Raw genomic sequence first — 68,199 nt, 5'->3', positions numbered from 1 at the left:
TGGTTTATATGGTTGACTAGTGTGGCTGTTTTGCCCTCTGATCTTCAGACAAGCTTTATTTATTAAAACACAACTAATATACCACTATATTGATGCGAGCAGTTTGAGGTAATGCTGCTGTGGTTGAGAAGCACCACGTATAAAGCTTCAGTGTGGAGTCCAGCAGATTATGATGATACAAGGACTCTTATTAATACCTCTCTGCTACTGTATTGTGAATGAAGCTCTAAGGGATAAAATCTTTACAAGGAAATAAAATCTCAAGAAAAGGTTAGGACCTAGTAAAAACAAGTTGTGTTTTAAGAGTGTTTTCTATATTCAGCACTGTTGGCTTTCATTTGTACTTAGAGAAATGTGTTACACTTACCTGGTTCATAGTCTTCAGAAATAAGAAAGGGCATTATACTTTAATATTAATAAGTTACATACACAGAACTGAACACTTTTGTTGATAAAAGTTGACTATAAATGTCCACGAGTTTATTTTCTCTTTCTTAATAGTAGTATCCATGTTTAATTAAGAAAACACTAAAGATTTTTTTAAACATTTAAAGATGTGATGTAATATAGCAATGAGAGATATTAGGGTTTCCTTTTCCCTCCATGCTCCCTCCACATTACAATTGCTTCTAAGAAGTCATGATGCCCCTTACTTTCCACATCATGAACACCAAACTGAGAGAGGATTAAGAGATGGTTCAGTTGGTAAAGTGTTTGCCGAATAAGCATGAGGACCTAAGTTCGATTCCCAGGACCCACATAAAAGAAGTCAGGAGGTCTGGAGAGATGGCTCAGAGGTTAAGAGCATTGCTTGCTCTTCCAAAGGTCCTGAGTTCAATTTCCAGCAACCACATGGTGGCTCACAACCATCTGTAATGGGGTCTGGTGCCCTCTTCTGGCCTGCAGGCATACACACAGACAGAATATTGTATACATAATAAATAAATAAATAAATAAATAAATAAATAAATAAATAAATAGAAGTCAGGAATGATGGCATGCATTTGTAATTCCAGTACTGAGTAGGTAGGGACGGCTGGATCCTGGGGCTGACTGACCACCCGATCTAATTTAATAGGTGAACCACAGATTCAAGTGCGAGTTCTGTCTCAAAAACCAAGGTGAATGCCTTCTGAAGACTTATACCTGTGGTTGGCTCCCACACACGTGCAGGCGCCTATACATACATTCGCACTCAAATAAACATGCGAACCCATACCTCCCTCCGTGCACTTAAGTAGTCAAATTTGGTTCGCTTATAATGTCCTACAGGGAGCATTGCCAATAGTGATTCCGTCTCTTTCATGGGCACCGAGCTATCTGAGAGCTCTCTACACGGCATCAGCAGGAAAGCAGAACTTATGCATCGATAATTTCTTTCTTCTATTGACAGTAATAAGGAAAGTGGCCAACACCCCTCAGGGTCACCTTCCACTGCGTGTCAGAATTCTTACTGTGCCCAGATGCCTAGAACTGAAGAGGAAATGAGATGTATGAAATGAAACTCGAGCCCAGAGCAATAGCTTAATATGCTGGAGTTTATAAATAACGAAATGTTTGGCTCAGCCTCCCATGCTCATATAACAGTGGGAAGGAACCGACAAATCGCCTTACACTGTCCCATGTCAAATTCATTCTTCATGAATGCAATTGCAAGCTGTCTGAGATCCTTGGCTGTAACCCACGCCAGGGCTCTATGGTTTTCCCAACTACCTAATCTTTGCCCTCATCACTGCTTATGTTCCAAGAGGGGCTGGCTCCGTTTGTATTTATTGTGATAGTGATGTACTATTCTAAACCATTACTATTTACCATTACTAAATACAATCCTGTATACACCAGCCCTTTTATCCCTTCCTCTTCTTCCCCCTCCTCCTTAAGGAGAGGAATGTGATTCTACTGTGGTTGATTAGGACTCACCCTGGGATCAGATTCCTATTGCAGATAATGCCAGTGAGGAAGCACGGACACCACTATGAAGGATATAAACCATAAACTCGGCTTATCTCTACTGAATTCTCATGGACCTCTGAGAATGGGAGGATCTGCCTGTTGATGGTTTTTCCAAATAAAAGCCACCCAAAGGCATAGACGTCATGCGTCAATGTCAACAAACAATTGAAACATCCGGGCAATAAGGAATCATTGACATTTCCATGGTAAGAGAGTGGCCATGCATTTGCTTTCTTGTAGACCTAAGTGGGTTCAAACATCTGGAGTCATTGGGATATTTGCAATGGCATCAAAGTCACAAGATGGTAACATCTCTAGACTCTCCCTAATTGCCTCTTTCTACCTGTGGATCAAGTTCTTGCTGCAGGGGCATTACTTCTTACAGGTCCCTTTGGGTCTCCCCGGGCCTTCAAGGTCTCTGATAGGGTGACTGTGTTCTTCAATCCAATGCATGGACTCATAGAAGTAGGGCGTTTTCCTCACTCACCAGTCACATCTTCTTAGGAGTGTGACTTTTCAAATCTAAACCCCAGGGAGCCAGCCAGTCATTCATGAAGGAACAGATAGTTCAAGGACAGCTTGAATTCCTTCCATAAACTTGAAATCTTGATAGTGTTCTCCAAAGATCCCACCAGACTGCACATCTGCCATCTTGGGATTCCAAAAGTAGTCGTATAGACTGTGATGGCTGTTCTTGGTTGTCAACTTGACTCCATATGGAATTAACTAAAGCCTCTACATGGGGAACATCTCTGAGGATATTTTTTTCCTGAATTTAAAGTGAAAAAGATCCGCTTCTAATCTGGATCTTCAAGGTGGGAAGAGACGCCTCTAATCTGGGCCAAGCCTTCTCCTGGAAGCCTATATAAGGACACGGAAGAAGGAAGGTGCTGCTCTTTGCCTGCTTGCTCTGTCTCTGCAGCAAAGCCCATTCCTTCAGTGGCATTAGAGTCTACTTCTTTAGAATTCCAAAGTCTGCTGAAGACCAGCTGAGACATCCAGTCTGTGGACTGGACAGCCACTGGATTCTTAGACATTGCATTCATAGGCAGCCACTGTTGAACCAGAGGGGCCACAGCCTGTAAGCTGTTCTAGTAAATCCCCTTTCTATAGAAACAGAGAATCTTTCTGTAAGTTCTATACCTCTAGAGAACCCTGACTAATTCAAACCCCTATGAGCATGAGAGAAGAAAGGATTTGAGGAGGGGGGATAGGGAATAAAGGGAGGGTAGAACAGAAAGACACAGAGAAAGAAAATAGGAGGTTTTAGGTTCAGCCCTGCTTCGTTACCCCTCTGCTTGGAAAGTTGCTATTCATGTCTGTCATTTCCTCATTTTTCAGACACGGGGTCAGTGCGCAAGCAGGGGCTGAAGGGTTCTAAGGTGTGCACTTTAGACCATGGCCTAGAGAAAGGCCGTAGTATGGGTTTTCTTTCACAAGAAATCTTTCCTCTGTCCTACTTCTTAATTTGAGAATTCCCAGAGTCTCACCCCAAACTTTCTGTTCCTAGCTACCCCTGTCTTCTTCCTGGGTGGTCTCCTCTTTTCTAGCTCTTATTTCAAAGTCCCCTTTGTCTGATATTAATGCAGCTTGCTCAGGGCTGCTGTTTGCATGGTTTATCTTTCTCTTCTTATTGCTTTCAGCCTATTTGTATCTTTAGATCTAAAGTGTGTTTCCTTTATGCAGCGTATCCTTGGGTCTTGTTTCATGTTTTAATATGGTCTGATAATCCCTGCCTTTTGACTGGATTGGGTAATTATTTGTAATTAAGGTTCAATTTACTTCTGCCACTTTGCTTTTGGCTTTCCATGCTTCAAATGTTGCTCATAGATTTTTATCCCTCTTTTACTGTCTTCTGTTACAAGAGATAGATATATTATAGTACAGCATTTTCATGCCTTTGATTTAAAAAATTAAAATATGTTTTCATTAATTTTTGAGAATGTCATACATAAATACAATGTGTTTTAAATTATATTTACTGTCACGCTTACCTCCAATTCTTCCTGGGTCTATTTCCACTCTCCGCTCTCCATTCCCTCTCAACTTTAAATCTCCTTCCTCTTTTATTTTAAGAACAAATAGTAAGTCCAGCTTATACTGCCTATATACCTTGGGTGTGGAACCATACCCTGCCTGTCTGTTTAACATACTAGGAGCCACACCCTTATTAAAAGCGGACTCCTCCCTTCTCAGAAGCCATCAACAGTCAATAATTCCTCATTGAGGGGTGGGGACTCAGGACAGCCTCCCTCTCTGTGCGGGGATACTGAGTGGCTTGCTCTTGTACAGGTCTTATGCAGACGAGCACTGGAGCTGTGGGTTTGTGAGTACACTAGTCCTGTCATATCCAGAAGACATTGTTTCCCTCCAGGCCTCCCCAACCTCTCGCCCTCATAATTCTTCTGCTCCCTCTTCCAAAACAATCCTGAGCTTTGGAAGAGCGGGTTTGATACACGTGTCCCACTTCTGACTGAGTGCTCCACAGATCAGTGTTCTCTGCACTTTGTGAGTTTCTGCATTAACCGCTGTTTACTGCACAAAGAAACTTCTATGATATGTGAGAACTGCCCTAACCTAGGGGTACAGAAATATCACATCAATACAGAGTCCATCTAGAAAGTAAGAGTGTTAAGTTCACACATGGAGCCTGTGAACTCCCCAACCATAGGTTCTTGGCCAGATGCGTGATATCAGGCAGGTATCTCCTCTCTAGAGCAAGCCTTAAATTTAATCCGAAGGCAGTTGGTTGATGCCATATATTTGTGCCTCTATTGCTCCCATCAATACTTCTTACCACACAGCTTTGTAACTCCAACTGTTCAGAGCTGAGTAAAACTGCTGATGGCCTTTGTCTCCCAGCAGCTTGCACAGCACCCTTCCAGGACTGTGTGGGCTCACCAGTCGGGTGGAAACTTCCTTCAGTACCAACTTCATTTCTCAGTGTTCTGTGACCAAAGTTGTGGCGTCTTCAGCAATAAGATCTTAATATCAAGTTCTGGGGGACAACTAAGAATAATAGCAGTAACCTATCATGTTTGGGGATTTCCCAGGGCACCCCTGAACTCACCTGGTACTTGAGCTTTTTTTCTTTTAAAATATTTTTATTAATATTTTTGTGAATTTTATACATTGTATTTTAGTCATATTTACCCTCCTTTCCCCCCTAACCAACTCCTTCCAGATTTAACCTCCTCCCTACACCTCCAATTTTGTGATCTTTAAATATACATAAATGCATGCATACATACATACATGCATATGGCTTTTTATTTGGTAACCCATGGGTTCTTAGAGAAGCATCTTCTCTGTGTAGGGTAGCTCAAATTAAACCCTTTCATTCATATATATATATATATATATATATATTCCATATACATATTTGTATACACATACACAAATACAAAAGTTTTCATATGAATTTTCCTAAATTTCCTTAGTGTTAGCTATCCTGCTCCCTACCCTCCTCTGCCCTACCCTCCTGTTTAAATCTCCCTCCAGAGCTGTTATTCTCTTTGTTTATTTCCTGTACCTGTGTTCTACTATCCCCATCTCCATATGGTATTTGTTCCTCTTCTCCACCACTGACCCCTTTCTACTTCCCTGGATTCTACGGATATTTCAAGTTAAACACACAAATCTAAAGATTTGATGCTAAGATTTGTACAAGTGAGAATATGCAGCATTTGTGTTTCTGCGCTTGGGTCATCACTCACAGTATAATATTGTGCATTGGCTCTCCATCCCTCCTGTGCTGTTTTTCTTCATAGTGAATTGGCATTTTCCTAGTGTTTCAATTTCTTTAATATTTTACTGTATTAAAAAATTATTTCAAGACTGGTTACAGTTTTGCTGGCAACATACATCTTAGCTTTTCAAAATCTAGTTTCAAATTCATACTGATTTAATTCTAGTGCAGTGGAGAATATTTGTACCTGTTCTATAACTTGTAACCTTGTTGTTGTAGGTACCTCCATTTAACTATATGTTACCCAGTCCAAACGCCTTCTAGCAGCTCTAGAGTTCTATGTATCGTATAGGATCTAGAATAAAGTGAGCTCATGTCTGCAGAGTGGTAGACTGATCTTCCCTTCACTGTGCATGGTTTGCTCCAGTTCTTTCTGGAGATTTCCATTGCTGCAGGCTCTCTTTACTTATATCCTAAGCTCTTTAATTGTTGTCCGTGTCCTTTATGTTGCTGTTTTCAAATGTGTGACAGACATTTCACCATACTGTAAGCCTGAGTACCTGTACACATACATTGCTTTATTATGCATTTCTCACCAGGAATACATATCTGACAGTGTTGTTTTTAATCCTGTTTTAGCAGAGATGAAACTCACATAATGCTAAACATATTAAAATGTAGAATCCAATGACATTTGTCACAGTAATCATATTGTACAACCCTTGCATGCTTTAGTGTGAATTCTTTATGGCCTCAGAGAAATTCCACATGCCTTCTTCCTTTTTCCTTTGCAAACACAAGTCTTTCTGCCTTGATGACCTATCTATTATAGATGTTTTATTTAAAAATTCATGCATTGTGTGACTTATGTTTGGCTTTCACTTAGAATGTTTTCAAGGCTTACCCTTTTATGGTCGGATAATATTTCACTTTACATATATAACGAAATGTACGATCTGCTCATCTGGTGATGGGCATAAGCATTTGATCTTCTTACCTCTGGGCTGTGATGAATAACCGTGGTTATAAACACCAATGTAGAAGTTTCTGTGCAGACAAATGCTTTCATTTCTCTTGGATGTAGAAATGCGGGCTAACATGCTGGGCCATGTAATATTCTGTTTTTAATCTTTAAATGTTGGGGCAGCTGGCCCAATCCCTGCGTTCAGGGGCGTGGCTGCCCCAGGGGAGTGGGGTACCCTTAAAAGGGACCGGGTCCCGGAAGGAGCCCCCTGTTCTTGTCCCCCGCGTTACCTTCTGCTTCGCTGGACCCTAAGTTCCCTTATTTTCTCCTTTTATTAAAACTGATTTATTATAAAAGGACTATTTTGGTTATTTCCAAACCCCTCCGACCACTGGTACATTTAAAAACAATGCTTCTTTTGTTCTTTGTAAGTTTCATATATTCATACGATGCACATTGATGGTATAGATAGATCCGCCACTACCTCCCTACAACTCCCCCAGACCATCCCATTTCTTTCCTAACTTTATGTCCTCTTTTAATTTTTTTATTAGTACCCCCTTGAGTCCCATAAGTGCCCATATGAATTTGTGTGTGTGTGTGTGTGTGTGTGTGTGTGTATGTGTGTGTGTGTGTGTATGTGTATACAGTCGTTTATTATAGTGATGAGGCGAGCAGTGGGCTGTGTTCCTGCCACCCAGCTCCCAGCTGCCTGGCTAGCTTATGCCCCAAATAACAACACACAAACTGTATTCATTTATACACTGCCTGGCCCATTAGTTTCAGCCTCTTACTCACATCTTGACTAACCCATATCTAATAATCTGTGTAAAACCACGAGTGGTGTCTTACCGGGAAAGATTCAGCATGTCTGACCTGGTGGCTGGCTCCATCGCATCTCTCTCATTGAGGAGAGGCATGGCGATTGCCCGAGGCATCTGCCTCACTCCCAGCATTCTGTTCTGTCTACTCCATTCACCTATGTTCTAACCTATCAGGCCAAGCAGTTTCTTCGTTAATTAACCAATGAAATCATCAGATAGATAGAAGACACACCTACATCAGTTCACTAGGGAACAAACACCGTATCAGTGAGTGACGATCCTTCCTGCAGTAGCTCTGGACTCTGCTATGGCTAGAGTCCGAGGAGTCCCTCCCCCAACCACTGGCTTGATCATGTTCAGGTCTTCTGCAGGCAGCTGGGACTGCTTAGATTTGCTGCGTTTCATAGCTCTTTCCATCTGCTCCCTCTTCCATTCTTTCTTCTTCTATGAAGCTCTTAGAGCTGTGGATGGTAGGAGGTTGATATCAATGATCCATCCATAACTGAGTGCTCAGAGTTACATATAATCGGCATTTTGGCTACTTATGACTGTCTGTATTAACCACTACCCCCTGCAAAAGAAAGCTTCTCTGATCAAAACTGAGAGCAGCACAAATAAACATATATTAACACAAAGAGGGTAGTGTCACAACACAGTCATTTAACGAAACAATGGTAGGTTCCCTGGGCCCGTGATCTTCCCAGTCATGGGCTTTTGACCATGTTTATAGTACCAGGTATGAAATCCCTGCTAGAGAGCGTGTCTCATATACATCTTGGCAGCAGGTTGGTATTGTAGCATGAATGGCCCACAGCAGGGTAAGAACAATGATGACTGTTCTCCCCCAGCAAACTGCATAGCATCTTATGGAATTATGTAAACTAGTAAGCAGGGTGAATATTTTCTGGTTAATTCGAAATTGGCTTCTTTCTGTACTTATTCCAGAGAGAGTTGTGTCTTCAGCAATAGGGTCTTACCATCCAGTTCTCATCTGCAGCCTAAAACAATGGCAATATCCTGTATTGTTTGGGTGCCTCTGGGGCCTTTCTGACCCCATAGGATAACCCACAGGGAGGTAACTTGTACCTGGTACTGAGATTTTCATTAATATTCCATGTCCTCTGGGAGCAGCGTTGCTCACCCATGTAGGGTATGTCTATTCATACTCTACATCAATAGCCTCCCCCCTCTTTAGTTTTTTCAAAATTAACACACACAAATCAGTGACTTCTATGTGCCAATGATAAATACATTTAAAAAAATATATCAGGGAAATAATCTCATTTCCTACATCATCCAAAAATCAAACAAAAAATAACTCAGGGATAAACATGATCAAGAAAATGAAAGACCTTTACCATGAGAACTTCATGACACTAAAGAAAGAAATTGAAGACGATTCTAGAAAATGGCTCATTGAGTAGAATTAATGTTGTGATGATGGCCATCTTACCAAAAACAATCTGAAGAATCAACATAATCTCAGTCAAAATTCTAGGACTATTCTTCACAAACATAGAAAAGCAATCTTATGCCGGGCGGTGGTGGTGCACGCCTTTAATCCCAGCACTCGGGAGGCAGAGGCAGGCGGATCTCTGTGAGTTCGAGGCCAGCCTGGTCTACAAGAGCTAGTTCCAGGACAGGCTCTAAAAAAGCTGCAGAGAAACCCTGTCTCAAAAAAAAAAAAAAGAAAAACAATCTTATAATTTATGTGACGGCACACAAAAAAATAGATAGCCAAATCAATCTCAAATAAAGTGAGTGCTGTTGGAGGAATCACCTACCCATATTTCAAATTATACTACAAAAATACAGCATTAAAAACAACATGGCACATGGCACATACACACACACACACCAAACAAACAAAAAACAGACACATAGATCAGTGGAAGAGAGGACCCAGATCTTATTCCACGTAAATAAAACAACCTGTTTTTTTTTTAAAAACAAAAAGATGCCAAAAATACATGTTGGATAGAAGATACTATCTTCAACAAATAAATCTAGGAAAACTGGATATCAACACGCAGAAAAATTACACTGAATCCCTTTTTTCTCTTATCTTGCACAAGACTCAATTCCAGTGGGTCAAACACCTCAACCTAAGACCTGATACCCTGAAGCTGCCAGAGGATAAAGTGGAGAGATGCTTTAACATATAGGGGAAGGCTATGGGCTTTCTGAATAGGTCTCCCACAGCACAGGAAGCAGGACAAATGGGTCACAAATGGGATATTCTATTCCACTGATTTATGTAGTATGTGAAAGTACAAAAGCTTCTGCTGAGCAAAGGAAACTGTCAATGGAGTGAAGAGGTAGCCACAGACCGGGAGAAAACCCTGGCCAGCTGTACTTCTGATGGAGAATCAGTGTCACACATATTCAAAGAACATCGCAAACTAAACTTCAAGAAAGCAAACAATTAATTAAAATGGGTTATGGAATTGAACTGAAAGTTTTCAAAACAAGAAATACAAGTGGCTAGGAAATACTTTTGAAAGTGCTCAACAAACCGGGCGGTGGTGGTGCACGCCTTTAATCCCAGCACTCGGGAGGCAGAGGCAGGCGGATCTCTGAGTTCGAGGCCAGCCTGGTCTACAAGAGCTAGTTCCAGGACAGGCTCTAGAAACTACAGGGAAACCCTGTCTCAAAAAAAGAAAAAAAAAAGTGCTCAACATCCGTAGCTATCGGGGATGTGAAGATTCAAACGGCTTCACAATTTAATCTCATGGCAGTCAGAATGGCCACGATCAGGAATACAAATGACAACAAACGCTGGTAGGGATGCGGAAAAGGAGAATCCTTACACAATGTTAGCGGGGATGTAAACTAGTAACTACCGCAGCCACCTGGAAATCACTCTGGAGGTTTCTAAAAAGACAAAACACAAAAACACCAAGACACAGCAGAACTCCATCTGCCCCAGCTCTATGTAACTCCTGGGTAGAAAGGACTTTATAGTCTACCAAGTCTCTCAGGCTCTATACCTCAAACATCCCCAGAAACTATTTTTTTCTCTCCATTTCCGACTGAGTCTGAATTCTTCCTTCTCCTGAAGTGCCCCTCTTTGAGTTTATTCCTGCTTCTTCTTCAATACAGGCTTCGCGTAGCCCTAGGGGGAACATGTAGACACCTCTGTCTGGTGCAGGCTTTCTGGCATCACTTTCCACCCCAGCAAACTGCTGCACACTGTCCCCTGTGTTACAGTTGCCACACCGTCCTGTGCAATAAATATGCTTTAGCCTGCCAGGTATTCTTCCACCCCTGTGTATGGCTGCAGCCAAGCCAACTCCTTTCCCCTTCAACAGAGCCCTAAACAGTCCTCTAAAAGGGTTTCCATGGGTAACAAATGTGGTTATTTTCTTGGGAGAAAGCTCTGGTTAAGGTCCTTAGGGCAGGAGAGACATAAAGACCGGTGATCAAGGTCCCTGTCTAACAGAGAAGTAAAGGTGTTAGTGTATAACCTAACTCAAGGAAGGGCCCGCCCTGGCCAAGGGATGGGAAGAAAGAGGACTGGAAGTCTGCAGCTGTATGGCTCCACGCAGGCTTGCAGGAACATCTGATTGGCCACGCAGGCCTGCAGGAACATCTGATTGGCCACGCAGGCTTGCAGGAACATCTGATTGGCCACGCAGGCTTGCAGGAACATCTGATTGGCCAACATACAGGTAAAGTGACACTGATCTCCTTTATCCCTTCACCAGAAGAAATGACTGTAGCGACACTCGCCTTCAAAATGAAGCTCACGACAGACAAGGACAAGCCTTAGAAATATTGATGCAAAGATAAATTGTCTAGATGAAGAGCACAGTATTTCTCTGTAGAAGAGCAAACGAAGAGTTTGGAGAAGACACAGCTGGTAAAGTGCTTGCCCCACAAGCACGAGAACCTGAGTTTGCATCTCCCAAACCCTATATAAAAGACTGGACTTGTGGTATGGGGCTCTCGGAATCCCAGCTCTGAGGATATGAAGACAGAAGGATGCCTGGGGCTTGCGGGACAGGTAGTCTAGCCAATTGATGAGCTCCGGATTCAATGAGAGACTCAATCTTAAAGACTGAAATGGAGAAACAATTGAAGAAGAAAACTGATGTTGGTGTCTAGTCTCCACATGCATCCACCCATTCACCCACACATGCGCACACATAGAACAGGAGCGTGAAGATATAGACAATAAAAACCAGACAGGTGAGGAGGCTCAGATAACTTGGGATACAGCACTTGCTGAGTAAGCATGAGGACTGGAGCGTGGGTCAGTAGCACCCGCATGCGTGATGGCTGGGTGTGGAGGCCTGCTTAGAAGTTCAGCACTCAGAAGGTTCTGACAGGGATCCCTGGAGCACGCCAGCTAGTGGAACTAGCCATATCATGTGCTCTGAGTTTGAGAGACCCTTCCTCAGTGAATAAAGTGGCGAGTGATGACACCTGGGGCCTCTAAATGCATTCCCACACATGAGCACAGGCACCCCACATGTGCACACACACACAAACACACACACACACAAACAAACACATACACATATTCAAACACAAAGCAAAGATCAGACGAGGGCACCACGGGCACAGCAGCCACAACGAACATGGACTGAAGTCCAAATTCCAGAGCCCAGGAAGAAGCAGCAGTGGAAGTGGATCAGTCCTTGTGCGTTCAAAGCTCAGATTGTGGGCAGCGGCCACGAGCTGAGGATGGGAAGAACGCCGTTCTTTTCCTCCCACCATGTGCATAGTTGGAATCTCACTGACGCTGTACGTAGGCTAGAGCAAAATGATGTTGTTTGTTTGCATTTTGCTTTTTCTGTGGAATATCCATTATCAAGCAATGTGCTTTTGTGTGTCAAAGATTAGAAAGGACCCACTTCCTCTTCTCAAAGGGATCGGGCCGGACTCGGCTTGCATTTATTCCCAGCTTCCCTCCACTTTGCAGCTTAGTACTAAATATGTGGATGTCACACAAAAGCAGGGTTAGTCCCACAAAGGACTTAACTTTCCCAGCATGCGTCTTACAGGACCATGATTTCCCCAGTCAGTCAAATGACATTCTAAAACAGGAAACCATGGAAGCGCACAGAAGCACCCAGCTGATACCGGAGAGCCTAGTGTCTCAGCAAATCACCCTTACCTGTGAAGAGGTAGAGCAACTAACTGGGTTTGATTTTTTTCCCCCTGAACTTCCTCAAATTTACTCAAAATCTTCAATAAATCAGGTCATTAGTTACAAAATCAAATGAGATTTTATTTTGATAGCTAAGACTTTTCTTCCAGATTATCCAATAAATCAGAAAATATTCCAAACAGAAAAAGAACGAAATGAATGATCCCAGTGTATTCTAGACTGATGGACATGTCTCTTCAAGAAATGAACTCCCTGCTTGTGAGTTATCTCCTTGTTCCCTAGAGTCTATTGTCAGAACGCCAGTTCCATGGTGAGAGCCTTCAGCCTACTTGGCCAAACAATGTGGTTATTTCCATAAATATTTTTGCACTTCAGACGGGCCCCTTATGATTCAAGCTTGTTTTCTGATAAGAAGTCACTGTGCGAGCAAGTCTTAGATCAAAGCCTACCCTCATGCATCTGCACATCTTAGCAGGTAAACACAAAGGTGGCAAGCTCAGGAGAAGCCTACGCAGTGTTCAGAACTCACCTCCCCTCTGTCATAAGATGCCCTCCTCCTCCTTGCTGGAGCAGGAGGGCAGCTGAATACAGGGCTCTGTTGGGTGACAGTTTTTCACGAAGTCCTGGTTTTCCCAGTCACATACCGTGCTCATGGCAGGGGGAACACTCATCATGATTCATAATTTCTCTTTTGCAAATTAACCACGTCCATGTTAACCATTATAGCAGTGGCATCCAAAATGTCTGAGAAAAGATTCTTGCTGAGGGCATTTTAAATGCGACCTGAGTTTGCCTCCTGGATGGGCAGACACAAGTTTACACGTGCAAGCGCCTACATATAGCACTATCTGGTTTATGTGATGTTAAAGTTAACCCCCACACGATCCCGTACCACAGGTTTAGGCAAGTGTGGAAGTCCTCTAGAGAACTCAGAAGGCTGATAGATACAAAAGTCTTTGACAAGTGCTACAAAGCAACCGGAAAGCATTTCGCATTATTTATCCTTGGGACCTCAGGACATGTGCATTTGAGGCAAATAATGATTCTGTGTCAAGAAACCTGCCTACCCATCTAAGAAACATCTCCAAAAGTTGATTCTGAATAAAGATTAACACTATGTGGCACAAGTTGAGTCCAGTCTGTTCTTGCCATATGAATCCAGGGACATTTGACACCATTACAACCAATATAACGTGAAGTCTTCTGAGAAACTTCAGATAAAACTTCTTCCTTCATTGACTAAAAGAGAGTACCATCATAAGGAAGATAATTTCCCTCCACCATTCTGTTGCCCACTTTCTACCTTTATGTCATGTGGAGTAACAGCAGCCATGTTGTGATAATACGGAAGATGCATAGGTGGAAATTAGCAACAACTAACAAACACAGCAGACCAGAGGAACCGGTGAGACCAGGGAGCACCCAAGCCGATCCTGGAAGCTACCTGGCTGGGCACTGTTTCAGTATCTGTGAGGTGGCATTCTTCAAAAGTCACAGTTGAAGTTGTTCTCACTGAAATGCGCAATTTTAGAAATATATTCCTTTGGTGGACTAACCATAAGGAAGCAATGGGAAATGCAGACTTCCAGGATAGCGACATCAGGAGGCTTTCTGTTTCCCTCCCTAGTGATCATGCCATCCTCTTTGGGTCTTATGTTTTCTCTGTACTCTGACAGATTACCCTAACTCAAGCAATTTGAAGACGGGGCGGGATTGAGATTGGCTCATGACCTCAGTGGGTGTGGCCATCCTGGCAGGAAGGAGTAATGGGGAGGTGTGTGGCTTGGTTTGTTCACATCTTGGCAAATCAGGAAATCAGAGATGGAACTGAGAGCAAGGGATGGCCTCTGAGCTTCAACGTTTGACCTTACTTGTTTATATTTGCCTGCTATGTCCTAGGTAGTAGCGGTCTGTGACCACCCCGGACAATGGCAACAGCTGGGACTAAGTGTGGAAACATGTGAGCCTGTAAGGACCATTTCTCATTCAAATCATAATAGACACCACAGGCGCAGTATCTTTGAGGCGGGAAGTAGAATGGGTCTTGCATGTGGTCCACACAGTCCTCTGACTGATGGAAGAGGGACAACAAATGAGCCAGACTCAGCCAGAAATTTTGATGAAATAGTTCAAGAAGTTACCGCCTTCTTGTGTGGATGCTAAGCTGGTAGGCTATGCCAAGGTCTTCTGGGGACATTCAAAGATGAGTCAACACAAGAGTGTAAGACCAACACAAGTGGACAGGAAGCAAGAGGTAAGGAAGCCCATTAATCAGGTCATTGGTTGAAAACATGCAGCCAGCCAGCCAACCATGAATCCTCAGGATTTTTCAGTTAAATATCGGGTAAATCCCCCTTCGTGTAAGCTGGTTTGAATTAGTTTCTGTCACTTACAACTGCAAAGGCCAAACAAAAGGCAACTCTGACTCATAACTGAGGTACAGGAAACATCGCGCCGATTTATAATATGCAGGACTTTTACCTCAACACACCCAAAACATTTAAGGTGATATCTGTGTTGGTCTATGCTGCTCAGATTTCCTCAAGTACTTCCCCACAAACTCAAAGTATCTGATTAGACAAACAATTTTACTCGCACAGTAAGGGGGCAGAGTGTTTGACAATCACAACTGTATCAAAAAACCTCGAACACTTGAGAAAACACACTTCCTGGTAGTAATGATGACACAAGCTTGACTGCCCAAGAGAACTCTTAACGCCTGCCTTTCAAAGTCACATTCTTCCGTTTAGTAATCAGGCTAAAAATAACCTGCTTGCAATGTCTGGCTGATGATTGGAACACGTTGCCCCAGAAACCCTTGTACCAATTATCTGCAGCAGGCTCTAAGTTGGGTTGCCAGTATTTGGACTTTGTAGAAAGAGGCTTGTGGAGAATTCCTTTTACACCCCCCACTCTTCCCACCCCTTGACTGTCTCTATATGGTTGTCCTCTGGCCTCCAACCAGTAACTCCATTCCTCAGTATCTCAGTAAACTTGTGGCCTTACTGTAGTGACATCACATACCTTACAGAAAGGTTTATCTGGAAGCTGTACAAAACCAGGATTGTCCATTCTGTTCTGTTACATAAGACCAGGGCATGGGGAGTTCACACTAATTCACCTGCAGTTCTTAAAGGGAGCCTCCAGGGCGGACTCTGCTGGCATTGATAGCCATCGTTTGTCTTGCTTTTGTCAAGCACGGGGTTACTGCTGGATTCAGCTCTTACTGTGTACCAGACTCCGTGTTAAACATTTTACACTAACCATTAAGTAAGTAGTCGCAAAACCTAATGACATTACATCTATTGGTTTCTCCGATTCATTCTTGAGAAAACTGAAACTCAAAGCAGTTTAGCAAAATTAAGATTATAGCCTGCATAAATTTCCCCTGCTATCCATAGACCATTGTTGTTACGCCTGCTTTGATTCCACTCTTTGTGTGGGGTGTTGTGGGATATTTGTGCACTGTGTGACAGTATATTGCTGTGATTGGTGTGATAAAAAGCTGAATGGCCAATAGCTAGGCAGGATGGATAGGCGGCCCTTCAGGGAAAAGGAAGAACTCTGGGAGGAAGACGGCAGAGTCACCAGCCAGATGCAGAGGAAGCAGCATGAGCAGTACTGAAAGATGAAGTAATGAGTTATGCAGCAGCATGTGGATTAAAATAAAAGGGTTAGTTTAAGTTATAAGAGCTAGCAGGGCAAGCCGAAGCTAAGGTTGAGCTTTCATAATTAATAATAAGTCTCTGGGTTGTTATTTGGGAGCTAGTGGTACAGAGAAAGACTTGTTACAGTGGGGTGTGTATGTGAGTGTGCACGTTGGTGTGTATGCGAATGTACTTATGTGCATGGGAATGAGTACATGTGTGTGCATGTGCATGAAGAGGCCAGAGGACAACTTCAGATCTCATTTTTACAGTGCTGTCCACCTTTATTGGTTGTAGTTTTCTGTAATGGCTTCCATCTGTTGCAAAAAGAAGTTTCCATGATGAGAGATGAGGACTGCACTTATCTGTGTACATAAGGAGAAATATTTAGAATGTAATTAGGGATCAGGGCTGTCCAAGAGACTCCCAAAACATTACAGACTAATGCAATTGTGCATCCTCAGTCCATAGAGGAAGAAGGTACATCCTTATCTTAGTTACTGTCCTATTGCCGCAACAAAGCACCATGACCAAGGCAACTTATAAAAGAAAGCATTTAATCTGGGGGCTCAGAGTTCTAGAAAGTTAGAGTCCATGACCATCATGGTCAGGAGCATGGCAATAGGCAGGCTGGCATGGTGCTGGAGCCGTTGCTGAGAGCTTGCATATTGTCCATAAACAGAAGCCAGAGAAGGCTGAGAATGGCTTGGACGTTTGAAACCTCAAAACCTACCTCTAGAAGCATACCCCCTCCAACAAGGTTACACATCCTCATCCTTCTCACACAGTTCCACCACTGTGATCAAGACCACAAATCTATAAGCCTATGGAGGTCATTCTTCCTCAAACTACTACATCCCACTGCCTGGCCCCCATAGGCTTATGGCCACATCATAGTGCAAAATGTATTTAGTTCAACTTCAGAAGTCCTCACAGTTTTTTACAATCTCAACAAAGTTTAGAAAGTTCAAAGTTTCTTCTGAGAATCAAGACACTCTTAATTATAACCCCCTGTAAAAATAAAAAAGCAAATTACATACTTCCAACATATAATGAACACAAAATACATATTACCATTCCATAAGGGAGGAAAGGGGGCATAGTGAGGAAGTGTTGGACAAAAGCAAGAGTAAAACCCAGCAGGAAAAACTCCAAATCCTGCTCCATTTCGGATGCTAATAGGCTTGGGTGGCTCTTTCCTTACAGCTTTGCTGACTGTAACACACTTCCCTCTCTTAGGTTAATTCCATGCCCTGTCTGTAGCTCTCCTTGGCAGATATCCACAGCTCTGGCATTTGGGATAGAACTTAGTTGTGATCAATTATGTGAATTACATTTGCATAAGATTTGCTTTGGTTGTTGCTTTAGTAACAGTTATCCTTAGGAATTTTCTTATTACAAGGTGGATGTTTAGAGCCGGGCGGTGGTGGCGCACGCCTTTAATCCCAGCACTCGGGAGGCAGAGGCAGGCGGATCTCTGTGAGTTCGAGGCCAGCCTGGTCTACAAGAGCTAGTTCCAGGCCAGGCTCAAAAAAAAAAAAAAAGCTGCAGAGAAACCCTGTCTCGAAAAACCAAAAAAAAAAAAAATGTGGATGTTTAGTTGGGTGGGGTCTTGCCCTGAGGTTACCACTCCCTTTCTTCCACTTCCCTTCAAGCCTCTTATCCATCTCCTTTAGCACAAGCCTTGGCGTCAATGTTAAATTTCCAGTTGTCCCCTTTCTCCTTCAACTATCCATTTTGTGTTTCTTTTTGATGTAACTGCTCTTTTCCATTGTAGATCTTCACAAGAGTGATTACTAATAACCAAGTACAGAGCTATTATTGGACGATCTTAATATCTCCTCTGCCAGTGAAATTAGTCCCAAACTCTTCAGTTTAGTGTCAGACATATTCTTAAGACAAGGGCAAAAAACAGCCACATTTTTTTTTTTTTACCAAAAATCACAATGATTTCTAGTCCCATTACTAATACTATTCTCCTTTGAAACCTCTTAAGCGGGGCCTCCATAGACCACATTGCTATTAGCGTGACTGTCTTCCAAGCTTCTATGATAATGGCCAATAAAGTTCCGTTTACGGAGTTCAACTATTTTCCAAGCCCCAAATCCCAAAACTTCTACATTCCTTCCAAATACAGAATGGTATGGTTTGTGACAGCAATAGCCTACTCTTTGGCATAAGTTTCTTGCTTAGTTTTTCTCTTACTGCTGTGGCAAACATGATAACCAAAGCAACTTATAGAAGAAAGAGTTTATCATGAATTTACACTTTCAGAGGGTGAGTCCATGACCATCGTGGTCAGGAAACCTGGCAGCAGTCAGACAGGCATGGTGCTAGAGCAATAGCTGACAGCTACTTTTTGATCCACAAGAAGGAGGCAAAGAGTGAGAGATTACAGAGAATGATATGGATCCTTGAACTCCTTGTAATGGTCTGTCCTGTCCCTTTAAGAGACAAGCCCTACTCATGCCTTCCTCTGTCCCCTGAGGCAAGCAGATCTTCCTTCTACTCCCAACCTGAGTTCCTTCTTTTCCATCTCTCTCCTGAAGAGGCAGCTGCTGCCATGGATCCTCTCTTCCCCATCTCCCCTGCTTCTCTTTCTCTCTCTCTTTCTCTCTCTCTCTCTGCCTCTCTCTGCTCTTCCTCCTTCTTCCCTTACCCCCTTTCCCCTTCCCTTCCATAACCTACTAACTAAATATCCAACCTCATTCTGCATGGCATGCCTATTTGTCTATCCATCTCTGTCTCTCACCCATCACGTGGCTTCCTGCCTGGGACCGGCTGCCTTCATGGCCTGATGTGGTCTAGTGGCCCACTGCCCAATGCCACTACTTGGAAACCTTCAGCGTTTTACCATAACAGCCGCCAGCCTATGGAGGCCAGGAAATAGAATTGGGAGTGGTGGTTTGAATGAGAGTGGCTCCCATAGGCTAAAATGTTCAAATGCTTGGTCTCCAGTTGACATAATTGTCTAGGAAGGATTAGAAGGCGTGGCCTTGATGCAATAGGTGTGTCACTGGAGGTGGGCTTTGAGGTTTCAAAAGCTGGACACATTCCCAGTTTTCTTTCTCTGCCTCATGTTGTCTCAATATGTGAGCCCAAACTTGTGGCAGCTCTTGGCAGCTCGTCAGAATCTGGGGCCATATCTCAGATCTATCACAGCTCTGGAAGATGCTTCTGTGCTCAGAAATGCCTTCAGAAGGGATTCAGTGTGGCCAATCTTTCTGTCACAGGCAATGGTGAAACCAAAGAAAGCAGACTCCTGCTGTATCTGCCATTCATTAGCTCAAACATTCTCATGGCAGGTTTTCTTAGTTAGGAGAGATCTGTACCCACCACCCCTGAAATGCAGTATCTAGGATAATGCTTTCCAAATCACACTCAGCAGAGCATGAGGATTCTGTCCTCCTGGGCCTCCTGGGGATAGGATTGCATAAAGCTACCTGACAGAGCTGGGCCTCCAGGCTACAAATCTACTTCAAACAGAGCTCCCGTGCTTTGATCAGTTCTAGAATTTGGGATTACAGTTTGATATCCTCCGAAAAGAAGATTTGTCTGCTTTGCTTTTGCTTCTCGGTCAACCTGTGCTGCTCCACATTGTCCATCAGCTACATCAGCATGGTCCTAAAATCGCTCAAGTCATGGGCTTAGGGAATGAACCTGCTTCTATTTTCTATAGAGTTCCCTTGGGGTACAGATGTGACCTTTAAAATGCCAAAACCTCTGTTCCCAAGAGGACTGCTAAGCTACTTTCCTATCTTATTTTAACATGTAATATCCAAGAAAGACAGTAATGTGGAAAATTCTGAATTTGGCATATATACCACCCCTGGCTTGCCCTCCAGCTCTGTGTAGTTTTTCCTTATGAAACAAAACAGTCCCACCAGGCAATGGGAATTTGAGGCTTAAGGTCAACACCAGCAATTAAGTTTTACCCTTAGACTATGCATTTGGGGGACATCTTTAGCAATTAGCTTTGTCTTGTGAGTCTACTGCTATAGTCTCTTAGAACTCACTTAAGGAGGACACTACATGAGAATCAGGAAAAAATGCAGCCAATTTTAGTAACAGGCAGGGTTAGCTCTCGACTGGAATGACAGAGATGCACCAGCAGGGAAGCTTCAGGCAAGCTGTTTACTGAACACCCATGCACTAGTTAATTTCCAGGAATTGGAATCCCCAAAGTCCTGACATTATAGAGGCAATGGTATGGTAAAGTAAATAAATATATATATATTATATATATATAATATATATATTAGAGACAAATAGATGCTTTTTAAAAGCAAAGGCAAGTGTGACTGTTAAATGTAGACACAGCCTTTTGGAGAAGATGATAGCTCTGCTCTAGCCTCACTTTTGACTTTGAGCAAGAAGTACCTGGGAAAGCCTATGGGGAGATGGCTCAGCGGATGAGTACAATGCGTGCATGAGGGATGGACAGCATATCCCCAGCCCTGTGTGATGCTGGGCAGGTGTGGGGATGGAGAGCAGATCCCAGCACCTGTGTGATGCTGGGCAGGTGTGGTGGCCCACCTGGAAGCTCAGCACTTGGAAGGCTGAGGCAAGGGAACCCCAAAGTAAGACAGGAAGTCAGACCAGCTGATTGGTTGTGCTCTGAGTTTAAATGAGGTTCCAATGTCTCAATATACAAGATGGAAAATGAGCAAAGAAGTCATCGACAATCAATTTCTGACCTCTGCATGTGTGAGCACATTGACTTAAATACACCACACACATAGCACACATGAACGTGCTTACATGTATTCTCCCTCTCTCTCTTCCTCCAAAAATAAAGAAGAGAAGGGAGGAAAGAAAGAAGGCTCCAAGTGTATTGAAAAGCTCAGTGGCTAGAGAAAAATGAATCAGGGCCACCTGGAAAGGAAATGAGACCCTGCCAAGAGTCAAGGACTATATTGGGTAGGTCTTTATAAGCCATGAAAAAAGATTCAGGAAGTGATAGCTTTTCAAATAAGCTTCACCCTGGGAACATGTCTGCACAAAAGACCATGCCATTCCCATAAGCACTGGCCCATATTCTAAAAGAGTGCTTTCCAATTTTATATTTCACTTTAGTTTTATAGGGGAGGCAGAGTTGCTAGTTTTCCTTGGGAACACAAAAATTGCCTTGGGAAAGGGTGGAGTTGTATGAATCACAGCTCTGTTACCCCCCCTTCCTCTCTCTTTATCTATCTGAACTTCTTACACTATAATGTAACCCCTACTTAGAGTGAACAACCTTTCCCTCCAAGAGGGGGCTACAATCTTCAGCTCAAATCTCAAGCATCTCTACTCTATGAAGACAACACCGCAAACACAACACAACCAAAATCCAACTTGTGTTTGTCTATAAATAAGTTTGAGTCTTCTCCATTTCCCACATCAGCAGGTTATCCATAGGGCACTACATTGATACAGGCTACCTGTCTAGTCAGAAACCATCATACATCTGAATGAACAAATTAATAACTTCATCAAGTTCTAGAACCAAATGAAAAGAGGAATAAGAGAGGGAGGAGAGCTGGAAAGTCTTGTGCCAGCAAAGGATACTTTCAGTGCTTCGAGCCAATTTCACGGGGGTGCCCTCAGCCTCACCTGAGCATTGGAATCACCTAGGGGTTGTGCAAGAACATTCAGATTCTCCTGCAATCATGATGTAGTTTGTTAGAATGCAGTCCGGGTGTTCAGGTTATGCAGTGATTTCCCTGATGATTGTCTTATGCATTCTGGTTAAAAGTTGTTTCAGGAGCCATCATTTCTTTGGCCTCTTGTCATTTCTTTTTGTGCATATGTGTGAAAGTATGCATTTGTATGTGCGTGTATGTGCATTGTGGCAGTCAGAGGATAGCCTTGGATATTATTCCTCAAGTAGTACCCATTTTTTAAGAGAGGGGATCTCTCACCAGCCTGTAGCTTGCCAACAAGGCTAGTCTAGCTCACCAGCAAGTCCCAGGAATTCCCTTGTTAATGCTTCTCCACCACTGAATTTTTTTTAGTCAGTGACTCAATCAAACTATAGAGCCACCAGCCAATGCTAGTCACAGAAGTCCCCAAACAATTGTTCTAAAGAGAGGGATAATTGCTAATACTTCGTAAGTGGCAAATTCCTACTGACTATGGGAATATAATGGTCTTTAGGGAAAGTATATGGAACACAGGGGACCACTGTGGCCCAAGAACCTCCCCTCCTTCCTCCTGAGCCTGTGAATTATCAGAGAACTTCCTCACCCTCTCAGGACCAAGTTTCAGATTAGACACAGGTTATTTTTGTCCAATTAATCCACCTCATTCAACAGATACTGCCTCATTTGTTTTCACGGTTGTTGATTTATTTATTAGGCTGAAAGCCCTGTGAACACAAAACATTTGCTTTTAGTTCCAATGAAGAAAGAAATATCAAAACATGTGTCCTGCCCTCCTGAGCACTTGTAGGTTATGTAGTCACAGAGGCAGCTTCCCCTCCATGCTGCACCTTTCTAAATCAAATGTGGGCAAGCATGTAATCTCTCTTTGTTGATTTGTAAATGAGCTTCATGGTAGTCTCTGCCTCCAAGAGACTTAATACAAGTTAAATAAGATGATTCCTTATCTTGTTTCCTATTACATCAGCCTGTAGTTGCTTAAGAAAGTCTTGTATCATGAGCTTGTTCAGTTATATGTGTTGATAGGTGGGATCATGAGTGTTCCTCTTCCCAAATTCTTTCTAGAACATAAACAGATGACAGTAAAGCTGACCCATCTGAGGGCTTCTCCACCAGTATCCTGGTAGCTGGGCTGGGATGGTGTGGTAATTTGAATGTAATTGACCTCCATAATCCCAAAGGGAATGGGACTATTAGTAGATGTGGCCTTGTTGAAATAGGTGTGGCCTTATTAGAGGAAGAGTGTCACCATGGGGTTAGGCTTTGAGGTGTCTTCTGCTCAAGCTTCAACTCAGTGTGACAGACAGACCATTTCCTCTTGTCGTCTATCAAGACATAGCCAGCACTCTGTTTGCCTGCACCATGTTACCTACCATGATGATAATGAACTGAACCTCTGAAACTGTAAGCCATCCCCAGTTAAATGGTTTCCTTTATAAGAGTTGCTGTGGTCATGATGTCTCTTCACAGCAATAGAAACCCTAACTAAGACAGATGGCTAGAGCAGGTGGGTGGTTAGTTAGGTCTGTATGCTGTCTAGGGTTAATGTGGACTTTCCACAAGCATGGGATGCTTCCAGTTGTTTAACTTCCCACTTGGAAGTTGGCCTCACCCTTGAATGTGGATTCTAAGGGGGAGGAAGTAGACATTTAAGCCTATTAAGGCTTGAACCTACAGTGGTTCAATGTCATGTTCTGCTTATTTTCTTGCTCAAAGTAGCTCCCGTGTTTTGCAGACATAAGAGAAGAGTGCCCTAGTTAGGGTTTCTATTGTTGTGATAAAACACCATGACCAAAAAGGAAGTTGTGGGGGAAAGATTTATTTGGTTTACACTTTCATCATCACTGTGGTGGTCATATATTTGAATTCTTCATCATCAGGGGTGGTGCTATTGACAGGAATTAGGAGGTGTGGCTTTGTTGGAGGGGTGTGACCTAGTTGGAGGAAGTCTGTCCCTAGGGCTGTGGGGTTTCAAATACTCAAGTCAAGTCCTCTCTTTCTCTCTCTTTCTGTTGCCTGCCAATCCAGATGGAGAACTCTGGGCCACCTCTCCAGCACCATGCCTGACTGTATGTCACCATGTTTTCCACCATGATGACAATGTACTAAACCTCTGAAACTGTAAGCAAGCCCCAGTTAAATCTTTCCCTTTATAAGAGTTTCCTTTATAAGAACTTTATAAATCATGTTTTTTTTTATCACAGCAATAGAAAATTGACTAAGACATCCTCAAATAAAGTTAGGACAGGAACTCAAAAAGAGAAGGAGCCTGGAGGCAGGAGATAATACAGAGACCTTAGAGGAATGCTGCTTACTGGCTTGCTCATCCTGGGATGCTTAGCCTACATTCCTAAGAACCCAGGATACCAACCCAGGAATGGCACCACCCACAATGGGCTGGGCCCTTTTACATCAATCATTGATTAAGAAAATATCCTATAGGCTGACCTATGACCCAATCTAATGGAAATTTTTTTTTCATTGAGGTTCTCTCTTCTCAGATGATTTTAGTCTGTGTCAAGTTGACATAAAACTATCCAGCACAAATAGTTACACACCTCTCCAGTGGAGGAATGATGTTCCAGTTTTGTATTTAGTCCAACATCATTTACAAAGCATATGGCAAAGTGTCCAGCATATTAAATTATAATATTTCAAAAATAGCATCTATTTAGCAATAACCAAATGATATTATAATAACCTCATGGTGGTATTCTGATCTTTTCAAAAAATTAATGGAAGTTATGATCAGCGCACGAGTGAATAAAAGAGAGGAGAGAGACCATGGTAATCACTGAAAAGAAGCATCTCCTCCCCTGTGGGAGGCATTAGTCACCCAGTATTTGATGAGCAGCATCAGACTGCAGGAAGTTGCTGTCAGAATCCTTCTAAGGCAGCTATTGTGAAGTTGTATAGCAGAGGGGACTTCCCAGGAGACTCATTTCATTGCCCATGATGGGTGTGATGAGAGCTTTTGTGTGAAGGTGGCACCATTCACAAGGAACAGAATGAGTCACTGAATGAAATCATAGCTTCTAAGAAAAATTGGACTGGCTCAATGGAGCTGAAAGATCAAGGAAATCCAGTCTTAGGATCTATATAGGGCAAGGAGAGACTGTAGTGCCTCAATTCCTAGCATATAAGGGTGATACTGAATTCTTTTTAGGATGAAGATAACTCACCATTTAGAAACTGATGGCAAAAGGAAAATTACAAATGAGACAAGCAAATAATATAAGATACTTAAAAATAATTCACTATTGCCTGGGGATAACACGCTTAGGAAAGTCCTTGCTAGTTGAGGATAAAATTTGGGTTTGATCCCCAGAACCCATGCAAAAATGTAGGATGTGGTGGTACACACTTAAAGATCCAGCACTGGGGAGATGGATGGGCAGATCCCTGGGGTTCATTGAACATCCAGTTCAACTTATTCCATAATATCCAGGCCAATAAGATACTCCATCTTACAAAAACAAGAAGTTCAGAAGCTTCTAAGGAACAACATCCAAGGTTGGCCCCTGGATTCTACATACATGTGCACCCAAACAAACACACACTCACACAAACACACCCCACACAAAAGATAATACCTCATGACAAAGTTGAGTTAGTTTATTGAAGTTATCTAAGCAACAAGTAGACTTGAGAATAAAACCAATATCATTGACCACATGAACACTCGCTTCAAACATGGAATCCGGTACCATAGTCTGAAATGCTTCAAAATATGAAACTTTAATGTCTTTTGGCAGGTGTTTCTCCTTCCTCAGCAGTCATACAATTCAAAGACAACACAATAATATACAGTATCCAGACCCTCTGTGTATTTTCTATCTTATTTATTTATTTATTTATTATGTATACAAAGCTTTTCTTTTTTGTTTAAACAGAAAAAGGGGAAATGATGGAGGAGTGTCTATGTGTTACTTTCATTGGTTAATTAATAAAGAAACTGCTTGGCCCAATAGGACAGAAAATTAGGTAGGCAGAGTAAACAGAACAGAATGCTGGGTAGAAGGCAGTGGGACAGACACTTTAGGCAGTCGCCATATGCAGTCGCCATGCTTCTCCTCTCCGACATAGATGCAGGTTAAGATCTCTCCTGGTAAGCCATCCACCTCGTGGTGCTACATGGATTACTAAATATGGGTTAATCCAGATGTGAGTAAGAGACTAAAACTAATGGGCCCAGCAGTATTTAAATGAATACAGTTTCCGTGTAATTATTTTGGGTAAAGCTAGCCAGGTGGCGGGACACAGCCCCGCCGTTCCTTCTACACAGTGTGTATGCCTGCAGGCCAGAAGAGGACATCAGACCCCATTACAGATGGTTGTGAGCCACCACGTGGTTGCTGGGAATTGAACTCAGGACCTTTGGAAGAGGAGGCAATGCTCTTAACCTCTGAGCCATCTTGCCAGCCCATATTTTAAACTCTATTTCTTTTATTTTTATTTATTTATTTATTTATTTATTTATTTATTTATTTATTTGGTTTTCTGAGGATAGGTTTCTCTGTGTATCTTTGGCTGTCCTGGCACTCACTCTGTAGATCAAGTTGTCCTTGAACTCACAGAGATCCACCTGCCTCTGCCTCCCAAGTGTTGGAATTAAACGTTTGTGCCACCACACCTTGAACTCACAGAGATCTGCCTGCCTCTGCCTCTCAATTGTTGGGATTAAAGGTATGTGCCACCACACATATTTTATTTTAAGGACTTTATCCTTTTTCTTTTCTCTCCATCCACATGAGTCTTTAATTTGTTAAGCTCTATGGCTAGGATTAAAGCTATGGCTTTGACAACTGGATCCACCCCATTCCTTAGCTTTCTGAGAGTCTAGCCTCATGGCCTAGGTGCTGCTGGAGCCATGTTTAGTGCCACAACTCTATGGCATTTCAAGGTCCCTGCCACCACCAAGAAGCTTGCTGTCTGCTACTCATAAACACCAGTTAAGTGCTTTGGGCAGAACCTCTTAAAAGATCTGTAAGTTTTTAGCGGGGCGGTGGTGGCGCACGCCTTTAATCCCAGCACTTGGGAGGCAGAGGCAGGCGGATCTCTGTGAGTTCGAGACCAGCCTGGTCTACAAGAGCTAGTTCCAGGACAGGCTCCAAAGCCACAGAGAAACCCTGTCTCGAAAAACCAAAAAAAAAAAAAAAAAAAAAAAAGATCTGTAAGTTTTTTGCAGCTAAAGCCGAGTCAGGAAATCTCTCTTAAATGAGAAGTGATTGCCTCTAGCAAACAGAGCCCATCTGAGAAAATGCTGCTTTTTCTTTTTTTGTCTATAATTACTTTTCAAACTCTCTCAGGTTTTATGTGGATATAGTTGTCTACATTGGCACCATTTGTTGACAGAGATTTCCATCCTGCCGGATCCCAAAGAAACACACAGAGGCTTGCATTAATTATAAATTGGTTGGCCTATTAGCTTAGGTTTCTTATTAACTCTTATATGTTACATTAGCCCATAATTCTTGTCTGTGTTAACCATGTGGCTTGGTACCTTTTATCAGTGAGGGGCTTCCTTCTTGTTTTCTCTGTGTCTGGCTTCCTCTGTGTCTGGGTGATGACTGCAGACTGAGACTTTCCTCTTGCCAGAATTTGCCTGTTCTTGTCACCTTGCCTCTACTTCCTGCCTGGTCACCCTGCCTATACTTCCTGGCTACTGTCATTGACAGAGGTTTTTTGTTCCGCCCAGTCCCACAACTGTTCAGTCCCAAAGAAACACACAGAGACTTACATTAATTATAAACTGGTTGGCCTATTAGCTCAGATTTCTTATTAACTCTTATACCTTACATTAGCCCAAAATTCTTGTCTTTGTTAGCCACATGGCTTGGTATCTTTTATCAGTGAGGTGTTCTTCTTGCTTCCTCTGTGTCTGGCTACCTCTGTGTCTGGGTGATGACTGTAGACTGATTCTTTTCCCAGAATTCTCTTGTTCTTGTCACCTCTTCTATACTTCCTGCCTGGTTGTCCCACCTATACTGCCCAACTACTGGCCAATCAACGTTTTATGAAAGCAATACAACTTGTAACTCTTTGCAGGGTACAAGATCATTGTCCCACAGCACCACTCCTAGGGACCTTCTTCCACAAGCCAGGCCCTGCTGAAGAGCCTACATTCTTTAAGTTGCTACTTGCTAAGAATGATGGATTTAAAACATAAGACACTTCAGAGTCAAATGATAACATTCTGTGCTTTTGCTATTTCAAAGGAGATTTAAAAAAAACCCGAGGGTGTGAGTTTAAAAATATTGTTATGGGGATGTTAGCTACAACCTTGTCTTATAGTGGGAAAAAAAAGCATTAAGCTACTACCTGCCATGTTACCAAAGAGTATGAATCAACGATATTACCACACAGAGACACAGAGCAGAACCCAGATTCTAGCACCAAATAGCATTCCTCAGCCTCTAAAAAGAGTCAAGATGCATAAGCAAGTAGGAGATGTTTATAATACATTATATACAGACGTTTCCATGATTTCAAGTAACTGAATAGTATGCATGGAAAGACTAGGAGAAATATACAGTGCTAACTAGGGTTCTAGTTACATGATAGTGTTATTGGTGCCTCTGGGTTTTCTTTCATTTTGCTCAATTGTAGATTAATTCAGAGACATGGGTATGGGCTACTTTTGATGGAAAGGAAAAGAAGACAAACTATTTAATTGGAAACAATAATGACAAAAGAGCCAAGAGATTTCAATGTGGGACAAGAATTAGAATTTTAAAACATATTTGGAAAACACCTGGAATCCTACCAATACCCACAAGCCCATCTTAATGTGACTTTTCTCTGCCAACGGCCACCCACCTGGCAATGTTTGTCTCCAGCATTTGCAGTGCAGGCATTGAAAATCAGATCCAGCTGTTGGCTTGAAGGTACACAGAATTGACACAAGGACAAATGTGAGGAGATCCCCAAAGAGCAACTTGCCCTTCGCACTGGCCAGTCGCCCTAAGCTACTTGGGAAGTTCCAAGACAGTGAAAAACTTTGTCTCAAAAAGTCAAGGTTAACAACCACTGAGGAACAGTAGATACCACCTACACATACATATGCACTTGCACACACATGCTAGTGGGAATGTGTGTGCGTGCATGCACACACACATAGGCAAGTGCAGAGACAGATACAGATAGACAGACAGACAGAGTAGCCTGACTCTATTTGAAAGGAAGTGAAAAAAAATCCCCCAGCCATGGCAGAGAATGGACCAGCCCTCCCCAAACCTCCTCTCTCTGCTTTACTGCCTCTAGCAGAAACCAAGACAGGAAAGATGAAATGCACTGGCCACGTGTCAGCAAAGAGGTAGCCATTCATCCCCATATAGAGCATCGGTGCTCTATGAACAGTTGCAGGTAGAGTGGGCAATAGGCCAGAAGACACCAACCCCAGCGCTCACTCCTGACTTCACTGTGGATACCTGGCCCGGCAGCCAGCCTGCCATGGGCCAGCAGAAAGGATCTGTTTATCAGCTTGAATATTTGCAGCAGATGAAATGGGGTCACCTTCTACACATCTGCTAACTCCTCAGGGTGCAATTTCCCAGTATAAGCTGTGTGGACAGGTTTTTTCCATGTGATGGGTCCTCTTGTCTCTAGAGAGAGTGGCCTCACGGATAGGCCAGCACTACTAAAAGCAAAGTGTGTCACGCATTTATCTAATTAACAGAGTGTTTATGGCAGATAAGGGAAGTAAGGCAATAGAACCCAACGGCATAAAGGAGAAGGGTAGGATCAGTAAGCATTACAGTGTGTGAAACAAGAAAGTGTTTCCATCTTTATCTTGTCTTATATGACTTGCATGCAAAACACATGCAAAAATTTGGAGACTACCACAGTAAATCTTGACAATAAACAAGGCCCAACGAGAGGACAGGGTAGGTAAGGAAGGGGCTGGTGAGCTGAGACGGGGATTCTTTAATTATTAAGAGAGATGCTGGAAGGCAGGTGGGCTGACCCATAGAAGTCAATGAATCTGGAAAGAGCTAAGTTAAATAAAGCCCGTGTTGTTCTTTAACTGAGTGATACATCTTTTATTAAAAGTAAAAAGTAAAAGCAGCATGGGGTTGTTGGAGAAGCTCTAGTTGGGCGCTAGCTACTGAGGAACACGCCTTGCCAACGGCTACAGGGAAATCATCTTTCCCTGGGCCCACATAGGGAAGGGTAGGCTTTTCTTCCTGGTAGATTTTTTTTGAAGGTGGGAGCAAAAGCAATTCTGTCCCCATATAACATCCTACCCTAAGCCACCTGAGTGTATGGGAAGGCCACACTGGCTTGGTCCTTGCCCGCGACAAGCGGCAAGCCCGAGAAAGCTGAAACAACATCCCAGAGGGTAGGGTTTAGTCAGTCTGAGTTCCCGGCCTCTGTGAAATGACCTCAGAGAACCTGGGGTCATCTGGGGTTGGAGCTGGCAGCATTTGGCTGGAGGATAAAATGTTTCTACCTTCTCAATGTGTTTTCTTTACTGGAAAAAAAAGGGATTCAATGAAATAAACAGAATTTTGTAGAAAACCTTAAATATGGTGTCTCCCTGACTTTGCAAAATAAACAAAGAGTGAAGGTGTATTTGCGCCCACTTTCGCCTACTTGTTAGCATGACCTGGGAGTCTGTACGGCATTGTACTGAAGAATAAACATTCAGTCTAAGGGACTGTCTTGTGGATTAAATTGTATTAAGAACTAAGCTGATTAAAAACATAGCCTCCCTCACTTTTATTCCAGGTGTCTTTCTAGAGCACAGAAATGTAAACTCCAGCCAGGTGAACAAAATGTAAGTGCAGACTCCATGCCAAAAGAAATAGAGCTTTGCACTCCTTCCCCGAGTCGACTTCCACTTGGAAGGTTTCTTTCCTCACAAGAAACACGTGTCAAAGGATATAAAAGTGGCTTTCTGTTTGGGTCTAGAACCAGAAATCAAAAGACAATGGAGAAAAACTTCAGCTCAGCTTTTCTAGATTGGAAATGGTGTGCGAATTTTGCTGTTTCCCCAGCATGCAGAATGGGTCTGATGTAATACTTCCTTCATTCTCCCAGTGAATCACCATTTTGTGTGGGGAACATTAGCACTGATGTAAAAGTTCCCATATGAGGGAGGGGAAACCAGCAAAGCTTCAAAGATTGGTAAATAAAATAATTTTGTCTGGATCCCCCTAACTCTCCCGTTCCCCCCACCCCCCAAACAGGTCCGTAGGCTGTAGAAATGCATCATTTAGGTTGCCCCTTCAGGTAGTTCATGGAGAACTAATATTGAGGTTGTTATTTGGGGTTTCTTTGTGCAATTTGTCCATTTGCATTCGTTATGATTTTGCCTTTCTTTAATAAATGGCCCGAAATTTCCTTCAGATGTTCCAGAAGATGTTTTCGCTGGCTGGAAGAAAACATAAGAGTCAACAAGTTCATTGCAAGGATGTCCAAGTCATCCATTTGAATGGGCCTACTGTGCCAGGCACGTCGATGTCTCTGACTTCCGTTCCAGAGCTGAACAGCATGGATGACTTTCTACAAAGCACATCCTGGAAACCTTTTATCCACAAAGGCTGTATACCAAGCTCATTCTATGTAGCCCAGGAATAACGGCAGGTATGGGCAACAAGATCCCGTCACTTTGTGGAATTCAGGCTCTACCAGGAAGACAGACATCAAGTTAGAAATCAGCAGTAAGACTTGGGCATATGGAGGGAATTAACCACTGCTATGGGCTTGACCCAGGCATCTGGAAGCTCCCCTCTCTAAAGAAGTGGAAACTGCTGAAAGATGCTCAAGACAGTGCCAAGCCAAGAAGAGGCATGCACCATAGATCATCAGAAATGGCTGAGGAAGGCAATTCTTTCTCCATTCATACTGCAGTCTCTGTACATGTTGCTCTTAGTCTCTAGGCCCACCATCTTATGTTCAAACCCTGTTTTCGTTTCTCTTCTGACCCTTTTGGAAAACAATGTAAAAATGAAAACTGCTCTCCGGCGTGGCTGTGCCAAATCCAGAAGACCCTCACACAAACTTCTCTTCTGTCCACACTTGAAGACAATGGGTTCAGGGCCTTTAGAGGGGTGCTCAGCGAGCTAACATAGGATCCAGAGCCAGGTAGATGTTCAAACGCCAGGTTCCCAACACTTTATTGAGGTTTCTCCGTTCAGATCTATATTTCATCAAGGGGTATTTCAATTAAAAACACTGCCCATGAGCAGTAAAATAATTACGAACTAGTTAATAATAAAATGATTATGAGTTAATTCATAATTGCTCCAGGCCCCTCCAGCTGTTTTAAGTTGGACTCTCAGAAGATGTGAGTCGGGAATTTGAATTTTGTCAAGCTACGTAAACGCATCCCATGGGTAGGAGAATTTCTGAACCTCAGCCAACTTCCATGCACTGGTGAGAAAGATTAAGTAGCAGGCAGAAACAGACAGCTGCTGATACCGTCCTCTGTGTCCCAGCCACCGTCTTGGGTTGGTCTTCTCACCTGAGGCCGTACTACAAGGCAGAGAGCCTTTCAAACTGCAGATCGTTTGGCTTCACATTTGGGCAAGTTCTCTAGGCAGGGCTCAGGGAGCTGCAGGCTCCGCTGCAGCAGAGGGGTGGAAAGTGAGACTTTTTCAGAGGAAGTAAGGCAGAACTCAGAAAAACAAACATCCTGAGGCTGGTGTGCCAGAGGCCACTGGCAAAATCTATAGCCTACTGCTAAGTGAGTTAAACAAACACATTACCCGGCCATCCAGGAAACCTGAAGCAGATGCCTGGAAGCAGGACGTGTGATTGCAACCTGGGAAGAAATATGCTGAGGAGTGCTGGTGTGGGGTGAGGCACAGAGTGCACAGAATAGAAGCAACGGGAATCTCCGAGAGGCAGTATAGCCAAGACGGGGAGGTGGGATTCCAGTCATGGGGCTCAAAGCAAGTTTAAGCCTGGAGAGAGAATTGTTAGAGATGTTAGGGTCTGGGCCTCAGCAACCCTAACAAGCTAGGCTCAACCTCAGTAGGTTAGGGACACAGAGTGAAAACCAGAGAAGGGGGATTTATTCAAAGCAATCACATCATGCAGAGAAGCAAAGCAGTCCAGTGACTCTCCCACCACCAGCGAGTTAATCTCGGGATCCCGACCGGAGATGTGGGGTTAAACCAAAGGTTAGAGTTCTGCGCAGCCAATAAGTGCTGGTCAAGGTGTGACCCTGACCACAGCTGATCCACCGGTGTCTCAGCTTCAGTCTGCCTTGCAAGACGGCCTGACCAGCAGTCATAGCTGCATGGAATCGCCTTCTAGAACACAAGTTTCTTCCGCTGGCAAGAGGATTCTGTGTATCCTCTTCTCAGCATGGGATTTTTAGGCAAATCCTGATTTCTTGGAGACCATTGTTTCAATAGGTCTGGGAGCCAAAGTCAAGGGTAAGGTGTCCTGTAGAAAATCTTCAGTCCTGCCAGGGCATTCACATAACGCAAAGCTGTGTGCCTTTCTTTCTCCTGCCCATGGACATGCCTGGAGCCAGCTACAGCCAGAGCAACAGTAATGGAGACCCACTGGCTCTGGCGGGCACTTAGGAACTTTAGCATGCTAAAAAGATGTGGTACTGCCTACCCACCCATTAAATCACAAGAAATACCAGTTCTGGTTCAAAATAGGAACGAAGGCAGTGTCCTCCCAACAACTTCAGCAATGTCCCAAATTTTCTTCTGCTAGGGATTGATACTTTGGAGGAAACTCAAAACACCAGTTTCTGGCAGACAAACACACCAACTGTATCGGCGTCCTTCACAAACTTCATCCGGCGAATTGATATTCAGTGAGACATTGAGATATTCCTCAGCACAGGAGACACAGTGGCCCAGCACAGTCTGCTCTGATTTTAATAATAATAATAATAATAATAATAATAATAATAATAAAGACTCCAAGTCATTGCCTGTGGTTTCCTTTGCTTTAAATGGATGTTAACAATGAACATGGTGTCACATGCCTATTATTCCAGCAACTGGAAGTAGGAGAGGATCAAGAATTGCAGGCCAGCTTGGCCCACAGAGTGAGATCTTCACTAGGGAAATCAGGAGGGAGAGAGGGACGGAAGGAGGGATAGGTGAATGGCTATGTTCTACAGGCCTTTCCTCTGTGGACTCAGTTTTTAATATTTTAGCCCATGGGCACTGCTGGATCTGGCCCTACGGCAGTTCGGGCTGTTTCTCCCAGCCTCCCATGTGGGCTCATCTCAGAATCTGCACCCCCATTCTCTGACATGGTCTCCCCAGGAGCTCTTCCTTTCTCCCACTCATGATGGCATTTAATTAACTATAATTTTTGCTTGCTTTTAATTAAGGAAACACTGTTTGCGCTCTTCGTGGGATCATCCACTGAATGCCATCTAGACTCTTGACATTTATTTAGGAAATAGCATTTTGCAGAGTTTTTATAGCATGAATATTAGATGATGAGGATAATTCAAAACCCTCTGCAGACAGAGAGGCTCATGTGCCCTCCTGAATATTACAGAGCAGTGAGGTCAGCCAGTCTTGAAATCACAGCTGCACTTCGGGTTTACAGTATCAGCAACAACTTGCTAGCTTGTACTTTAAGCTAGCCACCCAAACTTTGGCTATATTTTGTGAAATATAACAAAAATCGCAGGGGACTAGGGATGTAACTCCACGAAGAACATTGTTTAGCATAGGGCAGATCCTGGATTTGATTTCTAGAGCCACCAAAAATAACAGTCCTCGGGAAGCGATTCCCTTTACTGCCAGCAGCTTCTAAGCATTATAATTGTCAAAAGATACCCAATTACTCCCTTAAGTAAAAGTTTTGAGATCTAGGTGTGGGTTCCTGGAAGATACTCTCATTCTTGGAGGGAGGGCAATGAAGAGAAGAGAAAAAAGTCAGGAAGGGAGGGAGGAAGGAAGGGAGGGAGAGAGGGAGGGAGGAAAGAAAAAGTGGGAGGCAGGGGAGAGGAAGATTGTGCCAACCCTTGTCTTATGTCTCTTGCTGCACTCAGGTTGTTTCTTCTTTCTAGTCAAGACACCGGGTCCACTTGATGTTAATAAAAGGTTGCTTTGCTGTGGGAAACCAGGCCTCTTCCCTACGTTGCCTAAGGAGCAGGGGTTGTTAGAGAACTCACACAGCAAAATAAATCTGCGTCCTCGGTCTTTCCTGGGCCTCTCTTAAGAGCTGCACAGGCCAAAAATACAGGCTGTAGAGCGACTTATTTGGCTCCAAGTTGTCCTGCCCTGTTTTCTATAATCTGGAGGCAATTGTGAACTTCTTAAAAAAGCAAGCTATCAATGTCATACAAAGACCCATGGCTCACACAGCATCCCAGGTGTCAGTAGTGGGGCAAAGATAACTCCTGAGAAGAGAGAAAGTACCACATGGGGCCAGTGTGGGGACAGTAATTGGAGGGACCATTGGAAGATTTCAACTTCCTCAAATAATGTAGGCATATTCTCATGTAGACATACAATATGCATTTATTGAGTATTAATGTCTAAATAATTGGCATATGACCTAATCTTACTTAGCATGTCAGATTTTTGGTCTCAGAGGCACCTCATTGGAGGGTTTTAGAAGGCCCTCTTGAGCAACAATCCTTGCCACCTGAGTTTTTCCTCTTGCATCTTGCACTGAAGAGCTAGTTTTTGGTACTCTGAAGGCAGGTACTACTTTAAAGCAAACATATAATGCCGTATACTTATGCTATATTCTAAGCCCTGGAACTTCTACTCCCTGAGTTCTTCGAGGATATCAAGCATATTAATATTGGTGTGTTGGAGAGAACTGTATTGGTGAGATAAGATGAATCTGCAGCTCAGAAAATTTAAAATATGAAAAAATATATACTTGATTAGGGAGCTCGTGGGTCATGCAGGATGGGAGTTATATGAAGACTCTGGCTTTAAATTGGCTTGGGTTCCCAGTTCTGCTACAGATGAGGCATGAGCAAGCCGTCGCAGCTCCCAGTGCTTCGATTTTCACCTTTGTGTAGAGTTAATGGGACCTCTTTCACAATTGCTTTCACAAGGAATAAAGTAGTATTCTTCTAAGGTCTGGACTAAAGACTGAAGACCTGTGACTACATGTCCATGTAAGGACCAGGTGATGAAGTAAATCTAGTGGCCAGCCCCGCCCACCACTTCCTGAATTGTAAGGTGAGGCAGCAATGCCAGGCTCCATGTGCATGTCTCCTTCGTACCTGGTGCTCAGACCCTTCAGCCACGGCTCACAGTCACCTCTCCCTGTTCAGCGTCTCACAAAACTAGCCTCATAGAACTTTCTAGAAATTATACCTCTGTTAGTTTGAATCTAATCACTAGAGGCATAGTAAAAAAAGGTCTCAGAGATGCCGGCCTGGCAGTCAGAAATGTTTCTGAGCTAACCGGATTTCCTGAAATGGAGAGGGGGTGGTGGTTTCAGTCCATGCTGGCACACAGTATTCCCAAAGATAATGCCAACATGGCCAGACTTTATTTGAACTGTATGCATTTGTGAAGGTCCTGGCTTCTCCAGCTATAACTGTTGCTGGAGCCATTGAGCCAATCAATATCAGCAGAAGAACCCTACAGAGAGCTGCATCCAAAAAATGATGCTGGTGGAAATCATATGTAAACTAGAGGACTCGTGGCAGTGTCCGCAGCGATGCAGGGCTCCAATAGCAAGGACACCTCAGAGACCAGGTGCCACCTAGCCTTGAAGGCATACGCACACTGCATGGTATAGCATTTCAGACTATATCAGTAGAGCAAAGACACTCCATCAGACTCCCGTCCAGCTCTGTGCACCGAAGGCTCAAGATCCCCATCACAATTCTCAATGATGCCCAGGATTCATAAACTTGTGTGGTGTTTGGACCTCTTGGCCACTGGTGAAGGAACTCAAGAGAAGGGTTAGATAGTGCGGAAGCTGGTTTCCTTCCAGGAAATCAGCCTAGTAGGTGCTGCTGTTGGCACATCAGAGAAGGCACAACCAGAGTCTACGTGGTCTCAGACCTCTACCCAGCTCTCATATCTATATCCACTGCACGGTCAAGAACAAGTGGGACCAGAGGAGGGCTCTGTTTGATGATTTTTGTTGCGTTGTCTGACATTTGTGATAATGCAACTGCAAAAATCATCTGTTGAGAGTGTTGGATGGTATTGTCACCTACGATATGAAGAAAAACACTTGAAAACATCCTTTCAGAAGTGGAAGCCACTATGGTCTTCAAATGGGCCAGTCTTACAGACCAAATGAGGTTAGAGCATTCATTGGTCTTCATCTATGCCAGAAGAGAAATAATGTCATCAACAAGTTACTGTTTAGCAGTGTTGTTATGAAGAATAAAGACCTGCGGAGTTCTGCCCTCAGAGACCTCCCCGTAACCACCACTGCTTTAAAATATACTTGGTCTAACTCTGTGTGCTACGCCAAGTCAAGACAGGTGATTAATGTCAGAGTAGGAATGGTACTGGATACACTATACACACCTTGAAGACTGTTGGTGACTTCGACATCATCCAAGAGGGTTTCCTGTGGAGTCTAAAGTCAGAGTAAAGAATGCAGAACTCTGCAATGACATTGATCAGCAGGTGACTGGCACCATTGGCGAGGGTGAGGTGGACAGGGCTAAATGGAGTTGCGGCCTACCTTGCATCTCCTTCCTGTTCTACTGCTGACAGGGTTGTGACTGAGGTTTGCAATCAGCTGGGATCATCTTGGTCTGTGTGGGTCTTCAGTTCACCTACCCCTGATCTTCATTCAGATTACTTCAGGGTTCATAATGAGTAATCATGTGTGGCATTTTTTTTTTTTTTTTGGTTTTTCGAGACAGGGTTTCCCTGTAGTTTCTAGAGCCTGTCCTGGAGCTAGCTCTTGTAGACCAGGCTGGCCTCGAACTCAGAGATCCGCCTGCCTCTGCCTCCCGAGTGCTGGGATTAAAGGCGTGCGCCACCACCGCCCGGCCATGTGTGGCATTTTGAAAGTACCCTTTAAAAAATAAATAATTTGTGTCTTTTGAAAAAGTAGAGGGAGATACCTATGTTTTAATCCGAGGTCTACCTCTCCTAGCTATGTAAACTTGGGTTACCTTTTTGCTGCGTGGGAATACTGAACTATGTGAGTATTTGAATCCTTGAAGTAAATTGTTTAATGTAGCATTAATTATTGCAATGATTGAATTAATTAAATATTCTAAAATGATCAACATGGTGTATAGCATATATCCAATAAATTATGCTATGCTTATTTTTCAAGCATACACATTTAAAAATAATCTTATTATATTATGATTACTTTAAAATATTTTACTGGGATAAGTATACGTAAGAAAGCATACAAAGCACCTATTTCTCAGCATACACTTCAGTATGCATAAAGACACTGTGGTTGTAGAGCCCTCACCACCATTCATCTCTGGAACATTCTAGTTATCCCACACTAAAATTCTGAACCTCTCAGAGATTACTCTGTGCTCTCTCCCTTGAGCTCACTCCTGGAAATAACTTCTAACCCTAGGAATTGGTCTAGTCTAGGTCATTTGTGAAAGCAGAGTCACACAGTGGCTGTCCTTTGGGTCTAGCTTGTTTCATGTGGCAGGATTTCTTTGGGGTGACTCAGTTCAGGTCAGGTACCTGGCTCTGGCATCTGCAGTGAGGAAGTGTGTACTCGCCTGGTGACAGCTTAGAAGAAAAGGATAGATGATGAGGTGAGGGTCCCTTTACTCCCTTCAATGCTTTCCCCCTAGTGACCTAATTTCTTCACACTAAACTCTATTTCTTAACAGTTCTTTGACCTTCTAATAGCATCACAGACTGCCAAGCAAGCCTTCCACACACTGTCCTGCGGGGAACACATTCAAACAGCAAGGAGTGATAGACAGACAACACCACTGAGTTTGGATCAAATAACTTTTCCTTGTGGGGGCTGCCATGTGCAGTTTGGAAAATTCAACCACATCTCTTGTCTCTACCTGCACTTATTTTCCCATTCCTTGACAATCAAAAAATGTCTAGATATTACACCCACCCTCTGGGTGAATTGAATTCACCCAGTTGCCTCAGACTAAGAACGACTGTTCCCTAGATCATGGATGCCTACACGAACTGCAAAAGACTCACCATGGAGTACATAAAGTTCTGTCTTAGGTCTTTCCTACCTTACAGTATGGAGAGATTTTCACCATTTTCCTGGGAAAACTGGACAGCCAACCAAAAGTTCCCCAGAGTGGCATACGGCCTGCTGTTAGTATCTAGATCAGCCACACTTGACTAAATCAGCGTCAAGAACAATGTCAATGTCAAAGGCCAAGGCAGTCTCTTTATTTTACCAATGAAAGTAACACATAGACAGAAGGCCCTTCTACACCATCAATGCAAAGAGCTAGAAACAGACGAAAGTAAATCAAATGAGAGTGGGCTCTGATTCCACCAATGCAAATATTTAATAATTTTGTCAAAATTTCATAAAAGTATATATATAATATATATATTATATATATATTATATTATATATATATTATATATATATATATATATATAACTAGACATTCAGACACGTGCACGTGTTCATATCCAAGTTGTAGGGTTGTGTTCTCAGTGACAAAGCAAAAATTTGTAGCACACAAACCTTTGAACAGCAGTTTATCTTGTTTTCTCCCTTGGGAACAGAAAATGTCACCAAGAGCTCAGAGCATGGCATCTGAGGAGAACTTTATCAAAGTTATTTGCTGTTGTTGCTTATTAAATAAGATTCCTAAATCTAGACCAGTGAGATGGTTCAAGAGGTAAGGGAGCTGCTGCCAAGCCAAGCCTGCCAACCTGAAATGGACCCCCAGACCCCACATGGTGGGACTGGCTCATGAAAATTATCCTCTGAACTACACACACACATGCACACACACTGCACAGAACAGGGAAGAGGGAATGAGGGAGGGAGGGAGAGGAGGAGGAGGAAGACAGAGAGAAACACAACTGTAAAGATTAAAGATATTCAAATCTTTAAAAGTTGCAAGCAACAAGTTTCAGATCCGTGGGATACGAACTATGCCATAAGCAGCGCTTTGATCGCACCCTTCCCTAAGAGCCTGCCAAGAACTCTGATGCTTAATTAAGCCTTCAAATTGCATTTGTTTTGAGACAGATCTCACTATGAAGCCATGGCTGGCCTGGAACTCTGCTGTGTATGCCAGGCTGGTTTCAAACTCACAGAGATCTGCCTGCGTTTCCCCCTGAGTATGACAGTAAGAAGGGGATGAGCCATCATCACACCCAACTAAGCCTTAGGATTTGAAGAAGGCAGCGTAAACATGGAGTCAAGTGTCACTCCAAATCAACTAGACTGGAAGTGACAGGGGACACGAAGAGGAAGAATTTAGGATTTCTTTGCTGATGTTATTTCCATCTTTCTCGTGACTTCCACCTCCTCCGTCTCCTTCCACCCCCGTTCTTCTTCCCTTAGCTTCATGCTGGGGATTCAGTCTGCACAGCGTTAAGCTTTTAACAGAAGTTCAGTCAGTGACTGCAGCCTAACAAAAGACCCAAGCTACAACTAAGGGAAACAAAATAGACAAACTTTGTGTGTGTGCGCACGTGTGCGTGTACACAAGTACATGTGTGTAGGTGCACATACACATGTGTGCACATGCATGTAGAGACCAGAGAACAGCTTTGTGTGTTGTGTCTCTGTCACTATTCATGTCCACCCCTTGGTTCCTTTTCTAAGGAAAGATTTCCCATCGGTTTGGAGCTAACTTAACTGTCCAGTGATCAGCCTGCCTTGGCCTCACCAGTGCTGGAATCCAGGCTACCACGTCTGAATTCTGGAGACAGAATTTTTCTGACTGAGTTACCTGTTCAGCCCTAAACAAACTTATATTTGAATATGTTATTTGTCTTGCAGGAATACGATATTGTGACTTCTATTTTACATTTGTTTTCAGAATTTCTTGCATGAGTACTGTGTTCACATCATTTCTTTCCTTCTTCTTCCCCTCTTACACCTCCCATGACACCTGATTTCCTCTCAAATTCATGACCTCTTCCTCTTTAGTTCTTATTGTTACATATGTGTTTGTACATATGTATATGCATATATATACGTATATATGTGTATATGTGTGTATATATATGTGTGTGTGTATGTGTGTGTGTGTGTGTGTGTATGCACAGTCGTCTCCATATATCTAGTGATCACTTGTCCTGGAGAAAACAGATTCTTCCTTTCTCAGTAGCCATAGATTCCTTGCAGCTCTTCACCTGGACATGGGACCTTATAAATCTTCCCCTGTCCATGTTAGCATGTCAGCGAGTGCCATTATGCTGCTCTTGTGTAGGTAGTCATGTTGTTGTGTAGTGTGGAGCAGCAGGCCGCTTCCTGCCACCCAGCTCCCGGCCACCTGGCTAGCTTATGCCCCAGAATAACAACACACAAACTGTATTCATTTAAACACAGCCTGGCCATTAGTTTCAGCCTCTTACTCACATCTTGACTAACCCATATCTAATAATCTGTGTAACACCACGAGTGGTGTCTTACCAGGAAAATTCTAGCATACATCCATCTTGGGGCGGAGCTTCATCGCATCTGTCTCAGAGAGGAGAGGCATGGCAACTCTCTGAGCCATCTACCTCACTTTCTTCTTCCTGTTCTGTCTACTCCACCCACCTAAGGACTGGCCTATTAAATGGGCCAAGGTAGTTTCTTTATTAAAGAATGAAATCAACACAAACAGAAGACTCTCCCACATCATTGTTGGGAGTTCATGGATGCAGCAGGCGTCTTTGTCCTTTGGCTCTTACAGTCATTCTTTCTCTTCTTTAGCAAATTTTCTTGGCACTTAGGTAGAGGGGTGACACTGTAGATGTGTTGACTGGGGTTGGGGTTACACTGCAGATGTGTCAACTGGGGTTGGGCCTTACACTGCAGATGTGTTGACTGGGTTGGGGGTAACACTGTAGATGTGTCGACTGGGTTGGGGGTTACACTGTAGATGTGTCCACTGGGATAGAGGGTTACACTGTAGATGTGTTGACTGGGGTTGGGCACCCCACCGTCATTTATTTGCTGCCTTTTGTCCAGTTATGGGTCTCTGTAGTAGCCTCTCTTGCAAAAAGAAGCTTCTTTTATGAGGGCTGAGAGTCATGCATATTTGTGGTTAAGTCTTTAGAACACAGTTAGAAATTATACTGCCCTCAGAAAATGGCAGAGAAGGATCTCCTTTAGGATCTATGGCCTCTCCAGTCATGGGTGGTTGACTATGTTTAGAATATAAGGCATAAGTTCCTTCCTGTTGAAGGGACTCTCAGTCCAACTAAGCACTTAGTATGCACACACGTACATGGTCACATGTGTGTGTATGTGTAAATACATGCATGTATTTTAAGAATGCTTAAAAATAACGTTTCCCTATGATTTTTCCAAATATCCTTTGTGTTATTTACCCCTTTTCCCTCTATACCCAGGTGAAGTTCTCCCCATTTTCCCATTCACCAGTATTCTCCAGTCCCTCTTCCCCATTTAACCCATGGTCTCTTCCCTCTTTCCTGGCTTTGAAGCTTATTTCTGGTTAAGTATCCAAATCCAAAGACACAGAGCGAAGATCCACAATAAAAAAATGACAAGTGGTGTTTGTCCTTCTAGGCCTGGGTAACTTTAATATTTTAAAGAAGCAGCTGACTTCACCTGAAATTTACAGCCACAGATCTCAAATAGGGGTTCAATAGCACTTGTCAAGACCATGGGGCAGTGTGGGACTTTCAATGTCCACTTTGTCCAGAATAGCTAATCCATGAATAAGCCTAGGCAATCTTACAGGTATCTTTGGAGGACTGTGACATACTTAAAAGAGAAATCAGCCTAACACAGCTTCTGCCAATGTTCCCATGTGGTGCATGATATCTCCAAATGGTGGAACATATGAGATCCAGTCAGAAAAATCCCTAATAGAGCTTTTCCATGAAGCATCTTAACCCTTCTAATACGGCCACTAGGTAACAGATGCCATGCCCCCCTTTCTATTCATATATTCTGTAAACACAAGCACAGAAAAACAGGAAACTCACTGTACTTGATACAGCCTGCCTTCTCCATTAATTGATAACTGGTCCAAGGCCAAGAGCATCTCCCCTGTCAGAGGGCCCACTATCATGATGACCTTCAGCATCACATGCAAACGCTGGCCCAAACCCAGATAGTCAAATATTTTGCACATTGGTATAATCACAGACAGAGATATTTTGGATTCTTGTGGCCTTAAACAATTCGCAAACTTTAAATTTTCCTTCAAGCCTGCCTGTAATTTACTAAGCATACTTAATGGAATCCATGCTACATGGATTCAAACACTGCACATTCATGTCAGTTTGGACAGAGTTCCAAAAGAGTTCAGGCAATGATAAAGGAACAGATGAATAAATACACTCTGCCTTTGTTGCTTGCCTGTCTCGATTATTAAAGATCTCTTATCCCCTGCTTTCTCTCACCTTTTCTCTTTCATCTCTTCCTCAAAATGGAGTATATGCATTACAGCTGAAATAAGGTTTCTGAAAAGTGAAACAGACCTCATTATCTCTTTGCTTAAAACTCTCCAGTGAGATTCCATTGTCTGGATCATCCAATCCATGTTACCCTCTCCATTGAGATTCCATTGTCTGGATCATCCAGCCCATGCTACTCTCTCCAGTGACGTTTCATTGTCTGGGGTAATCCAGCCCATGCTACCCTCTCCAGTGACATTTTATTGTTTGGGATCATCCAGTTCGTGCTACCCTCAAGGATATCCTGAATGATTTTTTCGAGATGGCCTAATCACAAACCCCAAGTGGTCTCAACCTTTCTCTGTCTTCATTTCTCATGAGAAGTTAATGTAGTCCATGTCCCTTCATTTGTATGGGCCTGAAGAAACCTTGTCTACACAGCCTGCTTCTCACTCTTGGTTGGTGAAGTCTACTTACTATCTTCTTTGCAGCCGTTTCAGTTTATAGAGACTTGTTTATGAATTGCGCTTGCTAATGCATTTCAGAATCTCCCCATCCCACTGTAGAGCTAATTTCTAACCCTTTCACAAAGTCGACACAATAACTCTTGATTTAATGAATAAATGCATATCATCTCAGAAAGAGGATAACAGCTTAATGCCTGAGATCAAATTTAAGTTCAGTGATTAACAGTGATATGCCTATTTAACCCCCTTTATTTCTTTTCTGTGCCCTTTTGCTCCCTTACCAAGTTTGAAACAGGAAGTCTCAATTTTCTGAAATGAGAAAGCAAAGGCAACCTCAAATAGGGTCACTGCCTATGCTTCATTCCCATGTGTATGGTAACAAAATCTAATCTTAATTCACTTATAGTTGGTCAAAACTATCTATTTTATCAAATTATCTTCATTTAACAAGAAAACCAAAACCTCCTTTCACTGCCATAGGAAGTCAGAGTTTGTCAAGCTAACATGAACTTGTACCCAGTGAGGTTTGACTTCTATTGCAACCCCAAAGACCACAAAAATGGGAGGAATTTGAGAAGTGAAGTAAGTTCTTGAGCCTCCAGTGTGGGCCTAAGAATCTTTGTGTTGTGTGTTATCCATCTCATCCACACCATAGGTCTTGGAACAGACACATGGCGTAGCGTGGAGGTTTCAAAGACGGTTTTCACAGCAACCCTTTGTGACCTTTTGAGTTTGTAGTGTAACCTTTGAAAGCAGCTTGGCCAGATCCCATGTTGTCCGAGGCTCACACAGCTCTCCTCTGGATGAGGTGCACTGTGAGGACAAGGAGGTTCAGGGAGGAGCACCGAGCAAGCTGTGATGTGGCCAAGTGAATGAGGCTGTTTTGACAATAAATGCCCAGATGCACATTTTATTGCTGGTTGTGTTGTATTCAATGTTTTAAATAATTTATAGATCTCTATAGTTTTATATTTTTTCTTCTCAAAGCTTGGAGAAAGGGTCACCTTTCCCTTTCTTCCACGATCCCCTGAACAGAACTTGGTAACTTAGCCACATCCAACTGTAATGCAGTTTATACACAGGTTCAGGGAGAAAGACAAACAGAAAACCACCAAATTCTGATGTAGACATTCCAATATTAAAGGATATATCTGTGTTTCTTAACTAGTAGGCCTTTCAAAATACTCTACTGGATGAAAAAATGAACAAACAACCCCAAAGGGCAGCTCCCTCAGAAAGACGAAATTGTTCAGAGTGTTTACTAGCAATATTCTTAAGGCAGGATTGGGCAAGGGAGCAAGAGCTGTGAAATAGAACCAGGAGTAGGCTCAGTCACCCCACAGGGTCCTTGGGAGCTAAGAAGATAACCATCCCAGCGAGATATGTTTAGGGCAGTAATGAGCTTGAATAACTAGTGCATGTGTATCAAACGAAAACTGGATCAGTCTTTGGATGTACTTGGCTCCAGGAGGAGGAGGCAACTCTGGGTGTCTCACTGCACAACTGAAAACATCTGTTGGCAGCACTTCCAGCTAAGGCAAGGAGTTGGTCACTGTGGCTGGATGTGTGCACCGCTGTGCTTCGGAGGAAGTCAATTACTACTGTACAAGAAAAGAACATAGTCATTTTCTCTGACTAAATTTCTATGCAAACATTAAAACTGAACATTTTGGTGTAATAAGCAAGAGTCTAGATGGCAGAGTTCCTGTTGGAGAAACAACTGGTCTAAATTTTTAGAATAAAGATCAAAAGGAAGTGTCTACCATATCTATATTTTTTAATGTTTAAAAAATTGGATTTCTGCACCACTTAGGGTTTTATTAAATTGTGTTTGACAAGTGTTTGTTGTACATGTATGTCTGATCCGAATACTGATATAAAAATAATATGTTCATTTCTATTTTACATATATAAAAATAGCATACTTTTTTTTTCTAGGTTTTGGCCAGCTTTTCTTCCTTCTTCTTCCTCCCACAGCTTTTGGCTACTTCATGGCTTCCTGACTTCTTCATCAAAGGGTGAAGGGGACTGGCTGAGGGATACTGGGTGTGTGGAGGAGAGGAAGGAAACTAGAGCCAGGGAGTCTCAGTCCTTGCAGCAACTCTGCTAAATAGGTTTAGCTGAGGGAAATGTTGAAAAGAAGTTACCGCGATTAACTTCCCTTGTTAGCCATCCTTGGTACACCCTTCTCTTATTAGGTAGACTCCTGGGAATTGGATGTAATTATATTTGCAGTCAGAGTGACTAAAACATGCCTGTCTTCCATGACTATGTGCCTCCTCTAATTAGACTTTTTTTAAAATAAAAAAGAATCTTAAATAGCAATCTGAGCAGAACATTTTGATTAAAAAGACATTTTCTCTTGTATTTTACCTGCTGCCCATCTGCACATTTTTTGATGCCATAGTTAATCTATGCAGACCAAAAACTGTCCTTGAGTTTGATATGGAATTTTGTCATTGTTTTCATCTGGTTTATTTAGTAATTTAGTATTGAGATAAATGTTGGTGGACTGAAATGAAGTTAAGTGTCTTTGCAAGGCTGCTGTTATCACTCTGCCCTTAGAATTCTTTGTAATGGTTGATCCTCTTGGTTTTAATTACACAGTCTTTTCCAACTCAGTGATGACTGATTTGTGTGTTTGTGCATGTATATGTGGTGTGTGTGTACATGTGCACGTGTGTATGAAATAAATAAATTTCAAAGAACTGAAGTTCTCTTTCAAACTGACACACAGTTAATTTGAGGCAAATCCAACGCTTTGTTTAGCTCAGTTTGTCCAACTTTGAAATGAATATATGAGGGAAAATTCTACATTAAATTCTACATACTTTTGTGTTTGTGATTTTTACTCCAATGTTAATATTAACAAGCTTACTATAGAAAAGCCTTATTAGTATCAATCAGAACTGGATCTTGACTCTGCTTTAGGAAGATTAAGTGCTTCTCAAAAGATCATACTTTCCCATTTGTTAGATTTTCACCCCTCAGGTCAAGGCCATAGAGAATAACAGAAGGACTAGGATGTAGCGAATCCACAATAAGCAGCTAACCTCAAGTCTCAGTCACTGCTTTAACAAGAGCCACTCTGTCTTCCTCCTTCTCTAAGGAAAAACACACATTGTAAAATAAGAACGCTTCAAAGACAACTTGAGGCCATCTGGGGATTCTAAAGGCTGAAAATTCCATGAGTTCATAGTCGTCTTCACTAATTCCACTGATCGTAAGTCAAAAGAGAGAGTCAAGTGTGCCCAAACACATTTTTGAGGATTTCTTCCATCCTCCCCTTGCAGCCTCTCTGGGGGTGGCTGTGCCTGTGAAAAGCATTGAGCATCTCAGAAAGAGAGTCACCTTTCAGGACTGGAATGTCAGAATAGTCTTTTCCTTATACCAGAGGGGCCTAAGGGGGAAGAGTTTCCAGCTCGGCATGAAGCTGAGTAGGGATAGAGAAAACGATTACTGATACGGATAATGGACATTGACACTTTGTGCAAGAAAACTACCAAGAGATTGAAAAAAATAAAAATAAAAGTAAAGCAAGGAAATGAACATAAAGTTGGATGGAAGAAGTACCCACCCCACAAAGCTGTCTACCAGCAATAGCATATGCTACATTCTAGAAAGACTGGAGGCTATGTGGTTGCAGTATATTATATATTGTATATTGTATAAAAAGTGAGCCCTTCCTCCAAACATTACAACTACTGCTTAAAAGCATAAATGGCCTCAGTAGGAAGCATGAATAGCTATGAAATTATTTGGAGAGAAGTCTTTACTCTTGGGAACGTTTTAGGGACGATGTATGACTAGGTAACCTGGAGTTATCTTTGGTAGCCAGTAGGCCATTAGTTAATATGAAGCTGGAGTTGGGATCAAATAAAGATTCACCATTATACCACAAACTCCAAGAAATCAGTCCTTGGTAAGAAAGAATCTTGACTGAGCATTTTTAATGCTCATTCTAGATGAATGTTAACGGCTCTAAATGTACAAATAAAAAGTAACATTTCCACTTTGCATCTCAGCACCCACCCTGGCTCCTCATTCTGGACTGTGTGAGCTATTCCAGCATGGCTAATAGTAGAAAGACAGTCCCAGTGAGCATAAGAACACATCATTTGTCCAAATGTTTCTGTGATGTGGGAGTCCCCTCTGTGTGTTGCTTGTATTGGTTAATGAATAAAGAAACTGCCTTGGCCTGATAGGGCAGAATTTAGGTAGGCGGAGAAGACAGAACTGAATTCTGGAAGGAAGAAAGCAGAGTCAGAGAGACATCATGAATCCACCTGAGACAGACGCTGGGAATTTTACACTGTAAGCCACTGCCACGTGGCGATACACAGATTAATAAAAAGAGTTGGCCAATAAGAGGCTAAAGCTAATGGGTCAAGCAGTGATTAAATTAATACAATTTCTGTGTGGTTATTTCAGGGTTAAGCTAGCCAGGTGGCTGGGACAAACAAGCAGGCCCTCCTTGCAACATATCTGTTTCTTTGTAAAGAGCCCCTTGTTAATTTAAATGTTTGCTGAAAAAAATGGAATTACTTTCTTGATTCCAATTTGGATAATTTTGAAGAATTTACTTTTAATAAGTTTTGTTATGAATCACTAAATTAAGATATTTTAATTGCTAATTCAAATGGAACACACATATCACTAAATCAACAAAATAATTACTATCTGAGAAAGAGTCATCCCCATTGGTATTCCACAAACCTCATTGTGACAAGAATTTCCAAAGATCCTGGATTAGCTCTAAAGTGGTATTTCATTTAACTGGACACTCTTTTGGCACCACATATTGCTTTTTGATCATTCAAAAAACATACTTGCTCTGTTTCTGGAAATAAATACAAACTTATATAGAAGAACTCACCTATGATAAACAATTAGAAAATGCACAGGAAGCCTGCAATAGCAATTTGATATCATAGAAAGTCAACAATCATGAATGGAACACAAAAGGCAAGATATGCTCTTTCCAACCATGGGTGCTATGAAAATGAAACACACATTGAAAGCTATCAACTTTACTCTTACCTCTTACCATACACAAAGTACACTACAAACAAATCATAAAACCCAAAACTATAAAACTTTATGAACTTGAGCAGGAAAGACATCTGAGGACCCAAACTAGTAAAAATAGATTTACTGGCTGGTTAAAGTGCATACTTCACAAACACAAGGGCAGGAGTTCAGATGCCAAGAACCCATGTGTCTGGAGAGATGACTCAGAGGTAAGCACTGACTGGTCTTGCAGAGGGCCTGGGTTCGGTTCCCAGCACCCACACAATGGCTCCCAAGAACGCATGTAAAGATCAGGTGGGTGTGTCATTCACCTTTAATTTCAGCCTCAGGAGGCAGGAAAGGGGAATCCCCAGAGAAAACTGGTTGGGGAAACTAGCCATGTGAGGTAAGTTTGGCGTTTGACTGAGCCCCTAATGTTAAACATCATTAGCTATGAAGGAGCCTGAGTTAAAGCTACCCTGGTTCTTTGCAGTCTCTTCCTTTATATGTTTGCTGTTGTTAAAAAGGCAGTCTGCTGGCTTTTGTGTGCTAAGTTTGCATCTTCTATTTTGCTGAGTGTGTTTAACAGCTGAAGGAAATTTCTGATGAAGTTTTTAGGGATTTTCTTTATAGAACTGTATTCTCTGCAGATAGGGATCTATTGATTTTTTTGTTTCTATTCCTCTATCTCCTTCTTTTCTGACTCTAAGACTTTAAACACTGCATTAACAGGAGGGGAAAGAGTAGACATCCTTTTTTTGTTTCTGATTTTAATGGAAATCCTTTGAGGTCTTTCTCCAGTTAGCATGATGGTGACTATGGGTTTTTATTTGTATTTTGTCTTTATTATGTTGAGATATGTCTTCTGCATCCCTATTATCCCCAGAACGTTTACCATAAATTATAAATGGAGACTGTTTGTTTGTTTTCTGGCTGCCCAGACCCAAATATCACACAGAAACTATAATAAATGCAACACTCTTAGGCCAATACCTTAAGCATATTCCTAGCTAGTTCTTACTTCTTAAATTAATCCATTTTTACTAATCTGTATATCACCATGAGGCTGTGGCTTATCAGAAAGGTTCTGGCAGCTACATGGCATCTCCTTGACTCTGCCTATTCTCTCTCTCTCTCTCTCTCTCTCTCTCTCTCTCTCTCTCTCTCTCTCTCTCTCTCTCTCTCTCCCCCAGCCTGGCTATATTCTGCCCAGCCATAGGCCAAAGCAGTTTCTTTATTAACCAATAGTAATAAAACATATTCACAGCATACAGAGTGAAATCCCACATCAATAAAGAGATTGTGAATTTTGTCACAGGCTGTTTTTACATCTAATGAGATGAGCATGTGGTTTCTGCCCTTCCACTTATTGATGTGGTGGATCACATTTGTTGATTTATATATACTGAGTCAGCCCTGCATCTCTGTGATGAAGCCGTCTTTCTCATGTGCATAATCTTTTAAAATGTGCTCTTGAATTGGGTTTGCAAGAATTTTACTGAGATTTTTCGTTTTTGCATCTATGTTCATCAGAAAGATTGACCTATAATTTTCTCCCTGCCCTCCTTTTTTTCTTTATTCTATTTTAGTATCAGGATAATGCTAGTTTTATAGAAAAAATAAGCATTTCTTTGTTTTTCTATTTTATAGAAACCTTTGAGGATTATTAGTGTCAGTATTTTGAAGATCTAGGAGAATTCTGAACTGAGTCCCTTTGGTCTTAGACTCGTTTTAGTATTAGGAGTTTTAAATACTACCACTATATCATTTAAATTATTACCTTTATATTGACTTAATTTTGATAAGTACATACATAAGTAAATTCAACTGCTTCTTTTAGCTTTTCTTGTTTAGTTGAATATAGATTTCAGAAGAGTGTCCTTATGATTCTCTTAATTTTCATCAGTGTCTGTTGCAGTGTCCCCCTTATCAATAATCTTTTTTGGTAATTTATTTATTTTTATTTTATTTGCACTGATATTTTGCTTGCATGTATGTTTGTGTGAGGGTATCAGATCTTGCAGTTAGAAACAGTTGTTAGCTGCCTTGTGAGTGCTAGGACTTGAACTCAGTTCCGCTGGAAGAACCATCAGTGTTTTTAACTACAAAACCATCTCTCCAGTCTACCTGCCAATATTCTTAATCTTTTCAAAGAGATCATTCTTTTTTAAATTGATTCTTTGTACTGTTTTTCCACTTCTACTTCATTGTTTAAACCCTGGTTTTAATTATCTCTTTCTGTCTGTGGTTTTTGGATGTTGCCTGATTTTGTTTTTTCCAAAGCTTTCAGGTTAGATCTCTTGGAGTTGTTAGTCAGTAGGGTCCCTTTAACCTGCAACAAGCCTATTGGAAATGTTTTTGGTTACCTGAACTTGACAGTAAGACCCTAGTACTGAAGACACCATATACATGAGTCACAGAACATGGAGAAATCAGCTTATACTAACCTGGAAACTTCATCCCTACTGGTTAGCGTTTGTGGTGCTGAAAGCTAATATGCATGCTATCAGAGAAGAAAAATAACTATCAGCCTTCCCCAACTCTGAATGTTGTGAACTACAAACGAAGACTGGCCTGGCAAGATATGCACACTGGTGCAATAATGGCACATGTGTTAGCAGAGTAACCCAATACTTTCTGGTTGGATTTAAGGCCCACTCGAGAAGAGAGAACTCATGCCTTATACCATTAATGGGGCCAAGAACCCAAGGTTGGGTAGATCATAGGCCTTAATGGAGAGTTTCTACTATTACTTTGCTAAATGGACATAGTATTAAATTGACTTCTAATGTTTAGTTGTTACACTCATGAATTAGTACATCTCAACCCTCATCAAAGAAGCTTCTTTTGCAGTAGACAGTGATTAACAGAGATCCACAATTGGTTAACATGTAAATAATTTGAGTATACAGTCCTAAATGTAGACTTCTATATTAGGCCTACTCTTCCCTAAGTTCAGAGACCATCATGGAAAAGGGGGCAGAAAAGTTATGAATCAGAGGCAGTGTATGACTAGAGCTGAACAGTCTTTCCTGAACACAATAGGGCAAGATGTACATATGAACTGACAGTGACTGTGAGTGTGTGCAGAAGACCTGTACAAGATGAAGCCAGAAGAAATCCCAGCATTGGTGCAAGGAAATGGCAAAGAAATTGTACCCCTATCTGAGGAGCTATGGGTAATTAATAGCTGCTAGACGACAGTCAGTTGTCTTTGGGGATGAGGCTACTCTTTTCCTAGTAGAAGGTCCTACACCCATGTGCATGCTAGCAGTGCTAAGTGAACTCTGTGGGGTTTTTCCTTGTTGTTTTGTTTTTAAGGGGAAACACATGGACTTGAGAGGGAATAATGGTGGTGGTAGAAATAAGGAAGGAATTAGAGGACAAGAAATGTGGGGGTAGACTTGATGAAAACTTTATATACATGTATGAAATTCTCAATCAATACCCTCCCACACACAAAGAATCACTAATAGAGTCCAGTCAGAATGTTTATCACCAAGAAAACAAAGGACAATAAATTCTGTCAAGGATGTCTGGAATGAGCCATCCTCATGTTTTCTTGGTAGTGTAAACTGGTGCAGCCAATAGAGAAATGAAGATCCTTCAAAAAACTGAAAATAGAATTACTATGTGGTCCAACTATACCACTTTCATGTATAGGTCCTGTAGTGAGGACGCGAGCAGCCTGCTTCTCATCCCACCCAGCTCCTGCATGGCTAGCTTTACACCCGAAATAACAACACACAAATTGTATTCATTTAAACACTGCTTGGCCCATTAGTTTCAGCCTCTTATTGTCAAATTCTCACATCTTACTTAGACCCATATTTAATAATCTGTGTAGCACCACGAGGTGGTGGTTTACCGGGAAACATCCTAACCTGCATCTGTCTTGGAGAGTAGAGTTATGGTGACTGCCTGAGGCATCTGCCTCACTGCCTTCTTCCTCCCAGCATTCTGTTCTGTTTACTCTGCCTACCTAATTTTCTGTCCTATCAAAGGGCCAAGGCAGTTTCTTTATTAACCAATGAGAGTAACACATAGACAGATGACCCTCCTCCATCAAGGTCCTAAAGATTCTGCAAACATATCAGAGAGGTGTTTGCATGTTCATGTTTATTCATAATAGCTAAGACACAGAAATTGTCTGGATGACCATCAGCAAGTGAACTTATAAAAATATACTGTATATGCACATAATGCAATTCATTCAGTTGTAAGGAAGAACATAATTGTGTCATTTGAAGGAAAATGGATGAAACTGGAGAGCATCATGTTAACTAATGAGCTAGACTGAGAGACAAATATTACATTGCATCACATGTACAAAATCTAAGTTGAAACAAAGACCCAAAGAGACAGGAATGGGAAAACAGAGAGAACAATGGGAAAACAAAGATGGAATACTGTGTTGTTTTCTACCAAATACAGACTCTAGATTTAAACACACACACACACACACACACACACACACACACACCATGAAAACTGAAAACTGAACTTGGACACTTTAGGGGAGGAAGGGGATCAGGGGACCAGTGAGAGAATGAATAAAGTACAATATCAGTGTAGGAAAAACTAATAATGGAATCTATCATTTTGAACTCTAATCTAAAAAGTAATAATAACTTCATTCAACTATATCTTAAGATAAATACATTAATTTTGTCCTGTGTAAATTAGGTTTCAATGATATTGATTTTATACATTACATATGTGCTGTGGGATAATACTCTTATACACTGTAAAGATTTGTCACTCATATTGGTTTAATAAAACACTGACTGGCCAGTAGCCAGGCAGGAAGTATAGGTGGGGCAACAAGACTAGGAGAATTCTGGGAAGAGGAAAGCAGAGAGTCAGTCACCAGCAAGACACAGACAAAGCAAGATGAGAATGCCCTACTGATAAAAGGTATCAAGTCTTGCTAAACATAGACAAGACTTCTAGGTGAATTTAAGTCATAAGACCTAGTTAGTAATAATCCTGAGCAGTGGGCCAAACTAAATTAATATAAGTCTCTCTGTGTTTACTTGTGGCTGAATGAATGTGGGGCCAGGTAGAACAGAAATTTCTACCTACACAAATATAATAGGTGTGTGTGTGTGTGTGTGTCTGTGTGTATTCATACAAATCTAGGGAAAAGTTATGATTGATTTTTATCTATATATCTTTGATATCCTACCCTTTTTACTATTTGTTTGCTTGTTTATTTATTTATTTATTTTGAGGCAGAGTTTCAATATGTCCCCCTGGCTGGACTGGAACTCTGAGTAACCAGGCTGGCCTCAAACCTACATGGCTCCATCTGCCTGTACCTCCTGAGTGCTGGAATTAAAGGCTTTTGCCACCATGCTGATATCTTACCTCTATTCAAATTTTCCTTTGTTAATATTCCACTATCTTCTTTTCTAGTCCCTGTAAGCTTTGGAATCTTCTGCTTTCATGCTTTATGATAAACACAGATTAGGATAACAACTTCTAGATGTCATGACTTAATCTGTACAAAAAGTAATCATCATATATTTCATAAATGGATGCCACAACTGAGAAAAGTGTGTGCCGTTCCAGCAAAGATCTTAGGGATCTACAGTTCCAGTCCACATTAATACTATGATGTATATATTAACCACTTGTCTTATATACAGACCCTTAATAGCTCTGCTTTTTTTCTGAACACAAGCTTGTTCCTGCACGTAGGCCTCGCTGAAAAGAAGCAAGAATATGCTTAGAGTGAAAGTCAACAGCTCTGGCTATGTTTTTGATTCTCTGAAAACAGCTTTGGGTTGAAGACTAAGACTCTCTAACAATTTCCAGTTGGTCCAGTCATTGTTTGGTCACTCCCACAATGGCTATGCCACCTTTATCTCAGCACATCTTGCAGGTAGGACAAATTGTAGGTTGAAAGTTTCGTGGCTGGGTTGGTGACCCAGTTGCTCCATTGGAAGTCTGGCCTGGTTACAGGAGATAGCCAGTTCAGGCTCCATATCCTCTTTGCTTAGAGTCGTAGCTAGGGTCACCCTCATAGATTCTTGGAAATTTCCAGTGCTCTAGGTTTCTAGCCCATACCCAGATTTCAATTGTCTCTTCCAGTACTCCTTCCTTCTATCTTCCCCCTACATATCCCTCTGGTCTCCCTCCCCTTTTCCCTCCCCCATCCAGACCCTGCCCCATACAACAGCATAGTCTATTCTATTTCCCCATCACAGTGAGATTCTCATATCCGCTCTTGAGCCCTCCTTGTTACTTTGATCCTCTGGGTCTATGAATCATAGCATGGTTATCCTTTATAGCTAATATCCACCTATAAGTGACTATATACCATGTTTCTGTTTCTGGGTTTGAATTACCTCATTCAGGATGATCTTTTCTAGTTCTATCCATTTGCAAGCAAATTTCATGATGTCATTGTTTTTAACAGCTGAGTAATACTCCTTTGTGTAAATGTACCACATTTTCTTTATCTATTCTTCGATTGAGGAACATCTATGTTGTTTCCAGTTTTTGTCTAGTATGAATAAAGCTGCTATAAACATAGCTGAGCAAGTGTCCTTGTGGCATAGTAGAGCATCCTTTGGGTATATGCCCAGGAGTGATATATCTGGGTCTTGAAGCAGATCAATTCCCAATTTTCTGAGGGATCACTATATTGAATTCCAAAGTGGCTATTCAAGTTTGTACTAGCACCAGCAGTGAAGGAGTGTTCTCCTTGCTCCACATTCTCACAAGCACAGACTGTTACTTGTGCTTTTTATCAGTCATTATGACAGATGTAAGATGAAATCTCAGTGTTGTTTTGATTTGCATTTCCCTGATGACTAAGGAAGATGAATATTTCTTTAAGTGATTTTCAGTCATTTGATATTCATCAGTTGAAAATTCTCTGTTTAGATGTGTTCCCCATTTTCTATTGTTTTTATTGAGCTATACATTTTCCCCTCCCTTCCTTGCCTTCCCTTTTTACCCTTTCATGTGACCTTCACACTCCCAATTTACTCAAGAGATCTTGTCTTTTTCTCCTTCCTGTGTGGATCCGTGTATGTCTCCCTTAGGGTTCTCTTTGTTGTCTAGTTTCTCTGGGGTTGTGGACTGTAAACTGGTTTTTCTTTGCTTTATGTCTAAAAGTTACTTATCAGTGAATACATATTATATTTGTCTTTCTGGGTCTGGGTTATCTCACTCAATATGGTTTTTTCCTTAGATCCATCCATTTGCCTTCAAATTTCAAGATGTCATTATTTTTTACTACTGTGTAGTACTCCACAATGTACCATATTTTCTTTATCCATTCTTTGGTTGAGGGACATCTAGGTTGTTTACAGGTTCTTGCTATTATGAATAATGCTTCTATAAACATAGTTGAGCACATGTCCTTGTGGTATGAATGAATATCCTTTGGGTATATATGTACCCCATTTTTAAAAATTGGATTATTTGATATTTTGATATCTAGTTTCTTGAGTTCTTTATATATTTTGGGTATCAACATTCTTTCAGATATGGTAGTTGGTGAAGATCTTTTCTCATTCTGTAGGCTGCTATTTTTCCTTTTGACAGTGGCCTTTGCCTTACAGAAACTTTTAAGCTTCATGAGATCCCCGATAGCCCAGGACCCAGGATAGAACCAAACATGACTGGGGAAAAAAGTCAGTGAGATGATTCTTAATGATATTCTGCTATCCTCATAGATTGGTACCTAGCCTATCTTTCATTAGAGAAGCTTCACTCAGCAACAGATGGGAACAAATGCAGAGACCCAGCCAAACACTAGGCAGAGCTTGGAGAATTATATGGAAGAGGGGGGGATGAAGGATAGTAGGAGCCAATGGGGTCAAGGACACCATAAGAAAACCAACAGAACCAAATACTCTTGGTTCACAGAGGCTCACAGAGACTGAACCAACAACCAGGGAGCCTGACCTAGGCCCTCTATATGTGTTACAGTTATGTAACTTGGTCTTCTCTTAAGACTCCTAACAGTAGGGGCAGGCACTGTCTCTGACTCTGTTGTCTGCTTCTGGAACCCTTCCCTCCTACCAGATTGCCTTGTACAGCCTTAATAGAAGAGAAGGTGCATAGTCTCACTGCAACTTGATATATCATGGCTGACTGATATCCATGGGAGGCCTGCCCTTTTTCTTTTCAGAGAAGGAGGAATGGATGGGGAAAGGGAAAGAGGGACTAGAAGAAAAGGAAGAAGATGAAACAGTTTGGTCAGGATATAAACCAAAACAAAAAACAAACATACAAACTAAAAAAAACCCAACAGACAAAAAAAAATCTAACTTATGATCCTATAGTCAAAGGTGTGTTAATCTAGCAATAGTCTCCAGGAATAGCTTAGCCCTTTGTAGGGCAACAGTCAAACGAATGTCACCACACCAAACAGCCTGAAACTAAAGGTTCATTGTAAGCCACCAACAAGGACTAAGAGGATGGGAGCAGATGTGATTAACAGCATCGCTGAGGATAAAGTTGGTAACCTTTAGCAAGGAGACTCTGAATCAATAGCTGCCTGAGAGTTTGCAGCTGCACAGATTCAAATGGAAAATGATCAGGAAGCCAGGTGTGAGAAGTACAGGCAGAATATTTCAATCAGATTGGGGAAAACAATTAAGATTAATTATAAAGTGTTCAAAAAGTAGAATTAGAGTAATACCTTCTTCAATTTCCTTGGAAAAGTTAACCAGTATTTATAAAAGTGGACCAAACTTAAAGAATCATGCGTTGACGAATAACATGGAAAGGAATATTTGGGTGTTCAAACTATGGCTTTGAAAGAACAGAAAACACATCTTGGAAATTCAATGCCTGCACTTGCCTTCATCAGCACACCATTTCTCAGCGTAGACGTTACGGAGTTATCACTGTCGCGCTTATCACACATATAGCCTCCTCAAGTGGACCATGGTATATTGATGTACAAAGTTAATCAACAGGCTAGATAAGTGATAAGGCCCCAGGGGAGAAGCACATTAGAGCTGTACTCCAGCACAATGAGTCATTTACCACCCTTGGGGATACACAGCCATTAAAAGAAACAAGGCAAGCTCATCAGTCAGTGAATTCAATACGACTTGGGGGACCCTTAGAGTAAATTTATGTTTTAAGTGTGTAAGAAGCTTAATCCTTAAGAGTGGCATTTCTATTCCAGTGAGAATCATCTCACCCATCTGTTCATTCAGTCCTGATCAGTTTGTTTAAAGAATTGGGAAGTAAAAGTGCTCAAGCTAAGTCAAGTGATGTTTCTTCTTATCAGTAAGTTTCGGGTTTCGAACTCCTTTCTCAGTCATCTACAGATCTGTATTAGCTCTGCTCTCCCAACTGAAGAGGTCATTTTGTCTTCAGAGACTTCTCAACTGTTTAGGTTGTTCATGTTTTATCCTCACATAGTGAAAATCAGCAAGTGGGGTCACCAAAACCAGAAGACGCCATTGAAGTAACGACATACCCAGGTTTAAGGCAACTTAGGTACACAGTTCTGAAGAATATGATGTGTGTACTCCTGCCGATATTCCATTCTACTATTTCAACATATGTATTAAAACCTGAGAGTAAAGAAATATTGACCTTTTACAACCATTTTCTGTTCATTCCCCCTTCCCTAGCCTTGTAAATAGATCACCTTGAAGTCAGAGAACAAATCTTGTGAATTTTCAAGGTAGTGACTATTTTATTTTAGACTCAAGGTCTAAACTCTGCTGAAACTTCCTGTAGGAGTAATTCTGTATCACCACGAAGGATTTCCCACTTTTCTTTGTCTCGTTCAGAAGCCACAAATATAAACCACTATTATAAAGCTAATACAAATCATGTCTGACTTTTATAAAGAGAACACCATGTTTACTAGTGACTCTTTTGACTCATGAAGATTTGGCTGAGGGTGGACTGTTATGTCACACACACGCCAGCTCTTTCCAGAGACCGGCTGCATTGTTGGCTCCCTCCATCTCTCCCAGTAATAAGAGCCACAACTATGGCCAAGTTTGTATGGCTGCTTCTCTGTTCAAATAGCACTCAGATCATTGACTTTTCTGAATAATACTGTTTGTTACTTGTCATCACTCAAAATGGAGAAACTGAAACAGGAAGAAGAATGAACTTTGACCTTTAAAAGAACCAAACAGTATTGATGTCCATGACTTCTGATATCATCAAAGGCTATGCCCATGACATGGATCTTGGTTGCTATCTGGGGCAATGTTGGCGTCCATGGGCCAGGCAGCCATGAGGGCGATGCCAATCTGAGTGGCTTGCACTGCCACCTGTGGTCATGGTGACATTCGAGCCTGGGCTGCTACTGAGGACCATGTTTGGATCCGCAGTCCTATCACAGCTAGGCTGGGTCCATGGTCCTACTACGGTTCTGTGTTGATGTCCATGGCCACCAAAGGCCACACAGCTGCCTAGGGTCTGTACAGCAACCTGTGACCATGTTTGGGTCTGAGAGTCATGCCACCATTGAGATCATGCTGATCTGGGTGGCCTGTGCTTCCACATGGGGTCATGATGTCGTCCAGGCCCAAGAGGCTGCTGTGAGCCATGTCTGGTCTGCGTCCCAGTAGCTGCCAGGATCTGGGTTGATGTCTGTGGCTCCTATTGTCACCAGGGCAGTCTGTGTAGATGCCCAGGATCTGGAGAGCCACCTGAACCCATGTTGGTGTCTGAGAGCCTTGCTCTCACAAAAGTCATAGTGATTTGGGTAGCCTCTGCTGACACCAGGGCCATGGTGAATTCCAGGCCCAAGCTGCTGCTAAGATTATGGGGACCAATTACATTCAAAATACCACACAGATGAATAAATGTTTTGTGGGTGGGGCTGATCAGACAAAGGGTGTGCTGCATGACACACTGAAGCTCCTGATGCTGCTAGAAAGTATAAAGAGGTGTTGAAAAGATAGAGGAATGAGGTAGGAATTTTTGTTTTGTTTTTAATTAATTTGGGGTGTGTGGCATACTGCAAGGGTGATGAGTAGATATGGAGGGACTGGGAGGTGAGCAGGATTGGGGTGCGTGGTGTGAAATTCCCAAAGAATCAATAAAGAATTAGGTTAAATAAAAGAATGTAAGAAAATTAAAAAAAAACAAACAATACAAAAACAAACAAAAACAAAAACCATGGCATCCACGCAGGCAACTGGAACAAGGGAGGAAAAAGAAAGGAAGAAGGAAAAAGAAAGCAAAAGTCCAAAACGCACAACTTGTGGATGTCCTTCAGCTAAACAGACACATCACATTGAAAACAAAATCTGCATCAACAGATGGACAGAAAAGATTGATGATTTTCAATGTCCATCACAGGTACCACAGATGGTACCTCATACTGCCGAAAGGTGGGCTTCACCGAAGAGCAACTGGGAACACAAACAAACCCAGCCTCCAGAACGGTAAACGTGCTAAAGGTGATGGAATTTCTGATGTACTGTTACGTGTATATTGTAGGGGGCGAGGTCAATTAATAAATAACCAGACCAGCTCTATTCAAAAGATTTTAATAATTGAGGGAAAACTTACACAACCAAGATCCCGCGAACGCCAGGAGTGCAGGAAACCAAAGAGGAAAAACAAAGACACACGGATGTTTTATAAACTATGTGTGGCCCCGGGGCAGGGGGAGGGTTGGGGGGAGACATACCCCACAGACAAGGTGATTGGCTGAGCTTCCCCTTCATCCCTCCCTTTTGTCTAAATAAGACAGAACCAAACCAAATACAACTATATACAATAGGAACAAATAATAAATATAAAATTACAAACAACAAACAATATTAAGCAAGAAACATATAACAAAAGTTTTACTAAGCATTCTATTTCAAGGAGTCTAAATAATGTAGAGGGTAACTACAATTATCTAATCTTCAACCCGATCAAAGATCTGAGAAGGGAAGTGATATTACTTAAGCAACCAGGAAGTACAAACGAGAAACTTCCAAAATGTGCAACAAATGACAGAGACAACTGACTATCTGGGCAATCACCCAAAGTCTCATTTGCAATGTTGAGGCAACCAACTTTGGCTAAGGCCTAACATAATTGACATACCAATATCAAAGGCAAGGAACTTTTTTTAGAACTATCCTACCTTGTCTTGGCAAGATAAGACAATCCTGTTTTATCCACTTATGGATATTCTGTATTTTTGTCAGTAGTCGAGGTATGGGCTTTTCTTTGCCCAAAGGCCAGTTCTGCCAAAAAGAAGACAAGCTCCCAGTGGAGTGTCTTTGGTGCTCAACGTTCTCTCGGGAATAGAACGGTATTGCCAGGAGTGATTGCCTCTCGTTAGCATGGAATTCTAGGTTAAATTAAAGGCCATTTTCTACAGCTCTTCGAAGAGGTCAAAGATTATACTATCTATATTAAATATAATTTCTATGTATCTAAAAAAACCTGATTATCCTAAATATAAATATGACAAACATATATGACTATTGATTTATAATTCTCGATACCTATCTAATTTGAAGACTAAGAGAATAAACAACTGTGCAATAAATGAGGACAATGATCTCCAAATGTAAACAATGTCATTACATAAATAATATCAGAGGTAGAAATGTACATTGCAATATGGTAAATATCTCAATATAACAATTGTTTTAAACAGAGGTAGAAGCATACTCTCATACAATAAATAGAGGTAGAAGCATACTCACATACAATGTTCAATATATCAATATACAGGAATCAGTACCAATACAATTTTCTAAAAACAATAACTCACGAATACCAATCATCCCATCAAACCAGTTAATCCTCCCTTTTTTCAATAAACACCCCTGAGTCCATATAATACCTCCTCCATCCCCTCAACCCTATACCAACCACCACTTAGTGTCCCTAAGCCTGAGGGTAAACTCTGTTGGGAGAGGGGGCGTCGTCCTCTAAGATTGCTTCCAGCTGACATGGGGGTGACGTTCTTCTTAGAGTGTCCTGTGAAAGCAAATGATGGTAAAATTCCCAGATTAACATTTGGTCTGAAAAATTGCAAATAATCTCTGAGTGTTTTGAAAAGGTCCAGCTAGAGTGTTGTCAAAAATATGCACCATTCGAAACCGTCCTGTGCAGTTGGTACCAAAAAACAGGTCTAATTTTAGTGCTATTAAAAACATGACGTCATAGTACCAGGTGGAGTTGATGTTGTGGGGTCCCATCTTCATTCTGAAAACTTTAAAGATTACTGAAGAAAAATTTGTTGTTTGTTATGGAAAAGGTAAACATTATCTACAAAGACATATGCAAACATATATTATATTCAATGAAAGGTGTATTAAAGACAGACACAGATATGAGGAAAGGCAAAGAAAGTTTATCAAGTATATTATTATTATTATTATTATTAATCTGTCCCATATCATGGCTCCTGACCTGAGACAGAAACTCTGAGATATCTATTATCAACAGGCTTGGAATTGAAGAGGGACTGAGCTAGAGTCCAACTCCAAAACCAGCTCTACATATTTATAAAGAAATGTACATTGAGACACATTTTAATTTTTTTTGTTTTTTTTTCTATTCAAAAGATTTTAATAATTGAGGGAAAACTTACATGACCAAAGATCCCGTGAACACCAAAGAGGAAAAACAAACGCACAGGGATGTTTTATAGACTATGTGTGGCCCCAGGGGAGGGGGGACACACCCCACAGACAAGGTGATTGGCTGGGCTTCCCCTACAGTATATTGTCCAGCAGGCACCGGCCTGCCACTGGTCTTGTGGTGTGGTGTGTAAGTAAGGTTAGGACTAAGTCTTTCACACAGACCTGGAACCTGAGCCTCACATTGTGCCCATACCACATAGTCCCAAAGGGTGAAGTTAGGATTCAAACAGCTGTCTTCTCTAGTTACAAAGTTCCTGCTATTTCCACTGTTCAACTACCACGACAGAAGTCCCCAGTCCAAACAAGGGTGGAAACCATTGTCCGTCCATCAGGGGTGTCCATCTCCATCTGTTGACATAGATGTTTTGGCCTAGAAAGTTGCTCTTTAATGGTTTACCTTGGAACTCCACTTTTATTCTTATCTATAAGACAGTTCCAAAACATTTTAATTCTCATGAGCAAACTCAAATCTAGGGACAGCAGTTAGCTTAGTTTTCCCAGCAAACAAGATGGAGGAGGGGTGGGAATAAACGTGACCTTGTTCTTGGGACCAAGGTTGCTTCAAGACCTGTGCAAAACACCCCGAGAGGGAAATACTATTTTTAACAAATTCAGCTCAGGTTCTATTGCCTAATCATTTTCTTATCACCGAATAGTGCATTATTTACACAGGTGTTCCTCGGCTTTAATTGTGTGGACGCAGTCGCTAGAAGCAAAGCGAAGCGACTCACGTCAGTGATGCAGTCCAGCTGGGCCCTGACAGGTAAAGAATTACCACTAATGAAGGCCTAAATGAATTCAGGTTCTTCAAAGTCAGGTGGGGGAGAAGGGAACGAGGGTTATTAATGAACTGTTAGGAATAAGGGGAGAAACAAGAGCTACACTCTTGAGTCTTAGAGGAAAACAACGAAGGCAACAGTCAATAGGAGCGAGAGCTCAGCTGCCGTCTGTATCACAGCACGAGCCCCCGCCTGGGGTCCCTTATGCTCCGGCTGATCAGTTGGGAACATCTCAGGGGCCTCCCTGGATCTATAAATCTTAGCTGGTCTCTGAGTGATGTCCTCCCTAGTTCTCTGGGGATATAATTGTTGGATTTCAATATCTAGTATTCAGATAGACATGAGAAGACAGCATTATTTAGTTTGACTATCAGTAAAACAGTAACCAAGAGCGCATATGTTTACACCTGGAAAACAAATTATATGCCCAGAATACTTCTGAAGCAATCACATTTAGCTGGGAAGCTATCCATCCCATAGGAGCCAGTGGATTTTAGTAGAGTTCCCTTGGGGTTATTATGAATGATAACTTCCCTGAGGCTTAGGACCCTCCATGATGGACTCAGGAGCTCACGAGACATCTGTTTAAGAGTAAGCTCATGCCAGCTACAGAATGCCGTGTGGCCTTTCCTTGCAAGTCATTTTTCAGTTTCCTAGTAATGAACAAAACAGGTCTGATAATTTTCAATAATATACTCAGGAAATGTGGGGCTAAAGACTGTAGCGTTAAAATTCTTGATAGAGATATCTCATTCAGTCGGCAAAGAAAGCAAGGCCTGGAAATGCCTTCGGTGTTTCTGGACCAGTCAGGAGAGGTATATCAGCCACAACAAGGCCATATTCTGACTGGTTTTCAGTTTAACGCAACTAGTTTTTTCTTTTTTCCTTTCTCGTTTTTCTCCCTGCCCCTTCTAAAAACATTTGGCTCTAGGAAGAAAAAAAAATTCTTTCATTGTAATTCAAAGTATTTTCTTATTGTTGCCCATAAAATATGAGTTAGAGGGTTTAGCTTCTGGTTCGGCTTCTGGCTAGACTAAGTCCAAGGCATCAGGGAAAATATTAAATGACTGCCTGGATCCTTCCCCCTTTCTTCACTTCATTAGACTAATTTTGTCCTGAGCAGAAGTCCCAGTGGAGTCTAGGAGAAGCATACATTCTTTCCGGTTTGGGCGAACACCCCAAATGTCAATCCAGAAGAAATATACCAACGTGAGAAGGAGGAGGCACTGGCTGCCAGAGGTCTTTTAAGATCTGTTCGTGTGCTGACTCAGGAAAATGTGGGCAACACACTGAAAACATTTGCAGGCCTGGAAAATAACTGGCTTAATAATTCAAGATGCTTTTAAGTCACACCAAACGGATAAAAACAAATAAAACTCCGCTTCCCCTAGTGATGGCACAGGGTAAGAGACTTTGGACATGGAAGACGCAGGGAGTCCAACTTTGCGAGGCTCTTTAACATTGGACAAAGAACTCAGCATACTCGAGCGGAGGAGCAGAAATGGAGTTTCCATGACTTCAAAATATTTAGATAAAGAGTGAAGTAGTCACGGTCCCCTCCATCTTTTCATCCGGGTGCCACAACGCTCATATTTCCAAAGAGATTTTCAGGTGTTTCTGAGATATATTCTCCCTGCTTTCTTGGCCCTGACACTATTCAAGCTTTCCCCTGATAATTCTCCCCTGAGGGGCTCGTCCAGTGCAGGGCAGAAGGCTCAGCATCATTGTGTGTCTCTTCAAACTAGAAAGCAGTTAGGCCTCCCATAGTGAGAAAACTAAAACTGTTTCTTCACACTGTTTAAATGCAATATTGTCAACAGGTAAGGCCACAGTTTTCTTTGATTCATCCAATCCCAATATAGTCTGTGAGATAAAAGCTATCATTACCCTGTTCTTTCTACTCTCTCTATAATGGGAATGTGGAGGCTGGAAGTTTAGCTCAGTGGTTGGGCCCTTGCTTTAGTCTGTACCACCAACACTGCAAGAAAAAGAAGGAGGGAAGGAAAGAGAGGGGTGGGGAGACGAGGGGACAGACAGAAGTGTTTGACCTAATTGGCATGAAGATACTCCATAGTCTACTAAATGGCAAAGGCTGCAGAGTGTATTCTGTGTGGCTTCACAAATGCTAATTACCCAGAGTTTGGCATGGACAGTGTACAGGGTGTTCATTCTATTGTTTAAGAGCTCTGAGAATACAGAAATCAAAGCTTCTGATTTCTATGGGGGGTTACAAAATTATTCTTCATTTTCCCCTCAGTTCAAAGGCATTTCATGGAAGGCAGCTTGAAGGACCAGGCAGTTGACCATTCCTGGCTACAAGCAACTGCTCCCATGTGCTCCTCACTGTCTGTTGCTTATTTCAGCTCTGGGGTGTTCAACTAGGTTCAAAGACTCACCATAAAACACACTGCCCCAATAGTTGCTAAATGTCACTTTTCCCTCCAAGTGGAAAGGGAAGAGAATGTGGGAGGAAGGAACACCTAGAGTTTACTTCTTATTGGGTATATATACTTTGGAAATTAACTTTCTTTAGCTTCTGATTTCTTACCTAAAAGCGTAATCGAAATCACCGTGCAATGTGGTTGTTAGGAAGAGACAGCGCACGCAAAGCCCATGACCTACAACTTGCTGGGTAATAGGTACTCGGTATACATTCCTTATATGACAGGCATTACCATTTAGTAGCGGTAAGTCAATTTCAGGATGATGGTGAAGTTCACAGGCCAAGATATTCATGAAGATTAGGGGCAGCTCATGATCAGCATTGACACTGGCAAGCAGTGTGGGGGAAGATAGGGCAGACTGAGCTGGGCTTAGTCATGAAAGGCTCGTGTCTGAGTTGAGGGTGTCAGTGTGGACTACGTGACAGTGCTAAATGTCACTGCTGGAGGTTCATTGATAACAGCCTGTGGGAAAGACATCTGTTTACCCCCAGGAAGACACTGCAACACACTCGCCATACACAGGTAAGACAGAGCCCTTTAGGCCATAGTTTCTGTTCATTCTTAAGATAAATTTCAGTAACCCCAGCACGTATTTTCATTAAGAGGAAATTTTCACCTTTTCAGTTAATAGTCCCCCTTTACACGCCCTCCCCCACCCCCGCCCCATCTGAAATACATCATTGCTTCTTATTTCTGGAGCCACCATTAAGGAAAGGTTGCTTGAACTCAAGCACTTGATTATCACTGTCAGTCAGATAATCAAGATGGCATCTGAGTGGCAAATGGGTGGTGAACGCAGGATGGGCATGGGCTGGACAGAGCTGACTCATGGTTGAACAACATGCTTGGGATTTCATTAGCAAGTCAGAATGACTCACAGTCTAACTAACACTTACAAGTGATTTCTGTCATTTCCCATTTAACATTCTTGGACCATAGCTGACCATAACTGAAACCGTGGAAAACAAACTTGTGGATAAGGGAGAACTGCTCCAGAGAGTAAATCTCCTGGGAACTGCATCAGGTGTAGTATGCATCTTCAACACTAAACACACTCTTGTCCCTAGATCATAAATACAGCTGGGGGCAAATGTACAGAAAGAATTTCAATCAACCCGAAAAGGGTTATACTCAGTACAAGGCGAGCACCTAGAGATATTAGGAATCCACACTTGGGAGATCAGAGGAGGGTCCAGGGGAGGGAGGGTGAAGCCTGAGCTTGACTGGGTGGAGGATCTTCCAGGCCTCTCCATCGTCTCTGGGTCCTACTCTCCTTCAGTACATCCTCCGAAGGCTAAAAGCCAAAAGAGAACTGCAATATGAGCATTGTAGGTCAAAGGTATAGACGCTGCAGTTCGAATACCCATAAACCCATAAACTCGGTGTCTCCCAGATGAGACACCGAGAAGCCTGCTAATAGAAGAGCAAATGCTCCTGTTTGCAGAAGAGGCTTGGGAATGACCTCTCCTTCAGGAGCTGACCAGAGCACAGTTAAACAAAGCTACTCTGAGCAGTCCATTAAATTGTCGCAACACAGCGGCCAAATTAGAAGAGATGGTCTGGTGGAATCAAAGTGGGTGGAACATCACCCCGTACTGCTCTGTGACAGGAATTGGTATTCCTTGGCTCCTTGGATGGTCACATCTGTTGTTAGGATCCGGTGGGCAGCATGGCCAGTTGTAGTGTCAGGGGACAGAACATGGATGGTGACCTTCCCAACGTCTGTAGAGTGCGGTGTGTACCTCACTGGTGATGAGTGATGGAGGAGGGTCATCTGTCTATGTGTTACTTTCATTGGATAATGAAGAAACTGCATTGGTCCTTTAATGGGACAGAAAATTAAGTAAGAGGAGTAGACAGAACAGAATTGTGGGAGAAAGAAAGCAGAGTCAGGCAGACGCCTCAGGCAGACGCCATGCCTCTTCTCTCCGAGACAGACGCAGGTTAAGATCTCTCCTGGTAAGATACCACCTTGTGGTGCTACACAGATTACTAAATATGGGTTAAAGCAAGATGTGAGAATTAGCCAATAAGAGGCTAGAGCTAATGGGCCAAGCAGTGTCTAAGAGAATACAGTTTCCATGTAATTATTTTGGGTAAAGCTAGCTGGGTGGCAGGACGCAGCCCGAGCTCCTTCTACAGAGTGGCGCTGGGAAACGGGCCACTGCTCCCTCAACACAACAGAAGAGAGACTCTGGGCACCTTCTTTAGCTTCCTGTCCCATGGCCATTGGTGTTTCATACATGTACCGAGCAGGCTGCTGTTGCTTCTTTAGCATTTTGCCATTTGAAGGGAAGCAATTGTCTTATTGATGCATCGATAGGAGATACAACAGAATATAATTTACCTGTTGAGAATATGTCCATGAGAGGCAATTTCCTGACTCCCTTTTATCTTCTAGAATCTCATGAAGTATGGAAACCTTTGCAGGAACTAACCCACCAACTTTTGAGTAGGCAATTCCTTAAAGCCAACGTGATGCCTTGCTTATGAAATCATGAATCAACAGAACAAGCCTAACGCCAAGGGTGTCCAAACAACAGACAATGCTAGAAAAGTAGAGTGTGGTTTCAAAGCCTAACCAAGGATGCAGACTTAACCAAGGAGACCAGCATTCTGATGTTAGATGTGTT

General features: G+C 42.1%; 1 pseudogene; it reads left to right on the top strand.

Annotated features, from left to right (window-relative positions):
* Nucleotides 1-20,628: 20,628 nt before the first annotated feature.
* LOC119807150 lies at nucleotides 20,629-37,581 on the top strand (annotated as a pseudogene).
* Nucleotides 37,582-68,199: the final 30,618 nt, after the last annotated feature.

This window comes from Arvicola amphibius, chromosome 2 (assembly GCF_903992535.2).
Source record: "Arvicola amphibius chromosome 2, mArvAmp1.2, whole genome shotgun sequence".
Lineage (NCBI taxonomy): Eukaryota > Metazoa > Chordata > Mammalia > Rodentia > Cricetidae > Arvicola > Arvicola amphibius.
Note: the sequence above shows the minus strand (reverse complement) of the source record. Positions and strands in the feature narration are given on the sequence as shown.